At 39.0% G+C, this 72,089-nt stretch overlaps 3 protein-coding genes across 3 annotated transcripts in view; 2 read left to right on the top strand and 1 right to left on the bottom strand.

Moving 5' to 3' along the window:
- The window catches only part of LOC122669765 (protein FLUORESCENT IN BLUE LIGHT, chloroplastic-like), a 14,603-nt gene extending 12,232 nt beyond the window's left edge, over nucleotides 1-2,371 (top strand). The window contains exons 4-5 of the mRNA XM_043866613.1: nucleotides 190-510; nucleotides 2,079-2,371. Coding sequence (XP_043722548.1) covers nucleotides 190-510; nucleotides 2,079-2,281 — 524 coding nt within the window. The 3' untranslated portion in view covers nucleotides 2,282-2,371. The remainder of the gene's footprint in view (nucleotides 1-189; nucleotides 511-2,078) is intronic.
- A 14,307-nt stretch (nucleotides 2,372-16,678) lies between these two features.
- On the top strand, nucleotides 16,679-19,632 carry LOC122668883 (FCS-Like Zinc finger 14-like). Its single transcript, XM_043865448.1, has 3 exons — nucleotides 16,679-16,685; nucleotides 18,798-19,303; nucleotides 19,418-19,632. Exons 2-3 carry the CDS (start codon nucleotides 18,825-18,827, stop codon nucleotides 19,587-19,589), a joined length of 651 nt encoding a protein of 216 aa, XP_043721383.1. The 5' UTR covers nucleotides 16,679-16,685; nucleotides 18,798-18,824; the 3' UTR covers nucleotides 19,590-19,632.
- An 8,229-nt stretch (nucleotides 19,633-27,861) lies between these two features.
- On the bottom strand, nucleotides 27,862-70,430 carry LOC122668138 (oligouridylate-binding protein 1-like). The gene is made up of 12 exons (XM_043864719.1): nucleotides 70,184-70,430; nucleotides 68,452-68,513; nucleotides 67,972-68,074; nucleotides 67,634-67,710; nucleotides 67,491-67,552; nucleotides 67,312-67,399; nucleotides 67,060-67,135; nucleotides 66,937-66,967; nucleotides 57,243-57,362; nucleotides 56,955-57,040; nucleotides 56,401-56,574; nucleotides 27,862-28,397 (listed from the first exon to the last, which is right to left on the bottom strand). The coding sequence occupies exons 1-12, from the start codon at nucleotides 70,295-70,297 to the stop codon at nucleotides 28,122-28,124; spliced, it is 1,269 nt and encodes a 422-aa protein (XP_043720654.1). The 5' UTR covers nucleotides 70,298-70,430; the 3' UTR covers nucleotides 27,862-28,121.
- Nucleotides 70,431-72,089: the final 1,659 nt, after the last annotated feature.

Below are 72,089 nucleotides of genomic sequence, written 5' to 3'. Positions count from 1 at the left end.
CTGGGTGCAGCAATGATACAGATTGGGTCTGGTAGCATTTTTGTACTTTATAGTGTATGGCCTTGAGTAATGCTCCTATTTTGAAGTTCCCTGTTAACGTAGTCCTTGAGAAAGCCAATGCTAGAAGGCATGAATTCATGTTGTTTCTTTTCATCATTTTTGCACTTAAAGACACTGTTTATCTGTCAGGATTGCTTGCTCGGCAGAGGAGAGGGGAATTGAAGCGGTTGAATGATCAGCTGCGCCAGATCAATGCAGCTCTGAGAAGGCAAGCAAAGATAGAGTCCTATGCCCCCAGTTTGAGTTATGCTCCAGTTGGTAGTAGAATTCCAGAGAATGAAGTAATCGTAGATTCAAGAAAGGAAGACCTGATTTCACGTTTGAAAACTGGGAAGAATTTCTTGAGGAACCAAAATCCAGAGAAGGCGTTTGTGGAGTTTAAGGCAGCTCTTGAGCTTGCACAGAATATGAAGGATTCCATTGAGGAGAAAAAAGCTGCTAGAGGCCTGGGTCTGTATTTCCTACCTTCTTTGCTTCCTTTTAATGTAAAGAGAGAGACAGCGACCGACAATTTGTGTCCCAATTGAGTAACTTACTACTTACCTGTTGCATCATTTAAAGAATCCTGTCCAGCTTGCATAGTTGGTTCATAGATCGGTTAAGGTATACTAAGCAATTTGCAGGGGATGGGGGGTGGGGGGTGGGGGAGCTAATCGGAAGCAGCCGACTGGTTGTATATCCTGCTCAAGAGTCAGGATCCTCCTGTGTGGTCTGACTATACTATGACACTATAATTTAAAATTTTCAGAAATAACTTGCTATTAGGTAATACGGGAATTACTGAACACATTATTTTTTTTTTATTGGCTAAAAAACACATGTTTTCTGAGATAACCTTAGCCAACGATTTTCTAGAAAATAATTAATGGTTTATTTAAAGGGAGAATGTACATGTCATTCACATAGTCACTACAATGAAACAATATACCAAACTAAAAAATTATTGTGGATGACAATCGCTTTAATATGGCAGGTCTGGTCATTTTCTGCTTGGTAAACTCACCTGCTTATGCATTTGAAGACTTTTGCACCAAATGGAAAGGACTTCTAATGTTTTCAGTGTGATATTGTTTTGTCATTTTTGGCACTGCTGGACCCAAGCAGATGAAGAGGGTTTGGTTTTGTTATGCAGAAAATGATCTCTACTCTGTTTGTTAACTCCAGAAATTAACTTGACAATATGTTCACTAAGGCGTTATTTAGGCCTGCATTTCTTAGTGGTTGTTCCAAGCTGGGTATGGGAAATATATATACTCCAGTTTGAGGGGGAGTGTTAAATTCTGTACTGTGAGGGGGAGTTTTTAGTTAGTAGTCATAGTTTATGTTAAGTAGTGTAGGTCATTGCTATTTACTTCTTTACTTAGGTAGTCTTTTACTATTATTGTAATTTAACTGTTTGTAGGACTCTCATTGTTATAAGCTAGACTTAATTCTGAGTCCTATCGTGGCTATAAGATTTCCCCCTATTCTTCTCAATCATTCTCCCTCTCTTATTCTTCTTCTCCTTCCCTCTTGTAGGTGCTGATTACAGGTTCTAGTATCACTAAAACTATGTTTTCTTAAAACAAGCTTTAGTACTAGCTTAAAACTATGTCTTCTTAAAACATGCTTGAGTACTAGGTTAGTTTGCAGTGGCTTGTGTTTTATTTGTTAGGCTGAGTTCAAATCTTCAAAGCAGCATATTTTAGCATTAATTACCCTCTTAAATATAGGTAGCAACTATACATTTTGGTGATGGACATAGAAATATTACAAATTTGGATAAACTGGTTGGGCAAGGACAACCCAAGTTTAAACTGGGTTGGATATGGACATATGCCCTTGTCCGATTTCTGGGTTCAGACCAGGTCCAAATCAAATAAATAATACATAGGCATTGCTGTCCTACCCAGACCTGATATATATACATTGTATGTACGTTATACATACATATTGATGTATGTATCTTCATAAATACATATGCTTGATGACCTTTTTCCAATCATTTATCATTTTAATGTTGAAATTGCTCCTTACAGGGGCATCTCTGCAAAGGCAAGGGAAGTACCGGGAAGCAATAAAATACCATTCTATGGTTCTGGCAATTTCTGAGCGAGGAGGAGAGGATTGTGGCAACACAGAAGCTTATGGTGCAATTGCAGACTGTCATACTGAGCTTGGGGAACTTGAGCAAGCTGGAAAATTCTATGATAAGTATATTGCGAGGTTAGAAATGGACTGATTTTTCTGTCTCACCTCTTGGCTCTCTGTCCTTACCAATAATGTAGCATTGTTCCAATATTAGTAGAGATTTTAGTTTGGGTTATACGCCCATACCTCTGCGGGATAGTCCTTTTTTTGGATCTAGATTCACTCAGCTATTAGAAGTCATTCTTTATCATATGTACTTAAAAAGCATGTTTAGGCATCTTGTGAATTTTGTGTTATTGTAAATGTAGATTATGACCTATCATTGTTACCAAAAAAAGAAACCTATCATTATTTAATAGAGCTTGTTTCATGTATATTGTCTTCTATAAGCCATCCAAGCACCTTTGGAAGCCAAAGCCTTTTTATTAAATATTATAATTAGATAATTGGTAGATTAAAAATATCAGGACACCAGCATGGGATTTTGGTTCACCATTAATGGGTAATGATAACATACCTAACATGTCAGTATAACCAGGCATATTATTTGTTCCTCTGCATGTTTACTTCAGAACTAGGTTTTGATATAGCTAATTAATTGTTATTCAGGTTTGCATTTACAAGTTGTGACAATATAAAAGTATGTGAGCTAGCTTTTAAATAAAATGTGACTGAACTTCAATCACAATATATACCACTGCATATTTATATGTTTATTCAATTGAAAATATGCTGGCATATTCTTGAGTTGAATACGGTAGATCTTCTACCTGAGACTTCTTTTTTTTTAGAGAGGGGGGGGGGGGTGTGAATAAAAAACCCTTCATTAATGCTTCATTTGTTTTCAGGTAAAACACACTAGAAGGAAAATCATTAAAAAATTACTTAAAAATTTTCCTTTTACATGGTTTTTACCTGAAAATCAATGAAGCATTAACAAGATTGTTAAACCGTGGTATATTGGTATTACTGTATACCACGATAGGGGGGGGGGGGTCTCTCTATTGAGGGATTATTGTTGTTATGTCCCAGCAGTAGTGCTTAGGTTGCTTAGGTGTTTCTTTCTTACCTTGGCATATTGGTATTACTGTATACCACGATAGGGGGAGTCCCTCTATCGTGGATTATTGTTGTTATGTCCCAGCGGTAGTGCTTATGTTGGTTAGGTGTTTCTTTCTTATCTCTTGTCTCTTTAGTTGTTTCCTTATTAGTCTAGAATATGATGTCTCTAGATTAGATTACTGATTTACTGTCCTAGTCTAATTAGGAAACTTTGTAATCTGAAACTTATATAATGATGTAAAAGGGGGAGACTACAGCCATCAGTTGCTAGTCTCCTTAGCAATCTCTTCGTTCTTCTCTTCCGCTTTCTCTTTGGTGATTGCTGGTTTCTAAATCTGGTATTGTAACATGGTATCAGAGCTTTATTAACCAGTTATCACCATTCTCCTTTCACTGGTTTGATTATCGCAGAAGTCTCGGTCTCTGGTTGCAGCAGCCTATGCTGTCTTGCCCTAGTTGAGATGATATGAAGACAAACTAGGGATCTTTTACACTATCTAGCTACCTGCCAATGGAGTTGCTGGCCTACTGTGATCAATATATGTGAAGGTTACTGCCATTATCGATTCTGGATATCCTTTTTTACCACCATTATCAAACTGCTACTATTTTTTTCCCGGACATCATATGGTATTCCTCCTTTGAGGACTATTTTATACTGCAGAAGTACCTTCAATCCAGGGTTTTGGACTGACTCAAGCTTCTTATTTGCTGCTGCAATCTTTCTTCATCACTGCTGGTGGTACTCTGTTTTTTAGGAGTTTTCGGACACCTCAATTTCTGGTGGTGTTTAAGATCTGACTAGCAGAACAATCCCCAATCTTGGGGTTTTATTTCTCTTATCAAAGGGCTCCTTCGATCTCAAGTTTAGGTCAATCAGACCTACCGATCTGCTCCTATTTCAGAATCACCCAATTCTGGGTTTTAAGGTACTGATTTGTCTTGTTATGGAGTTTACTTGCAGCTGTTCACTTTTAGAACCATTCTACTGCTACTTGACTGAGGTCCTGCTACTGTTCCTTCCGGCTGTTGATGCTTTCATTGATTCCTATATTACCTATCTGCATGATGGCTGATCCAAAAGTTCTGGTGGATAATGTTCATATTCAGATCACCAACATCAAGTTGAATGGCGTATCTAATTACATGTTATGGTCTCAAGCAGCCCTTGTCTACATGCATGCTAAAGGCAAAATGAAATACCTTACTGATGATCCTCCTTCTGTTGATTCTGCCTCTCTCATTGCATATGAAGACTGGATGTGTGAGAATTCCACACTCAAGATATGGTTGTGGAATAGTATTGAATCTACCATTGCTGTTAATGTCATGTTTCATACTATTGCGAAGGAGGTTTAGAATGATTTGAAGGAAAGTTTCTCTCAAGAGAAAATTTTTTCTCAAGCTTGTGAGCTTTATGAGAAATTATTTTAAAAAGGTTGACAAGTCATTGAATGAATGCTCAGCAGTAAATTTATTCAACGCAGCTCAAAGGAGAATACCCAGAGGATAAATAGGGGGAGCGGCTGAGCCCCATGGAGCAGAGGCCACCGCAAACAAGGAGAAAAACACGGGAATTACAAAAAGGCAATTGGGATACCTCAGCAAGCAGCTATATGCCGATTTCTATTTGATCCTGGGACTGGAGGAATCCTGGAACCGAGCTTACCCCTGATCATGAAATAAATCATGTCCCAAATGAGTTGGTACGTTATAGACCTGGCTGACCACCTTCTCATATTTCTCTCTTACCAAATGTGGCACACGGAAGCATTGAAAGCCGTCTTCCAATCAAATCGCAGCAAGTCTGCCCCACTAAAATAGCATTTCACGTGACTCCATTCCTGTTCAAAGTTGCCAATAGGCCTCGGGCTAGGCTAGCACCTTCTAACCACTTCTTTCCAAATGGAAAGGGAAAAGGGGCAGTCGAAGAATAAGTGCTCCACGGTCTTAACACCTGTCCCGCATAGGATGCAAGAAGAGGTGACTGATATCGCTCGAGATTGAAGCAAGGCCATGGTGGGGAGAGCTCGCAAAGTATTGAAGCTATGCCTTGGAATGAACTTCTTGAACCATACTACTGAGTACCAGGGGACCACAAGGCGCTTGGACTGGACTAAATCCCAAGCAGACTTGGAGTAGAATCTACCTGAAGAGTAGGCATTCCAAGAGACTAAATCTTCACTACCAAGCGGCCGCCTTTTGACGGAAGAAAGAGTACTCCAAGCAGCTTGAAGAAGTGGTGACCGGAACGGGCCAACACCCCACATCCCATCCTCCAAAATCTCTGAAACAAGAGCTGAATGATCCGACATAGCATCGAATCTGATATGATCCCCATAGGTGTGAAGAAGCACCCCATGGGGATGCCAAGGGTCCAGCCAAAGGCATGTCAAATTTCCATCACCAATGATGGGGACGGATTTAGATTCAATCTGATTCTTTAGTGGCAATACAAATGATCATTTAGTGGCAATATAAATGATCATGGGTCGTTACAAAGTTCCATGGTACACTATTGGGTTGATTGATGATATTCATGGACTGCGTGACTGTTTTCGGAGTTGTGTATTCACTCATCATGTTAGAGAGATCAACAATTGTGCTGATTTCTTAGCGGAATTTCTACACTCTTACCAGGAGATCCATTTGTGTATAGATAGTCTGCTGAAGGCTTTTTCTGCTTTAATACGGGATGATGTCAAGGGGATGAAATTTTTTAGGCTGTAAATCCCATATATTTGTTATTCTATTAATGTAAACTCTCCAATTTTCCCCAAAAAGAAAAATGATGGGGATGAATTTATCCTTGGCCAGGTAACTTAGCTTGAGCATCTGCTTCCATACTAGAGATGACTACATAGATTAAATAACAGTCCAAAAAGAATCTTTTCGAAGGTACCTGTCATAAATTCAATCTGCCCTGCTGCCTTGAAACAATCTTCCAAATGAGCTTGATGACGTCCACTTTGCACACTTCCTTGACGTGCCTACTTCCAAGCCCCCCTTCTGATTTTGGTTTGCTTACCGAGTCCCAACTGATAGTATGGAGAAATCTGTTATTTTTGTTACCCCTCCAAAGAAAAGCACTCATTAAGCATTCAATTTGGTAAGTTGTGGCAAAAGGAATCCCAAAAGCTCCTGACTAGTAAACATAAGAAGCTTCAGCAGTTACAAGGGCATTATTGAAGAACTTCAAGTTCACCAACCTCTTACTATTGATTTGGAGCAGTTGAAGCTTCAACAATCTGAGTTTCATGTTGCTAAATTTCGAGCTGGTCTACATCCTAACTGCCAGGGTCATAGTTGTCAAGGCGTTGCCTAGGCGTCCAGGCGCCTTGGACCAGGGTTTAAAGTATTGGTGCATATCGTACTGTATTGGCCGATACATCTTGGTATCGGTCGGTGTCAATACGATACATACATACCGATACGTATCTATTTTTTTTAAAAAGCAATGTATCGACTGTATCGATATGTGTCGACCGATGTAGATGATATCACTAACTTTGGAGACAATGTTTCTAGGATTGCAGAGGTGAAAAATTATCGTCATTAGCATTTTCAAATGAAAGATTTGGAGGCCCTCAGGTATTTCCTTGGTATTGAAGTCCTACAAAGCAAGAAAGGAATTAGTCTATCACAAAGGAAGTATGTGTTAGACCTGTTATCTGAGACTGGTATGCTTGCTTCCAAGCCTGTTGACACTCCTATGGATCCACATCAGAAGTTTGGGGCCAGTGATGGTAACAAGTTCAAAGATGTGCATTAGTATAGAAGGCTTGTAGGAAAGTGAATCTACTTGACTGTTACCAGACCAGACATTTCTTTTGTTGTTGGTGTCATTAGTCAATTCATGCAGTCACCAAAGCAGGTTCATTGGGAGGTAGTTTGTCGTGTTTTAAAGTATCTGAAGGGGGCTCTAGGAAAGGGCCTCATTTATCGTCCTCATCACAATAGTGATTTGATAGGCTTTTCTGATGCTGACTGGGCTGGTGCTGATTGTGATTGTAGATCAACTATAGGATATTGATATTTGTTGGTGGAAATCTAGTCACTTGGAGAAGCAAGAAACAGACAACTGTGGCTAGAAGTAGTGGTGACGCCGAGTATCGAGCTATGGCTCGTACTGCAATTGAGTTGATGTGGTTGAGGTCTCCACGTCAAGAATTGGGTTTTCCGATTCCTAAACCCATCTAGATGTTTTGTGATAACCAAGCAGCAATCTACATCACCCGCAACTCAGTATTTCTTGAGCAAACCAAACACAATGAAGTTGATTGTCTGTGAGGGATGTTCTCATGAAGAAACTGATTGCTACTCCATTTGTTTCCTCTGCTAATCAGCTTGGTGACTTGTCTATCAAGCCTCTGTTTGGTCCTGCATTCCAAAAAGGATGTTCCAAGCTGGGCATGAGTGATTTGTATGCTCTAGCTTGAGCGTGAGTGTTAAATCGTGGCATATTTGTATTACTGTATACCACAATAGGGGGGGTCCCTCTATCATTGATTATTGCTGTTATGCCCCTGCAGTAGTGCTTAGTTTAGAACAATACGTATCTAGATTAGATTGCTGAGTTACTTTCGTAGTCTAATTAGGAAACTATGTATTCTGAAACTTATATAATGATACGAAGGAGTGAGACTACAACCATCGGTTGCTAGTCTCCTTAGCAATCTCTCCATTGTTCTTTTCTTCCACTTTGTCTCTAGTGATTGCTGGTTTCTAAATCTGGTATTGTAACAAATGTTAATAAGAAAACATAGAGTGAAATTCACTCTATGTGGACCTTGTAATTTGAGTTAAGATCGATGTGTTGTGACTTGTGATAGGTATTAGTGTTTGGTAACATCCTCATGCAAGGAGGGTAGGAGTTGCTTTAAGTTCATGTGCCCATCCATCTTCTGATATCCTCTGACATCGTGGTTGAACACTCGAACTCCATTTCTCCTTTTCATTGCCTTCTCAGGTGTTCATTTTCCCTCTCTGAGTCCTTAATAAATGAAGTTGCACTCAAGTTAGTCTATGACTTTCTGGTGCACAGTTTTATATGATTATTGATTGATGTTCATTCTACAAGAAAAGCGCTAAAATACTTCACTTTGGGTGGACTCCTACGGCCGCAGTTGCCAATGACCGCCGCCAAAGGCTCCATATAGTCGCGTTTTTAAACAACCACGACCAAATGCCCTGGGGGTACTAATTTGGTCACGGTTAAATAAAACCACGGCCATTGAAGGACATATAAGCGTTTATTGTAAACTGACGTAGTGTTTGTATATTGTACATATTGCCACAGTTATTAACTTATTATAACCACCGCTGTATGTAGTATATTTAGCAGCGGTTTCTAATAAACCGCTGTCATATATTAGTATATAATAGTGGTTTATATAAAATGCGCCCATATACACATATTACAATTGTATACAGATTGGCATAGACCATGTTGTATTGTTAAGCCCTACTGTACTTTGGATAACGTAGGACTCACACAGAGTCTGGATTGTTTGGATTGATTTCTGAGCATGTCAAAACGACAATAAATCACTCTAGGAACACGGTAGTATGCACGACTGACCTAGGAAATCAGGTCACACAAGATAATTTTACTCAATAGTTGAAATATTTGATTTAGAACCATTTGTAAGTCACAAGTTATAGTTGAGATATCATGCTTTTTTTTTTTTTGACATGGGTTGCACGAAACTGTACATATAGAGATCCCTATTGGATGAAATAATATACTTAGTTTAAACACATCAGTGGTTAATATTGTTTCCAATTTTATAGCTTTTATGTAGTTCTCTGACACTGCTGATCACCATTCACATCATTCAATTCTATGGCTTTAATGTAGTTTTCTTGACACATCAGTCTTTGCTGGTTATTTTGCCAAAACAGGTTTATGTATCCTTTCTAAATACCATCATCAAAGTGAATGATGTGAATGGAGAATGTTTCTTGTAGTGTCAAGTGTTTACTGGAGGAATTATTCCCAGATTTATCTGGTAAATGCTACCTTAGCTGGATCAGATACACTCTGTGTCTTCCGTTCCTAAGTATTAATGCTCACTCCAACCTCTCCTGCAGATGATTTAACAACTGTTAGCACTCAAGGATGTGTTATTTAAAGTGCATATAATATGTCTTTAGGTGTCAAAGTGCCCAAATAAAAAAGGCAGTGGGGGAGGTGATCATGATTCTGATATTCTTAAAGGGTGAATTACTATATTATGGATTCGCATTACCTGGGGGAAAGAAATAAATAAATGAAATGAAATCTACTGAGATCCACTTCTGGATTATTATATTGAAGATCACAGCATTAATCATCTCTCCAACTCCTCCCCACTGAGGAAACAAAAAAGATGAAAGAAAAATAAGCAATAAGTAGTTCCTGAGTTTGCAAACATATATAATCACAGGCTTCTAGTTGTTATTTGTCAATAAACAATGTATTGGCTAAGAAGCTAACATAGCTATTTTCAATGAGTATGATTTAGTTCCCTTGGCAGCAACTAAAAGAATTGCTCCATGTTGCAGTTTTTAGATTTTTGTTAAGATCTCCTTAATAATGTAATCCCTCATTCTCATTTATTTTCCTTCTTCCCAGTGTTATCCAAGTACAATATATGACTCTCACTAATATATATTTTAGTCATGTTTCCTGTTTTTGTAAGCCACATAACTTGTTGAAGGAAACTTATTTAAAGTATAATTTTTTTTGGGTTACTTAAGTTAGTGCTTAATATTTAACATTAAGTTCCTTTTAAGATATTATTCGACCTCCTAAATAAATGCTTAATGTCTTTTTCAAATGGGGACTTCATCAAGTTTGAATACCCACTAAACCACTTGCAGCATATAAATTAGTTCAGTCACACAATTGTTTTCTACTTTTTTTGTTTTTTCTAATCAAAAGAACTTTTCTGGTTAGGCATAGTTGGAAGTAAAGCTCAGCTTTAATTTGTCAGTTTACCTTTTTGAGTCCTTGAATCTAACTAGACTAAAGATTGGTGATAAATAGTATATTTATTATTATGTTGGTGTAAGATTGTTTAATTATCAAACTTAAAAGGAAAAGCTTTCTGGTTGGGCAAGTCCAACACTTTTCTGGACAAGCAGAGCTAATTTTGCAGCCTAGAAAGTTGATGTGGCTATCCCAATCTTTGGATATCTGAGAATAGTATGAATTGAACATGTGATTTGTTTTTTTTTTTTTTTTTTTTGGGGGGGGGGGGGGGGTAAAGATTGCTTTATTCAGAGCATGAGGAACTCACCATTACAAAGATTGGAGAGCCATGGAGAGGATATAGGCCAAAATGTCACACACTCTAATGACAACGCCTTCCGGGTCAAGGTATCTGAAACCATGTTGGATGACCTTGGGATATAGGAGAATTGGCAATTCTCAAAATAGCCTGAGAGCTGAACATGTGATTCGTTTACCTCCTATGTATCTGCACTTGGCAAACTCCATTTGGGCTGAAACTTGACATGTGTTCAGGGGACCTTGTGGTCTATCTGTTGATAATATTTCAGTCCTATCCAAACTTGCCACATGGTAAAACTAGGTGTTTGTCCAAAACAGATGTTTGGACTTGCCCGTCCAGGAAAAACAAAACCAGTACAATAAACAGATAAATTTGTAGATTAGATTAAGATAAGGACTGAGTTTCCCTCCACCCACGGTGAATGGAATCCCATTCCCCTTCACTGCAGGGCGAGAAAGGGTATTGGAAGGGTATTTTTGAAACATACTAAAACTAAACCCTAGGAGGGGTTTGTGAACCCTAGGATGTGGGTGATGGGTGGAAGGTTTAGTGTCCTTAAGATAATGAAATGATTTCATATTGTATTAATTCAATGCCAGCTGCAGATTAGAGGAATGTAATGATGTCTGAAAGCAATATGTGACTTGAAGGACATAATTAATTGGTTGTGGATTTTCATATCCAACATTTTGCAATGGAATAAAAATTCTATGAGCCTGATATAATTTGTTCTGTTCTAATAGAACCCTTTCTTTGTTGGGTTGTAAATAGTTTAATTCATCTAATACTTATCCTGACTAATTGATGTTTGGCTATACTAATCTGTGATGCCATTATTTGTTGTTAACCCGTAATCATTCATTGTTTATTTATTTATTTGGTAATTATCTATTTCATTAATCTCCTTATCTTGCTCTATGATAATAATTTATATTTTGTGGATTAGTTTATTTTATTTTATTTTTTTGCTGAGTAGTTATGTTAATGTTAGTTTATGTTAGCAGTGAGGTTTTCTTACGTGGGGATTTTGGCGTATACCCTAACCTGAACCCCTACCCCCTCCCCCACCCCTCCCCCCCACCCCAATCTTCCATTTTTTGTTTTTTACTTAGCTTTGGTTCTGGTCATCTCGTCCTTTGCTCACTTCTAGACCCGAGTACGTGCACATCCTGTAAGAAGGTACAGTCATATTGGTGCATATCATGGTTTCAAAATTGAATCAAATCGGTTGATCCTGATTCTGGTCAATCTGGAGTGATGGATGCCGGCCCATTCTAATTCAATCCCCGATTCCGAGTTTAAAATCTAAAGTGTTTATGGCATGAAATCAGTGGATGGCAGCCACCGGCCGATTGCTAGAACGACTACGAATCTATTTTAACAAATTTGACAATCTTAAAACGTCCAATGAGTATCTCTACACCTTTGATTATTTCATCATGATGGTCCTTAGACAAACAGACAAACAAACAAACACAGCCTTATCCCAAGTCAATGGAGGTCGGCTACATGGATCCAAACAAGAACAAAGGAGAAATTGAGATGAGATGGGAAATGAAAAAAATGGAAAATGACAATGAAAGGATGGAAGATGAAGGAGGAACAAATCACAACCCAGTAAGTTAGGAGAATCTTAGTTAAATCGGATTTGCTGTAGAGGTCATACTTGGTACAAGACAAAGGCTATACAAGTCCTTCACTCCTTCCTCACAATTTCTCCTATGGTCATTTTAGGCTTGCCCCTAACTCTTTTATTTTAGGTCTGTCCCTAGCTCTTTTAATCCCTTCAATTGGGATCATATTTGTCATTTATCGGGCCAATTCTTAAGTTAGCTTTAATCTGCTCATTTCTTATTTTATCTTTCCTAGTTTTACCACACATCCATCTTAACATTCTCATCTCTGTTACACATAGCTTCTCAATATGACATTGCTTAATTGCCCAACATTCTACCTCCATGCATCGCCGGTCGTACAATAGTCCTATAGAACTTTTCTTTAAACTTTAAAGGGATGCAACGGTAACATAGCACTCCGAATGCACTTCTCCACATCAGCCATCCCACTTTAATTCTCTGTGAAACATCATTCTCTATGTTACCTTCCTTATTTATGATTGACCCCAAATATCTAAAATAGTCACATTGCGGAATCTCTCTTTCTTCAATTCGCACCATGTCAGTTTTCAACATTGTCTAACTAAAATTACACATCATAACCTCCGTCTTCGTTCTACTAATCTTAAGGCTTCTTATTTCTAAGGTTGATCTCCAAAGCTCTAACTTGATGTTAATCCTTTTTTTCTCATCCACTAAAACGATATCATCGGTGAAGAGCATACACCATGGGACTTCGTCTTAAATTTTATTTGTTAGGTCGTCCATGATAAGGGCAAATAGATAAGGGCTTAAGGTTGACCTTGATATCTCCCACAGATATCACAGTAGTCACCACACTCCCATACATATCCTTAATTACATCTACATTGCATCTACATGTTTACTCGACACCCTCTCTTCACTAGAACATCGCAGATTAAATCTCTAGGGATTCGGTCATATATTTTTTTCAGGTCAATAAAGATCATATGAAGATCCTTCTTGTTATCTCTATATCTTTCCATAAGCCTCCTCAATAAGTAGATAGCTTCTGTCACGGATCTTCCTAGCATAAAGCTAAATTGGTTCTTTGATATATGAGTCTCTCTTCTCAAACAAGCTACAATAATTTCTCCCAAAGCTTCATAGGAATGAAGGTCCTTAGATTTTGTGAAAATATTGTTGATTGCATCCTTTAGTATTAGGAATGAAGTTTACCTTCATTGGTACCTTCTCCACTAGTGATGTGATCTTGTGATTGGATTTTTAGATTCATTACACTCACCCCTGTTGACGAAATCAAAACTATCCTTACCCATCCCAATCTTATGGTTTTGATGGCCATGGTGAGGGGAAACTCAGTCCTTAAGCTAATGCTTTCTCCAATTTTAATCTAATTCGATTTGATGTTTGTGTACTCTAATGCCCTAAAATTAAAGAAAATTATATTTTTTACAGAAGAACTACACTTTACTATGCCTAGTGAAATGTTATGCTTCACTTCCTCATGGCAGTACATGGGGGGTTGTTCTAAGCCTACTAAAGTATTAGGCTTTATATTCGTCACATGATATTACATGAGTGGGGCCACGTGATAGATAGTATGCTTCAATATCCATATGGTAAAGCCTAGGAGGATTGTTTTCAAGGGAAACTCCATATATTCTAGTCTTGTGGTTCACCTGTGGCCAATCTAAGGCATTCCAATATATCCAATAATCAATTGATCGACCCCACACAAGATGGATGAGGCAATTGAAAAGGATTTTGCTTCGGCTTAAGTTGCCTTCTCCCAAACACCCCCTTCCGCCATGGGATCTAACCTTCTGGTCCTATTATATTTTCATACAGCTTAATTTTGTAAGGACTCAGTTTATTTCACACATTCCTTTACCGTGATTTATTACGGTAGTAGGATAACCATCATTACAACTGGAAGGATAGTTTCGACTTCATGTAGTAGAGGTCAGAGTATTTATGACCGTAGATGGATGTACTTTTTCTTCTCCTATGGTGGAGGAAAATTTTCTCCATTTTCAAAGTCTTCAATTTACATCTTGTCTATTCAATCTATTAAATGTCATAAATAGTCGGATCAAGTTTTCCTTTACCCTTGGGGAAAAAGATAATCTCTTCAACCACATGATTTGATCTTCTTATATATTTGAGGAAGAATATTTTGGACCATCATCGGTAGAGGAGGTAGAAGCTACTGATGAAATTCACACTTTTAGAAGTCCAATCATAAGATCAAATCACCATAAATGAAGATATTTTATGACAAAATAAATTCACCCATACAATTTTAATGGTCTATTTTCCTCTCAATATAGTATTTTGATGTACACCATAGTCTTGCGTGTGTAGTGTGGACTCTTACAATCTGTCACACCACATAAGAAATGAGAGACATCAGGAGCTTGAAAGGGAGTTGCAGAGCACAATATCCATCAAACCCCAAACCACACACAACACAACCATAGTGCTGGTGACCAAAATGGTAATGTACCATGAAACTGATTGAGATTTCTTGTGTTTATAATCTTCGGATGTGACTCTAAGGGCTGAGGAGGATTTTGTACAATAGAGGAGAAAAAGACTTCTTTGGATTCTCTTCACCGTGGCTGAAACTAGAGAAACTTACTCCTAAGATAAGTGAGAAAATTATATAAGGTGGGGTAATGGGACATCCATATTTAAGTAGGAATCTGAATTTTCCTTTCACCCAAGGTGAAAAAAGAATCTCTGGTGGTTGCATGGGGCTTTTAAATTAGGAGTCCGGATCAGTTCATGGACCATAGTTATTGTCCTAACACAGTAGTTGTGCGACACTTGTAAAAGAAGAGACGGAGAAAAAAAGAGGCGTTATCCCTTCGTTAGGGTCCTTAGAGTCGGTAAGTTATTTTATAAGCGTAGACTGTGCCATTTAGGATAAATAGTCATGTGATGATAAAAAAAAAATGACCGACCGTAAATATCACGACTTGCTTTATCTTCACCATATGTCGGTCATTCATAGATTGAATTATTCTTGGTATATCACTAAGTAATATGTGGACCTTTTATTTTGTGATGATAAACTTATTAACACTTAGAACGCTCACAAACAGGGTTTTAAACAATATGTATTGATACCCAATACCGATATTGAGTCGATACGATGCTACAATAAAAAAAATTTTCTTTTTAATTGAAAGTGATTTTTTGACATCAAATAGATCCGATGCGAACCGATCCATATTGATATCAATAATTGATACGATACTTCTACTCCATATATTGAGTTTTCCTTTCACAGAGAAGAGATGGGGAAGGACTGAAGAGAGGCAGAGAGCTAAGGGGAAGAAAGCTAACACAGACTAGATAAGAGTGCAATAATTATCATATCTAATTGGCTACCCGTTTCAATTCCCTCCAATTCCTCACATATGAGCGGAAATCATCATCCTACCCCACCTTGGACAGTATGTTCGGACAGAGGGTAGAGTGGTCATTTCTGCTCTATGTGAAGAATTGGAACGAGCAACGAATTGTAGGGGATAACGAGAGTGGGCAGATTGAGATTTGATACAGAAGGATGATGTAGCTTTGTTAAAGAGAGAAATTTTTGGATTTAACCAAACAAAACAATTGAGAGAGAGAGAGAGAGATCCCATCCCCACCATACTCGAAGTCCTACGCCTACCTGTCTTAATCTCACGTGGCCTGCTTCCATTTCCCCAATGACACCCTAACACCTGTATCCGTCCACGTGAATGGGCCCATGTGTTGGTTCTCACCGTTCACGTCTCTCATTGTCTCTTTCTCTTCTTTATTTATTTCTTTCGATCATGACTGGAGAGGCAGCTATCAAGTCTTGGCCTTACGTGTGTGGGTGTTTGTGTGTTGTTTTGTCATCATTTACCGGTGTTGTATTTTTGTCAACATTCTTTGAATAGGAAAATCTCCAAACCCTCAAGCCCCACAAGCTCAGGCGATCTAAGTAAACACAGTAGTTGTAGTAGTAGAGGAATTTTAAGCTGAGGTACCCAGTGGCCACCACATCACTGTATATTTGTAATTGAGTTTGGAGTCTTCTGAGTGTTAGCGTTTGCTCAAACATTACAACAATCGGGTGTGTCGATGGAGTGGTTGAGGATCCCTCTCCAGTCAATGGACAGCTCCAGTGAGAAAAAACAAAGAAGAGTAATGTTGTGTGCATCTATGGGTTTGTTCTTGCATGAGGTGGAACGGATGACTTGTAACTAATGAAGGTGAGTGAACCAAACTTTAAATGGTCAATCTATATATTTTTTTTGGAATAGGAGGTATTAGGCCTTTGGTCGACTAAATCTCCCAGGATTCGTGTAAGACCTCACAACACAAACGAATCGGGAGATATTGAGGCCCCCATGTTCACCAGAAAGTTTCCTCTCAGGCGGGTGGCCCTAAGGGACAAATGACCAATCTTTAGATGAACTAATCTTCAATGAACCAATGTTCAAGTGATCAATCTTCAAATGAATTCCGAATGAATAATGTAAGGTTGAATCGTGCAACAAATAGCACTCTCCTAAAGGTAGTAAATGTCCCTTGTTAGTGCACTCTAGGTGCTTTGTGTTTCAATCTCCAAGATGAAATAACCTTAAGTATGATCAAAGAAGTGTTGCATTGACTCTTTAGATTACTCAGAAAATGGGAAGTGCTATGCTCAACAATTCAGATCAATGATGAAGACCAAATTCAGTACAACCTATAGAGAGAGAGAGAAAAAAAAAAAAAAAAAAAAAAAAAAAAAAAATAAATTCCAAATTCGAATTTTGAATGAAAAATGAATAGCAACCATCTACCAATCTTTCATTGATTGTAATGTGAGGATTCTTTCTTACACGCCCTCGTAAGAATCCCTCTCCTCGAAGGAGTGTGGATTTTTGTATAGTAACCAATAGGTCCAGTGCTATAGAGAAAGGAGTCAGAAAGGAGTGTGGATTTTTGTATAGCAATGATTGAGGATTTAAATGAGAATTAAGTCGAAGCAAAATGCCACCCAAGTGAGTCAGTGACCCAATCCTTTTATCAAAAAAAAAAAGTGACCCAACCCAGCTGTCAGCTTTTAGGAGTTGAGACAAAATAAAAAGAGTATCAAAACTAAAAAATGGTTCCCTTTAATTTTGTCCCTCAATTCTTTCCTTTTACCAAACAAATTATAAGAAAGAATCCAATCAGTGTGTCCTCGGCCGGCTGCCGGCATGAGTAGAGACTAGAGTGGGCTGTGTCCTCAGGCTCAGGCTCAGCATGGGTAGGGAGGGGCTAACGCCACCGATCATCCAACATTGGAAATGGAAACAGGGCTGGGTCAGCCCTGGTGGGTTTGTGTTTGGTTGTGGTTTGTGCGGTTGTTCCTTATTAGTTCCCACGGTTTTAAATTTTGGTATTCATCCTGTGGGCGTCTCAGTCAATATCGTCAATACTACAACAGAGCCAATACATTTAAAAAATTATTTTTTGATCTCCAATTGTTCTCATATTACTAATCTATTTTAAAATCAGGATCGATATCAGTATCAATATTGGCAGTGACCGATATAATATCGTCTATTAGTTATATCAATGGTTGTGTGCGTTTTTCTTTGTGAATTTTGGGTCAAAAATCAGAATCAGATACTCAATGTCGGAAAATTAATTTGAATTGAGAATGGAATTGGGTTCAACCACTTGGACACTCACATTCTATTTTGTACTTTTTTACCAATCTCTCCCCTCTCCCTTCAAAAAAAATGGTTGAGGTTCTCGCATGAGAATCATTCTCGTATGTGCATAGATGGAATCCACACTCTCTTAGATTCTATTTGTATGCCTAACAACGTACAAGAATAATTCTCATACGAGAGCTTGATACCACATCATCCACCCTCATCCTTGCCTCTTTTTTTTTTTTGTATTAGTAGTGCATTATGTATAGACGATACCTATACAATACTTATACCAATTTGTGGTATCGACAAATACATTCTGGAGGTGTATGGTTTCATGTAGAATCCAAATGTATGGACCTTAATTTACTCCATTATATTATTGGATGTAACCCCATTTATTTAATTAATTGTATACTATTAATTAATCAAATCAATCTCTTTCACGCTTTTCCCTATCAGTCTCTCTCTCTCACTCTTGTCTCGTCTCTATTGGAGAGTGGGCTGGAGAAGAGTCAAGAGTGGAGTGTGGGGGCCATGGGACATGGACGAAAAAGAAAGAATTATTGGGAAATGACGTCATACGTAGGGAAGAGGGAAGGGCAGGCAAGGACAAGGCATCGTCACAATCAATCGATTACCTTATAATTGCAGACAAAACCAAGAAAACCATGGGCTGTAGCGCTCTATTTCTATTTCTCTCCTTCGTATATTCAATTCCTCTTTCCATCTTTTTCCCTTTCATATATTGGAGAAGAGGAGAGAGCATCCGATCCAATACATAGAGGGAGAGAGAGAGATCCAGCTGGTAGACCACTACTACTACACAGCCTCTCCGATCCCCTGGTGAGTGGTGGAGAAAGAGAGCAGATTAATCTAATTAAGGAGAGGAATCAGAAGAAGATCGAGGAGATCCTGCAAGAGAATCAGTACTGTTTAATTAATTTTCAAGATTGCTCTCTAGGGTACGAGAGAGAGAGAGAGAGAGAGAGAGAGAGAGAGAAAAGGGTGTTCCGGAGGAGGAGATGACAAGCCCGAAGAGCATCCTCCGGTCACCGTCACCGAGAGGTAGCTACGGCGGCATGAAGAAGAAGAATTGTGAACAAGTAGCAGGTGCTGTGGGTTTGGGTATCGTTGCCGCCATGGAGAAATCCGGGGCCGGAGTCGGACAAGGTGAAATCCTGGCCAAATTCTTCGTGGGCAGCCTCAATCTCAATCTCAACCGCAACCGCTCTGACCCTATTCCCATCGTCGTCCGTGGTGGTGGTCTAAATTGTACAAAACCCACTGCTACGTCCAGACCTCGACCACGAGTAGGAGCAGATGCTGATGTTGATGACTATGAAAGACGACGTAAAAGTAGTGTCTTTTGCTTGTCACCGCCTGAATGTGGTGGTGTAGTCTCTGCCAACCTAGAGATTCCGGCGTTTCTGACACCAGACTTCCTTAGTTCATGCCATCTGTGCCGGAAAAAGCTCCATGGCAAAGATATCTATATGTACAGGTAACCCTTCACTCCTCTCTCTCTCTCTCTCTCTCTTTCAATTGATTAGCAAAGGAATTAATTTGTAAAGTAATGAAAACATATAAATTAATATATAAATATATGAATTTGCAGGGGAGAGAAGGCGTTCTGTAGCCCAGAGTGCCGATACCAACAGATAGTAACTGATGAGAGGAAAGAGAAATGCAGAGCTGAAGCTTCACGACCTGCAGATCTCTCTGCTTCTCCCTATACTAACAATCCCATTCGGGACCAACTCTTCTCTCCTGGTATCATCGCCGCCTAGCTAGCTAGCTAGCTAGCCCCACTACTACTACTACTACTACTACTACTACTACTACTACTACTCCCTGCTACGAGTCGACATGTTAGCTAGCTTAGTATCCATTCCAACGGCGACAGCAACGATGATCCAGGAGTATAGTTTAGTACTCTTTATCAAATACATACTATATAATTATATACTACTTTTACAAGAGAGAAAGATGAATCACTCAGGAGAAAATTTTTGTTTCTTTTTTTTTTAAACTCTTTAGTCTGTAACATAAACAATGGCTCGATGGATGAAATGAAATTTTAACTTTATCTTACATAATATATATGTGCATATATGGTTAGTATTGTCCTGTTTGTTGATCTACATCATCATCTTCGGATCAATTTGTGGTTCAGTTTAGTATTCATGGGGGAAAGGTTGCAAATTAGGTAGACTGTCATTGATGATCTAACAACTTGAAGAACACCAAATATATATACTCCCACTGGATCGGAGGAGCTAATAATGAACAAATTTGATAACTCAATATGTATTATTTGCTCACTCTTCAAACCATGGAGGAGCTAATGAATGAATAAATAGCTTTCAGTGTCTTTGCCTTGATGGCTAAGAATTGTAAAGTAAGGAAAATAATACAATTGAAATAGGAAACTTATACAAGAGATGTAGCTAATAAGAAACATATACAAGTGTCATGTTCAAAACACAACTCAATCTCTCTTGAAGAGATTGCATGCGATATGATTCATTAATACACCCCCATCAAGTTGAAGGTCATCTAGGTGGATGAATGGTATAGTGTAGAGATTTGTGAGAGGGTCATGTCTTTGGTGGGAGTTTGGAATTCTTTCCAATGAGGTGGGCAAGAGGTTGATGAAGAGAGGATGGGGAGGACGACGATGCAGAAGTGGTAGAAGAAGGAATGACACTGGTGTGCTAGCGGCCACGGTGGGGATCAGTGAGGTCCTACGCGGGGAAGGTTGTGGGTTGAGGTTAGATGGAGCCGAGTAGGAGAGGTAAGGGGCTTGGAAGTGGAAAGAGTGTAGGTTGTTGGGGGCGGGTATCAAGGAAGGAACTGTAGCCCAGGGGTCGAGAGATGAGACTAATTGGATAAGAGGCCGACAAAGAATGGAAGGACTAGATAAGGGGTATGAACTCTCATCAAACTGAACATGACGAACAATGTAAATGCATTTGGAGGTAATATCATGCATTGGAATCCGACATAGGAAGGACTATACCCTAAGAAAATGCATGGTGAAAAACAAAAATCCATTTTGTGAGAGTGATAGGGTCGGAGAAATGGAAAGCAAAGACAACCAAAGAGATCTTGAGAAACTTGTAATTAGGGAAGCAATTATAAGCAAGTTAATAGGGAGAGAGACCATGGGGACTCTAGAGGGCATTCTATTGATGAAATAGATCATGGTCTTAAGAGCAAAGTGCCAGTATTGTTAAGGGACAAAACTATGTGTCGGAAGAGAGACCAATTTCAACATTAATATGACAATTTTGTCGCTCAATAGAACCTTATTGATCATGAGTGTGTGGGCATGATAGACTGAGATATGCCAATTTTAGCAAATAATGGATTGAGTATGCGAAACTCACCGCCCTACTCAATTTGAAACTGGTTTTATTTGCAAGAGAATTAGCACTCGACAAGGGATTGAAATCTGGTAAAAACAGAAAATACTTTAGATTTGTGAACAAGAGAAAATATCGATGTCTATTAATAGGGGGAATTGGGGCAGGCCCCTAGGCCTTGTTAAAAATAAACTCTAAAGGGACAAACTACATGATTCAGAAACTTTTAATAAAGCCTACTAGCCTTGCCAAATTGGTTGGCAAAACAAACACGACTAAGCCTTGTAGACGATTAAGGCAATTTATTTTTGACTCAAGGTCTGATGAAGAGCATGCTCATGAGGATGACCAAGGCAGTGATGTTAACCGTCTAAAGTGGTGTACTCAATACCAATAATATATTGATAGACTTCAGATTATCCAATACATCAAGGAAATAGGCTATATATAGCCATTACAAAGACACAAGGATGGACTTAACAACAACTGGAATCCGGATGTATTACAACACACGGACGAATACAAAACATATTATTAAAGCATACATGACACGACAAATTAAACTACTTTAATCTGTTTCGGGGCTGTTGGAGGAATCGAGACCTGTGCCATAGTGGAAGTATTGGTGAATCTCATATTCTACATGGTGCCTCATGATGTGACGGATCATTAGGTGTTGTAATTCATTATTGGCATCCCATGCAGTGCGAGTAGAATCAATAAGTGAGGGAGGTGAAGTAGCAGGTTCCACCTGATTTTCTATGCACATGTTGCGCATGAATTGCTTCCATTTGTCTCGTGTGGAATCATTTTCATCACGTTGGGCAAAGAGATCATCATCACTGGTTCCAAGGATGGAGAAAGAAGGGCTGTAGGTTATGAGATGCTGGTCAAGGATTGGGGGCTCAACAAGATCAGGATGAAGATGCTCAATGCTCAATAGTGACAAAGAGGTTGTCATGCGGAAGGCTGGACAGAACATTTATCCAATGAGTTATAGGAGCAAAGACTTAGAGAAATCTTGTAAAGTGAAAAGAAACTTCAAGACGGAGAAAAGTGTTGTTCCTGGACGGTAACCTGTATCGGGAGGAGGACCATCGTAAATAATGGATGAGACCAAGGATGGAAAAACACATGAAAATTTTGTGAAAAACTAACAGATGCCAAAAGAATACCACGAACTCTTTTTCAAACATATAGAACTGTGAAATGGTGAAAAGAGTGAGGTATGGATAATCTGGATGACAAACCATCCAATTATATTGGAGACCATATTTGTGGACAAGAACTGCAAGTAGGGATTGGTATGTTTGGGTACTGTAACCATCATGGTCCTTTCAGAAATATCGAAATAAACTTCTGGGGGAAGAACGGGTAGAAGGTGCACAACATCAAGTAAGGGGGGATCTGGTGGTGGTGGCTCAGATGGTCCTGGTTCATCCGTAGTGGGTTGGGAAGATGAAGCACAAGAACGAGAGGAATGCCAGAGTGGCATACATAAAAACAGGGATAGACGAGTGGATTGGTCTTTTTGTTCTGGAGAGAAAATCTGCAAGAATATTATCTTTGCCTTTGATATGCTTGACCTTAAAAGACCATTGTAAAAACCAGTTTGCCCAACAGAAAAGCTGTGGTTCAGGGAGAACCTTTTGCTTAAACTAAAGCATCTTGGAGAAGGAAGACATGTCCATCTCGACCTCGAATGTATGACCAATGAGGTAGAATTGGAATTTTTCAATCCCTCGCATGACTGACAATATTTCTTTGAAGGTGGAATGATAATGTTGTTCTCATGGTTTGAATTGTGCACTTCTATAACCATAGACTTGTCTGGTACCATCCTTTGCTTCTAAGAGAACTGCCACCCATTGTTCATCACTTGCATCTGTCTGCAAAATTCTGAGACCTGTAGAAGGAATTTGTAGAGGGGGGAGATACTGGGCAATATCTCTGAGAGTCTTGACTGCATTGGTATGTAATGCTGACCATGGTGGGGGCTTCTTCTTAAGAAGGTTGTTTAGGGCCGGTCTTGTATGCTGAGTCTGATTTGGAATGAACTCAGTCATATAGTTGATAATACCAAGGAATTGCTAAGCTGTTGCACTGTGAGGGGACCATCAGGGAACTGAAGGAGAGATTTCCCAATATGAGGTTGAAGTTCATATTTTCCTTTGTTAATTGTGACACCAAGGAAATCTATTTTGGGAACTCCGATTTCCATCTTTTTTGTGAGAGCATGATACCATATTATACAATGATGGCATGGAATTGAGCAAGTAACTGTTGATGCTCTTCTTTTGTCTTGGAGAAAAGAAGGATATCATCAATGTAGATAAGTGTTTGGGACTGGATGGGTGCATAAATTTTCATCATTGCCTTCTGGAAGAGAGATGGGGCGATCTTGAGACCAAATGGCATGACATTCCAATGGAAATGGTAGCTAGGAATGCAAAAACCTGTCTTGGGTCTGTCATCTGAGTGAATCCCAAGTTGCCAAAATCCTGCTTTTAAATCAAACTTACTGAAGATTGTTGCTTCTGAAAGTTGTAGCATAAGGGTCGCTCTGGTTGGCAAAGGAAATTGTCATCTGCTAGGAAAGCATTGAGTGGTTGATAATTGATGACTAGCTTGAGTTTGCCTCTGGATTGTTCCGCTCTCTTATTGGCATAAAATGCTTACATGCCCACAGAGAGGATGTTGGTTCAATGCGGCTTTGAGCTTGCAGGAAGGTGACTTCTTCACGAGCAAGAGTGAGATGGGACGGGTTCATGCCTGTATGACTGACTTTGGTTGGATTTGCATCTTCATTCTTTTTTAAAGGGAGCTTGATGAAGAATTGCGGATTCTGCCATAAAGGATGATCACACTTAGTAAGGAATTCTGTGTGAGAATCAGCACAACATTGAAAGATCAGCTGTTGCTTAATATCTGCAAAAGGAACTGTTAGAAAAAGGTTTGAAACTAATGTCCAAGGGAGGAATTGCTTCTTATAGGTTAGACCATGAGCGCTCCATTGAAGAGAAGGGAGCTTGCTGAGAAGATCAAAACCAATAAGAGCATCACGGTAGCGTAGAGAGGATCCTAGGACTCTATGGCTAATGACCAAAGTAGGAAAGATCTTGAATTTGACTGGGTCTTTAGAAATGAGGTCTACTGAAAAGGTTTTTCCATCGGCTACAGTGAAATATTGTTTATGAGGTTTCCAACAGCATGAGGATAACACATGTGGTGCTAGGATGGTCATGGTAGCGCCAGTATCAAAATATCCAATAATCTTGACTGGACGATCCCATGTGGTAGGGATTACATATAAGGGAGCTAAGGGTAGCAAAACCTTAGTAGTCGGTAGTAATGGTTGGGGTAGAGAGTTAGATTGGAAAAGAGGGTAGATGGAGTCAAATCCGTCGAACTCGGTATCGGATAGATGGAGAAGCGGAGGATGGACAAATGAACAGTGTGTAAAGGCCATTGCTACTCAGTCCGAAAAGAAGAGTGTCAAGCGTGACCTAATCCTAAACAGGAAAATGAAAGGGTAAAATTCAAAATAAACACCATTCTCAGTGACAAATTTTTGAATGAAAAGCAAAGGCTTGGAAATGGAGGAATATGTAAAATGTCAGACAATTTAAAAGATCCGGCAAGAGTGAATAAAAAGAGGTACCAACTGTAGAGATGGGGAGTCTCTTACCGTGCATTGCCCATATGCAATTGACCATTACCAATGTAGTCACTGTACTAAGACAGAGAAGAAAGATAATACGGAGAGTAGATGATGCAGGATGGTGAATAGGAGATGGTATAAGATGATGTGGGAAGGTGCTTGATAGTTGTAGGCAGTGATGGGTTTATAACATAACAGTTACGGTATGTAACAGGGAATGTTGGATGGGTAGGTAAATGGTTGCAGGGAGCATAGGTGGTGCTAGTGAGATTATGGGTAGTGTAGATTAAAATATGGGTAACAATGAATGTTGGGTGTTGCGGGTTGCAAGGATGCGAATCAAATAGTAGGATGCAAAACAACAAACAACGGTGCTTGAGGGATCTGGCGGGTTGCAGCGATCCAGGATAGTGAACGCAAGGGCAGCAATTTAGTAGAGTGAATGCAGATGCTTGGCAGAAAGGATGATGCAGAGGGGAGCATGGTGGAGCAGCAACGATCTAAGGCAATTCAATGGAGCAGAAAGAGTTTAACATTTCATTAGAGCAAATGACTTTGCTACCATGCTGACTCAATATATTGTATTATTGCCTCTCTTTCAAACCTTAGAGGAGCTAATAAATAAATAGCTTACAATGTCGTGATGGCCAAAATCCTAAGAAAGGAAAGGCGGGGGCGGGTAAGGGGTCCTTATGGGGATGAGATCGTTAGGAGTGGAGCGGGAGGGGTTGGAACGGACTGTGGGGTGGGAGGTCATAGGGGGAGGGCGATTGAGCAGGGGGTGAGGGTAGGGGAAGGAACAAAGAGAAGGGGTGACAGAAAGGATGGGGCATGGTGGTGGGTTATGTAGCAGCAGGGGTTAGGAGCAGGTGGGTTGCAACAGGGAGTGGGGACCGGTGGTTGCAGGAAAGAGAAGAGGAGGGGGACGGTGGTGTGGATCCCACTAAGTTTTTATATTTAAATGTAAAAGGAAAAAATTATTTACAAGGGTAAAATTGAAAACAGAAAATAAATTGAATAATCGATTTAGGTACCCCAAACGCACTATGTAAAACATCAAACACCTATGCTATAATTTATGAAAACATTGGGTACCCCCATTTACCCCATTTTTTTAACGCCACCAAGCAAATCTACCAGGTAAATCTAGAGCATCACCCAATTAACTTACATTACGTTTAGTTGCATAAATTTCTGGATGTCTGCATTGATTCAGATGTAACATCCATAGATCAGAGTATATGTGGATTTGAAATTTCTGGATGCCTACTTTAGTTCTCTGCTTGGTTACCTGATTCTGAAACGTAAATCTACCAGATTAACGATTTGATTACTTCAACCCTGCAACCATTCCAAGTTATTCTTTGTCATTAGCTTCTCAATTCCATTTTCTGTCAAGCTTTGCATACTCTTTAGTGCTGCCTAATATGCAAGATTGCTGGTAATCGTTGTGTTCTCAGCTGCTAAAAGACAACCTGCCCAAATTCTAGAATCATTTCCAACATAGCTGTGGACGGCGACAACGGTTGCCGTGAACTTGGAAAATCCCAATTTTTTTGAATCTCCAGATGTAAAGGTTTTTATACAAAGGGTTGAATCTTCAGATTTCACCTCTTAGGGTGAAATCTAAAGATTCACGATTTTTAGCGTACATGGTGGATCTCTAGATTTTAGTACATCTCTAGATGTCATCTCATAAATCAACTAAACACTACACAAAATTAAAAATCATGATTCTATTGATTTAACATCCAGGGATTTACTCAATCAAACACGTACTTAAATATCTGACCAATGAACATTAAGGTTTACCTGTCCGTAGTTTATATCGTTACATTCCCATTCATTCGGAGTAATCAAGAAAAAACCGCATACAATCTCAAGACATTTCTTAATGGACTCGGGAGGTATTCCACTTCCCACTACCTAATGGCAGTCCAACCTCGAACTTTCTGACTTCTACGGGATTCTTGGTCGCTTTTTATTATTTCCCAAGGCAGCCAGAGGAACCTCAGTTTTGATTTATTAGGTTTTTGGTGGCTATAATAGATAGAAATGACCCCATCATTCCATTCCATTCCCACGATATGATTGGAAAGGGAGAGACCCAAGCAAGAATTCCATTGAATGATAGCAGTTCTATTCATATATCTGTTATTACACTTACCTAGTTTTTTTTGTTTTTTTTTTTATAAATTATTACACACCTAGTCAGTCAGAGTCATCCACCAAAAAAATGCACCACCACAGCTGTCAATGCAACAAGTAAGAAGGCAAAATACAATAGTGGTCCAGCCATAATTCGCATTCACATTTATATTCTTTCAAACTAGTGCTATTCCATCGCAAAAGCATCGAATAAATAGTAACAAAACCATGTGATAATACTTAATTTCTCAGTACTCTTCCTACTAATCAGTAGACATTATGGTTTTAGTACAGTATCAATATCCCTATCTGTCCCAACCCGATACAGATGGTCCTTATCAGGTGGATACCAAATCAAAAACTCACTTATTGATCATATCACCCGGGTATCAATGCCTATCAGTATCGATCATGGACAATCATATCAGCCGATAACAATACCGATAATGTATCATTTTGACCATATCAGCCGATACATATCAATACTGTATCAGTATGTCACCACTGATCATCTCAGCCAATAGTGATACATAATGATATGATATTCCAGATCAAAAATTCACTTATCTTTTTTACCATATTGACCAAGGGTCGGGTTTTACCTAAATCCCTGGAAGACATTTCCAGCAGAAAAGAAAGGCAACAATTATAGGAAAATGAAAAAAAGTAACAAAAAGAGTTCATTAATACACATCCAACAATCGTTATATTAAACCGTCTCTCCACTCTTTCCAAATTAGGTACAACGAACATTATGGAGGACCATATAATAAGCAACTAGGAAAAAAAAAATTAACTGTAAACAGGAAAAATAAACTTCTAAAACCTGATATTCAGCTAAATCATCCAGGAAGCAGATTCAGAAACCTTCATGAGGAGAAGACAAACCATCATGATAATAATAATAATAATAATAATAATAATAATAAAATATAAAAAGAAGCCTTTCAAGTATCACTGCTGTTCTCACTAAACGCCCTAGTTTTAACTACAAACTATATCCATACAAGGCAAGCACACAAGGAAAAATTTAACAACAAACCAGAGTGATAAGGAAAACCATATGAAAGCCTTCTGAAGCCTTCAATGCAGACAACGAAATATCAAGGTTATTGGTAAAATGGGTATCATCTCCTCTCTCACTATTACTGGTAGTACATGAGCTGCTGAGTTGCGGCAACGTTCTGAAAACCTCCATCATAGATCGCCTGGCTTGCTCCAGCAGCACCCATACCCATGGCTGCCTGTTTGAGAACATGTTGGGCCTGTGGGTGCATTAGTGCCTGGGCACCACCCATCTTGCTAATAGCCAGCTGACGCTCATAGGCCAGAAGTTCTCCAGCCGAGATGCCTTGAGGGAAAGGTGGGGGAAGAGGTGTTGAAACTGTCCCTGCGGGAGTAGGTTTACTACCCCATGAGCACTGCAAGACAAACATCATCATAAATGAAGAGACGCTGGATAACACATACTTCCTATAGTTACTTCTTACTAAAATAATACTATACCCATTGCAAAAATGAAAAGAGAGAGCTATTTGGACTCAACAGGGTTGACTTTCAACCGGTAATAATCACAGCATATGGTGCAAATGTCTGCATCTAGATGTTTTCAAAATAGCATAGCCATATATACCTGGCACAAACCTACGGGTTTATTCCTGAATTTGATCGAATTTCAATAAAATTTCAGATCACAAGGTGATCCTCCCCCAAGAGAAGATACCTTGGAAAATCAAACAGGGAAGCAGAACCCCAACCCTGTGTTGCCCAACCTACCGCTTATCAATTAGGCACCATCTGTTTGGGAATAAAATTCAGTGAAGTGACATTTACCTTAAAATTACCAACAATGACTCATTTATTCAAAAACTTACTAAATACAGTAAGCAATATTTTTATATAAACAGTAAACTTTTAAACCAAAGTACTAGAATTTGATTAAATTAAGAAATTATTTGAGAAGCTTATCCTGTTTAAAAGATTTTTAGTTATACAAAATGATTACCAAGGGACCACACCTCCAGGCTCCAGCATACTTGTGAAACACGACACTACAAGTTGAAGTATGATAGGAAAGGCAATGAACTTAAAAGGGCTGGGTATAGATTCAGATTCAGTGAAACCTGCCCTAACTCCATTGTTGCCATCACTGGGATAACACGGCCACAAGATATTTATATCATTACACAACTATACCAAGAAGCTGTCTAGTCTAAATGCCATCCAACTGCACACATTTTTAGCACAATAAATCAACTTTGGTGCACGCAGGTAGCAGGAGCACTGCAATAGATGACCTATACAAGGCAGCAGGTAAAACCATAATTTAAATATTAGGGAAAATTACCTCACCTTTCTTAAAAATGCTTGAACATCTTCCACTGTAGGCATAAGAGGACGGGGGGCCTCACCTTCCCGTTCCCAATGGCAATGGAGCTATGCATATTTAGCAAAATTCATAATGTAGAACACTCTTGAGTGATAACCAGTCCACAAGAGGATTGCAAACTTCAGGTCCAACTTCAGTACATACTTCGATCGGTTCTTAGATTTGCAGGAGATTTCAGAACAATAGAAATATAGAATAGAAAACAAGAAATCAAAGAAAGGAAGAAAAAGATAGGGTAGTCTCTCTGACTCGGGTCTCTCACCAATCGCCTAGTTGGAAGTTAAAGAATGTAAAGGAACAAGGAAAAAGATGTAAGTAGAAGGTTGGACAAGAGGAGAGAGAAGATGGTGGAATGTTGTGCATTAAAGAATTATCTCTACCACACCTATATTACTTGCCTAATAACATGTATAGAATTACATACACCTCCCTAGAGAGGTAAAAGGTAGAAAAGAGAAAATATACTATAAGACAACTAGACAACAAACTAGTTCCTAAAGTAAAATAATTTCATAAACTCTAATACTCCCCTCAAGTTGGAGAATAAATGTCATGTATTCCCAACTTGCATAATAGGGTACTGAACTGGTGAGAGGTGAGTCCTTTGGTGAAGATGTCTGCCAATTGATCACCTGTCTTCATGGAAGGAGTGCAAATGCAGCCACCGTGTATCTTCTCCTTGATGAAGTGCCGATCCACTTCGATGCGCTTTGTTCTGTCATATTGCACTGGGTTATGAGCAATGCTTATAGGCTTATAACTACCTTGCTATCACAGTAGAGCCACATAGGTCCTTCAGTATCAAACCCCAACTCCAGGACCAATTGTCTCAACCATATGAGTTCACAAACTCCATGAGCCATTGCCCTAAATTCTGCCTCTGCATTGGATCTAGCTACAACAGGCTAGACCGTCTATCTAAGATGGATCCAGCCCAATCAGCATTAGTGAAACCTTCTATCTTGAAGTGGTTGTGCTTGGCATACAATAGTCCTTTCCCTAGAGAGGACTTCAAGCATCCGAGAATGTGGTATACAACATCCAAGTGTCCATTCTTGGGAACATGCATAAACTGACTCACCACTCCCACTGCATAAGAAATATCTGGACGAATCATAGACAGATAGATGAGCTTCCCCACTAGCCTCTGATACTTCCCTGCATCAACAAGAAAGAGGCAACAATCTTCTCCAAGCTTGTGGTTCTGCTCAATAAGAGAACTTGCTTGTTTGTAGCCCAACATCCTTGTTTCTTTCAACAAAACTAGAACAAACTTCCTTTGACATATGTTGATTCCCTTTTTGGACCTTGTGATGTAAATAAGTCACTTAGAGGGCTTATTTTATTGAAAATAAGGTAAAAAATAGGAAAACAAGATTTACTTCCTTAGTTTAGTTAGAGTTCCATTTTGAGTTTGTTTTCTTTATTATTTCACTTAGTCAATTTAGGTTAACTTACTAGTTAAGGATAGGGTTAGGCCTTTTTTTTTTTAGTGTCTAAATCTATTTTTGAGTCTTCTATATAAGTTTGTAAGGAAGGCCAGCATGGTACACGAATTTGATTATTGAAATATTGGTTTTAACTTTGGTTAAAAATCTTGAGATAGGTTGGGTGAGATGCCCAGGGTGAGCTGAGATAGCCATCCCCTTCCCTAACCCCCTCCATCAATCTCCAATCAAGTTCCATTCAAGTTTCAATTCTGCCATAGCTGATTTCTTAAAGAAACATATTCAGTTGCTGGAAATTCTCTGCAAGGTTCAAGATATTTTCAAAAAACAAATCTGAAATTGAAATTATGCAATTATTCTTCTTCTCTTCTAGGTCACATGCAAGGTGATTCTCGCGAGAGTTTTGCCCAGCCAAATCTAACCGTTAGAACCTACTGAAATTTTGATCGAATCTTCCTCCAACCCCAAGCAAGGCTTGATCCAAATTTCATTACCATCCACCCAGCTGATTATCTGAAATTATCCTTTTACCCCTCAGTCCTATTTTTACTAGGATTCCTCTATAATTTCAGATTTAGTCATCTGATTTAACTATAACTTTCAGCATCTCTTCTCTCACATATAATCCACTCTCTCCTAACTTAACCCTAACATCTAACCCTAGGTCCCATCAAACCCAAACCCTAATTTCACAATTTTCACATATTTGACCTAGCCGGATTACCCATTCAAGAACAGATCCTAATTATTGGCTTCTAGTTGGTCTTCTACCAATCCAGAACTATATTACCTTGACACTTCAATTCCCAAGAAATACTTCAAGGGTCTCAAATCTTTGATTTGTAACTATTGGGCCAAATAGGTCTTCAACCTAGCTATCTCAGCCCTATCATTTCTAGTCACTACAATGTTAACAACATAGACAATTAGGGAAGTAATGGTGCCATCACCTCGCCTAGTAAACAAGGTGTGGTCAACTTGACTCTGGGAATACCCATCCTTCCGAATAGCCTGCCTAAATCGCACAAACCATGCCTTTGGGGACTGTTTGAGACCATATAGTGCCTTCTCGAGAAGACACCATGGAAAGAGAACTCGCAAGAAACCGAGACAAGTTAAGGTGGGAGTTTAAAAAGTACACGGTTTTGTTTGGTTTTGACTGGTTTCAGTCGCAAGTGGTCGAAACTAGTAGAACCAACCCAAACTGGAATATAAAAAATGACAAGTTTCAATCGAAACTTGCCATTTCTTGCAAATTTTGATCGAAACATACACTCTCGGTGGTTTCGACACAAGGAGTGGGAGTTTGGCTCAAAAGTGTGGATTTCTTTGAGAGGTTTCTTCGTTTGGCGCATCTACAAGCTACATCAACTCTCTTAATCCATCATATGTTGGGTATGGACCATATGGTGGATATGTTGGTGGACCATCTTTTGAGAGGTTTCTTTGTTTGGTACATCTACAAGCTACATCAATTCTCTTAATCCATCAGATGTTGGGTATGGACTGTATGGTGGATATGCTGGTGGACCATCCTTCAAGAACACCGGTTCATTTCGATATGGGAGTGGTCATAACTCAAGATACATCTGCTGCTACATATGGATATGGGATGGGTCCATAGTTGTTAAGATGCCTAGGCGAATCAAGGCGGGCGAGGGGTTAAAAAAAGGAGGCCACACCAGCAAGGCGACCAAGGCGACACCAGAAATAAAGGCAAGAACAAGGCGCCTGGACGCCTTGACAACTATAGATGGGTCAGGTGTTGGGTCATCCTTTGTCGACAGTATCTTCAGGTCTCCATCCCAACCATGTGTTTCGACTCCAACTTCTTACCGTCACAGTGAGCCCTTCCCTAGGTTAGGATATCTTATAAAAGTTGATGATGGGGCTAATAGATGGGCAATTATGGACTATCAGAACAATTGGGCCCAAAGCATGTCATAGGATATATATATATATATATAAGTGGTACAGCTCCGAAATATTCAATGGTACGCAGTTCATGAATTAGACCCACCAAGAAACTCCGCATGGAATTGAAAAAGGAGCACCTTAATGTTTTATTTGGATAACATGTATTATTCAGTTTTCTTGTACTTTAACTTTATGTGAACTAAGTATTTATAATACCAAGTTTACTATATCCTTCAATGTACACTCGTAAACTTGGGTCAATAACCACAAGTACCATTTTGAGTGCTTTTTCGTTTTTGTAAAAATAGTTCATGCATTGTGTTTAAAATGTCAAAAAATAGGCTATGTACAAAAAACAGACCTAAAAAACCATTTCTAGGCCTTGAAACCACAATTTCGAGTTGGCTGAGAAAAAGTATCAGGTTTCAACATGATTTCGGCCATATCTCAGTTTCGGGCTGGTCGAAACCCGAGATTTAGAATCTTGGAAGACACACTTTCCTTTTAGCTGAAGAAAGCTTGAGGCCAGGTGGAGTTTACATGTACACTTCCTCTTTCAAGTCACCATGATGGAAGGCATTCTTATAGAATTGTGCTCAGCCATAGGAGCAAATGTCTCTTGATAATCCCATACACTTAATTGTGCCTAAGGCTGCAACAAGGTCTCGTTAGGCCGGGGAAAGAGGAGGATAAGACAGGTCGGGTTGGGCCGGGCCGGGCCAGCTCACCAAGCCTCAAACTTGACCCAAACCAACTCGAATTAGGGCCGAACTTCCCAACCCCGACCGCCCTCGTGGTCAAGGTATCTCAACCCAGGCGAAATTCCTAACCCTAACCCGCTCTCGGGGCCAAGGTATCTCAACCCATGCCCTGTTCGGCTCAAGGCAAGCCATGGCGGTGCTCGGGCCATTAGGGCCAAACTAGCTCCCCTAATTGTACCCTTTGGCCGCCAACCTTGCCTTGTACCTCTTAACCACACCATCTGACCGATACTTAACTGTGTAGACCCACCTGCATCCAACTGGAGCTCTTCCCCTGGGAAGATATACAAATTGCAAAGTACCATTCTTCTCAAGAGCCATCCTTTCCTCAGACATGGCGTGCTTCCAATTTGGGTCATACATAGCTTCAACAACATTTTTGAGAATGGAAATAGAAGAGAGGGCAATACTAAAAAGCAACACCTGTAAGAGACAACAATAAAAGCAACAGTTGTAAGAGAAGGGATGTCACCTGACTGAGGAGGATGTGAACAAACTGGGCTATAGGATTAATGCAAACTCTCTTTCCCTTTTCTAACAACAATAGGAATGTCCAAATCAGAAGGAAGAGAAGGGATATCACCTGACTGAGGAGGATGTACCTCAGGATGTGGATCCAAAGAGGACTCTTGGCATGTCTTCTTTTTTTCTTTCTCTTGTATACAATTAGCTCCTTCTCATTACCACAACTTCCACCTGACTGATTAACCGCATCTACTTCTTTGTGTTTCTCAATGTCAAGCATGAAGGAGAGATAGGTAAGGGACAAAGAAGGGAATATCATCAGCAGGCTTTTCACTTCCACAATTCTCCCCCTAGAAGAGAATGTTGATGAGGAGAAAAGACAGGCACAGATTCAAGGAAGGTAACGTCTTTAGAGAGGAGATGTCGGCGGGAGGAGGATGGCAGCACTTGCAGCCTTTGTTAGTAGAAGAATACCCAAGAAAGAAGCATTTGAGAGCCTTTGGGTCAAGTTTAGTCCGAGAGGATTTGTTAACATGAACAACAAACACACTAAAGACCTTGGAAGGAAGAGAGAAAATAGAAACATGAGTCGTCGAGGTTTCCCAAGGAGTTTTGTAGGTACACGGTTGATGAGAAAAGCAGCAATAAAAGCATTAGATCAAAAAGTTCTAAGAACATGCATGCCAAATAAAAGACTCCGAGTGAACTCCAATAAATGGCGAATTTTCCTCTAAGATACACCATTCTGTTGGGGTGTGTCAACACAAGCTAGCTTGATGGATAATGCCATTATCAGTAAAGAAGTTTTGGAGGCCACCGAGCATGTACTCCCCCTTTTATCAGAACGAACAATTTTGATTTTTGTTTCAAACTGAGTAAGAATCATTTGATAAAAAAAATTTAATGCACCACAAACATCACTCTTACATTTCATCAGAATAGTCCAAGTAGTGGGGGAATAATCATCAACAAATGAAACAAAATAGCAATAGCCAAATAAAGAGGTAGTAAGAGAGGGTCCCCAAACATCAATATGTACGATGTGAAAAGGAACAGAGATCTATTACCATGATATGTATAAGACAAACAACAACGTTTGACAAACATACATTGTTCACATTAAAATACATGAGAAGAAGAAAAAGAATAAATAACTGAGGTAATTGTTTCCTCATTACAACAAAAGATGGATGACCAAGGCATTGATGCCATATCATTAAAAAATCCACAGAACTACTACCACTATGGCCACGCACATAAGACTGAGCTGTGGGCAAAAAAAGTAGTCGAGGTTCCAAAAGATAGAACCCCATCTCCTCACATCCACTGCCAATAATCCTCTTCGTCACCAAATCCTAAAAAAAGTAGGATTTAGTTAAGCGACTCACAAATAAGAGATTAGTGGCAAAGTTAGGGACATAAAGAACGGAATCAAGAGAAATGGAAGATGTAACAAGAATACTGCTCTTACCAGAAATAGAGGAAAGGGAGCCGTTAGCCACCTTGACCTTATCCCCACAAGAATAGATGGAGTAGGAACCATAATAGTGGGACGTACCAGTCATGTGGTCAATGGCACCAAAGTAAATAACTCAAGGTGGGGTTGTGGTAGGAGCGGATGTAGACGCTTGCAAAGCTGAAGATTAGGAGTTTGGCACTGTAGATGTACAAAGTGAGCTACCAAGCTGTGACATGACCCTGCGAAATGCGACAATATCCTCCCTGGTGAGTGAGCTGGAATCAGCCTGCATACTAGTTGAATACTTAAGAGTATTAGTATTAGGCATCATAGAATGTGTTCTAACTTCCCCTCTATGACCACCACGTGTACCAAGTGGACAGCCATGAAGAACCCAACACCTCTCCCTAGTGTGACAAGATTTCCCACAATGGTTACATCTGGGCCTATCTCTGTCATCTCCACAGGATGGCCCTTGACCTCTACCACCACCACGCCAATCTCAAGTTAGGAAGTAGGTTCCATGTCTACCCTGTAAGTCTTCTCACTCCGCAAATAACTACACACCTCATCTAGGGATAGAAGAGGAGACCTGCCCAAGATTTGTATATAGATGGGCTCATACTTCGGATTTAAGCCACCAAGAAGAATAAGAACGCGCTCCTTCTCAAGGGTTCAGTAAACCTTTGCTTCATCTTCTAGGCTGTTGCAGATCCCTATAATGATCATACTCTTCTCAGAGACCAATGATAATAATATAAATTCAGAAATGGACCTATCCCCTTGCTTTATGGTAATGATCTTCTGGAGAAATTGATACACCTTAGTCGAATCACCAACTTGGTCGAAAGTTTTGGAGACACTATTCCAGATGCCCTTGGCAATTTCCTTTCTCATAAATCTTCTCCCAATCTCAGGCTTCATAGAGAAGATTAGCAAAGTCATAACCATGGAGTTCTCAGCCTCTCATTTTGGATACGTTGGGTCATTTGGATTGGGGGCTTTGATGGATCCTATAACATACCCTAGCTTCCCCTAAATCCGAAGGAAAGCTTCACAGCATATGCCTAGTCCAAGTAGTTGGTATTGTCCAACTTCACAATGGAAATATGGGTATTTGGGTTTTCAAAAACCAACTGAGTAGGTGCAGCACCACTCGAAACAACCTCTATGGATTCAGTGATCCCACACATGATGAAGAAACAAACTTACAAAATAGGGTTAACACCCAAAGTCAATAGCGAGTATATTCTCAACCCAAAAAAGCCTTTCAACCATTGGTAAACACAATCAAGCAACCAAACAAGGCAAATATCTCAAAGGAATTCAACTCCACCACATTCTTCAAAGCATAGATTCATCACACAACCACTAAAGAAGCTCAAACAACATACCTCACCAACACCAAGCAGTCTAAAGCATCACAGATCAATTTTATAGGTAAAACAGAGAAAAAAACCGAGGCTGCCAGTAACTTGAAAACCAAAAATGAGTTGGGGAGTAACAACTCTTAAAAGCACTGAACAAGACTATGGGGGAATGGAAGTATCATGGTAGAAAATTTCACGAAATTTCGATGAATTTCGAAAATTTTGTTAAAGCCGAGACGAGATGTATAGGCGAAATGAAAAAGTACAAAAATTCGACAAAATTTCGTGATATTTCGGCCTATGACCGAAATATCGGCAAAATGTTACAAAAGGCCACTAAAAGGCCACGTGACCTAGGACTTAAAAACAGCATCTCGCAAGTCTAAATCGACCGAGACCTGCATACCTCTCATTTCTTGCATACCTCTCATTTCTTCTTCTCGTTGCTCATTTCTTCTCTTCTCTTTTCTTTGGTTTTCTTCCACTCTCCAAGCATTGTTCTTCATCGTTTTCGACGGATTATAGCCGGAAACATGTGGGATCCTCATCCAAGCACATCCTCCAAGCATTTCTCATTATTTAAGGTAATTCTTTTTTCTCTAAAACTAATTCTTTTGAAAATAGTATGTTCAATACAAGTTGGATGATGATGAAATATTTATATGTTAGACACCGGAGGCCGATCTACAACCTCATGGTGTCGAAATTTTTTTTCCATACGTATTTTTTTTTTAATTTTCTGGTTTTAAAATTTGATTTTCCTACAACTAAAATAGGAAAAATTTAGGGATAGTATAACTTAGATGGGGATCAATTAAATATATATTAGACACCAATGGCCGATCTAAGGCTTCATGGTGTCGAATTTATTTTATTACGCATAAATAATTATTTTTATTTTCAGAAATTAAGAATAATATTTTTTAAATAAATAAATAAGGAAATAGATAAGTTTTAGGTTTAAAAATCATGAAAAAATATAAAAGTAATTTCTACATGTTTTGAAATGCATTAGATATATATTATGTTTAATAATTTTCGGTTTTGTTGTGTTAGGTCAACATTTATATTAAAATTATATATAAAAATTTATTTTTAATTATGAGAAAAATATTAAATAGCTATACAATTTTTTTAGTATTCTAAAAGTCTCAATTGAAGTGCTTCTGCATTAAGTTTTTAATTATTTGTTTTACTTACATTGCAATAAACAAGTATTATTATGGGGGATCGTGAAAGGCAACGTGCAAAGGGCAAGCAAAAGGTAGGGGAAAGTAGTCAACAGAGGTAGCAGAGAGAACAGAGGCCAGCCAGCCAGCCAGCCAGCATAGGGGTGACATTGCATGGTTACATGGCACTCCAATTGATGGGGATAAGAGAAAATCCCAATGTAACTATTGTCACATGCAGTTTTTGGGAGGTGGGTCCAGTAGACTTAAACATCTGACTGGAGGATCTAAAGATGTTGTAGGTTGCCATATGGCACCTGTGCAAGTAGCTAGGGAGATTGGTGAGAGTTTGAGGGGAAAGAAGAAGAGAAAGGCTGACAAGCAGAGAATAAGAGAACAACTTGAGGATGCAATGAGGAGCTCAATAGGAGGAGGAGGACAATACCATGATGATGATGACTCCTCTGATGATGATGATGATGAGAACATTGCAGTACAAGATGATATACAAACAACAGAGGAGGCTAGGGACTTTCGAGGGACTATTTCAAGGAATAGAGTTAGTTTTCAAGACGATCAGCAGAGACAGAGAGTAGGGGGTAGTGGAGGACCTGGCACATCTAGAGGTTCTAGATCTTTCAATCCTTTTAAAATATCACAAAGTGTGAAGGCAGCCCCAACACCTCTATCAGTACTAGTACCACCATCAGCATCAGATCCTAAACTACATAGGAAGAAAGGAAGCAGTCAACCAAAAATCAAAGGAGAATGGAAGGGGATGAAGGAGTTAGTTAAACAGTCAATAGTTAAATAGATGCTATACCCTACCATCCCAGCAAACACTGCACAAGGCCCCCATTATGATACCATGATTGATACAATTGCAAAGGCTAGCTCAGGGTTCAAGGGCCCCACCTCATATGAGATAATGAATGTTTATTTACCTCAACAAAAGTCTGAGATTGACGAGTACATTGGGGAGATGAGTATGTGGGAGACATATGGGTTGACTGTAATGGCAGATGGATGGACTGGGCCTACAAGAAAGTCCATCAATTTTATGGTTTATTATAACGGGAGGATTTCCCTCAAATCTGTGGATGCATCCAAAGAGATAAAGGATGCAAAATACATTTACAGATCGTTAAAGGAAGTGGTTGAAAAAGATATGAGAATTGAGAACGTTGTCTAGATTATAATGGACAACGGAAGCAACTTCAAGTTGGCTGGTGAGAAGATGATGAATAACAGTACGTACCGGCTCTTCTGGACTCCTTGTGCAACCCATTGCATTGATCTAATGCTAAAGGATATGGGAAAGTTAAAGTTGGTGAAGACTGTGGTTGAAAGTGCAAGACAAGTCACCAACTTTGTATACAACCACTCCTTTGCACTCAATCTATTGAGGAAAAAATGTGGGGGTGACTTGGTGAGGCCGTGCATCACAAGATTTGCCACCAACTACATTGCCCTAAAAAGCATTGAGACAAAGAAGGCCGGGCTGAGAAGTATGTTTGCTTCGGAGGAGTGGTTTGGATGGAAGGGTTCCAATACTGCAAGTGGGAGGGAAGCACAAGCAACCATGTCATCTGAGGACTTCCGGACAAAACTAAGCAAAGTGGTGAAAGTTTTGAAGCCAATAGTTAAAGTTCTACATATAGCTAACTCTGCTCTCAAGGGCCCTACCATGCCAGTCCTATATGCTGCAATGGACTTGATGAAAGATAATGTCTACAGTGTGGCTCCTCGCAGTAGCAAGCACTTCTTGGATATTATCAATGCTCACTGGGAGAATCAACTTATGCATCCACTGCATAAGGCCGGTGAGTAAATTTGTTTATGTAACTAATTCATAGTAATACTATTTACTAATTACCTATGCATTTGACAATATCTCATTTCTATATGTTAAATTTCAACATACTACTTGAACCCCAAGTATCAATACAATAATAGGCTTGGGTTGGAAACTCAACTTATTGATGTTGTGAAACAAGTAGTGAAGAAGTTGGAGCCAGATGGTCAACTATAAGCTATTTGCAACAATGAGGTGAGTCTTCGAATTCATTTGGAATATAATTAGTAAGTAGTAATTACTAATTAATAATAAGTAATTACTAATTTTCCACATAGGCGTAGATAAAGATGTTTAGGGATGCATTAGGAAGTTTTGGAACCGATGCTGCAATACAAAGCAGAGCACGCGGTGATGCTGGTACTTAATTCAATATCTAATTCTTTTTAGTTTTACATTACATGTGTATTGAAAGTTGAAACTTGAAATAACATTTGACACCTCTTTTTTTGTTATAAACTTGTAATGCAACTGAATGGTGGGTGTTGTATAGGGAATCGACTGAGAATTTAAGAAGAATAGCAATCAAGGTCCTTGCCCAAACATGTTTCGCATCTGGCTGTAAGAGGAACTGGAGTACCTTTGCACTCATCCACTCCAAGCGGCGCAACAGATTGGGGTCCTAACGTCTATCTGACATAGTGTATATGCACTACAGCTTGAGGCTGAAACTGCAACACATACGCATGGGACATAAGGGACAAAGGGGCACTATTGACCTCGCCAACATCTTTCAAGTTGACCCAGACGATGAAGACCGTATTGTGGATTGGGTGAGGAAAAGAGGTGAGCCGGTGTTGGATCAGGAGGGAGGTAGGCCAGATCCCGTGATAGCTTCCGAGATTGGTGCTGATGTGGATGATTATATGGCTGACGAGGGTCAGATACATGCACGGGAAGCATCACCCATACCATTCCAGCCCACTGGTGGCAATGTTGCTGATGATGATGATTGGTTTAGGTCCTCAGGTGATGATGATGGTGGTGATGGTGATGGTGATGGTGATGGTGGTGGTGATGAAGAATTTGATGGAATGCAAGAGCGTTATGTGCTAGGCGAGGATACGGTGCCTGTAGAGTCAGTCCGATTTACTGGAGAGACAATTTGATCATGCCACGCAGGATACGGACCACGGTGCACGTGACCCCGCACCCACACCCGCACCCTCACGAGCCCCCATACAACCATACAACAGGAAGCGTATGGGTTGACAAACACAGTTACAAGTTGATTATATGGCCATTGATGACTTATCTAACTCTGTTGGCGGTTTGAATATGGGAGATAGGGAGGGAGGATCAACTGGGCATTGGCGTGCCCCATCTTTTGACACACATACCACTCCATTATCATCGGATTATAGTGCATCACAACCTCATTATGGATATGGATATGGGCAGTTTAGTGGGGTAGGGGACTATGACTCCCAGTCCCAGTCCCAGTCCCAGGGGCATACTGGATCATCTTTTGTGGATGACATCTTTGCATACCCGAGCTACCGACCTCACCAACCATACATGCAGTCAGTGCCAATGCCACTTCCGCCGACATCATATCATACTGGATCATCTTCTTCCCAGGCTGGACCGATTGGTAACCCTAACTCATATCCTAGAATAGGTTACCTACAGTATGTTGACTCCATTTACATGACAGTTGTGGATGACTACACTCGTTTCTTCTCCAAAACTATACCGTGGTCCACATATGTCCTTCAAACAGAGAGCAATGGACGTCGACTCCAGCGGGCCATGAGTGGGGTTAACCCAGGAAGGCACAACAACTATTATTAACACTTGTGACTTGTGAGTCTTGTGAGTCTTGCACCCTTGTCTCTTGTAAGTTGTAAGTTGTGATTTGTGAACTTGTGAGTTGTGACTTTGTGTATTGCCTATTAAAGTATTGAGCTATTGAGTATTGACTATTGAGTCATTGACTATTATGGAGTTTATGAGAATATGATTTATGAATTGTCTTATGAGTTTTAATTAGTTTGTTTAAATTTCTTGTCTTTAACTGCCAAATCAATGTGTATTTAACTATTTATACATTAGGGTCGGCGACCGTATACTGTCAATCAAGGGTGCAAGCCCAAAACACCACTTTAAGTTCATTTTTTTTGTAATATGAAGATTTAAATGTGTTTATTTAGCTTAAATAAGGTTATCCATGAAGTATCAGGCCTAGATATGGCCAAAAACCCACCGAGATGGACTCCCAAAATATTGTAGAAAAAATGTAATATTTCGGCAAAATTTTGACATATTTCGGATATCTCCGTAGGCCCGAGATACCGATATATCGCAAAATTTTATACCTTGGGAAGTATACCCTAGCGTGATCCAAAAGGGTCCAAGTTCAGCTCCAAAGCTATCCGGATGAGAGAGAGAGAGAGAGAGAGAAATCTCATAAAAGCTGGCAGTAACTTCTTTTTGGCTGGTTTTGCTCGATTTGACCTCCAAGTGTCTATTTCTTCAAATTAGGTCTTCTCTTGGTGTCTCTATGGTCCTCGTTCAATTTCCTAGCAAGATTTCTTCAAACATTTCACATAATAATCTCTTCTTTGGAACCCCTTTGTAACCTAAGGTTCCAAAGAGAGTAGAAAAGAAGAACAAGAAAGTAACTCAACTCTCAGCAACAAAATGTGCTCTGATACCAAGTTGGAAGTTAAAGAATGTAAGGAACAAGGAGAAAGATGAAAGTAGAAGATTGAAGAAGAAGAGGAAGGGGGAGAAGAGGAGAGAGAAGATGGTGGAATGTTGTGTGTTAGATAATTATCTCTACCACACCTATATTACTTCACTAATAAGATGTAAGGAATTACATAAACCTCCCTGGAGAGGTAAAAGGTAAAAAAGAAAAAATACAATATAAGACAACCAGACAACAAACTAGTTCCTAAAGTACCCTTGTTACATAAACTCTAACAAGCCTCTCACCGTATTTTGGTCTCTCATCAATGGCATCTCACCATACTCTTTCACAGAGCAAAGCACAAAGCTATGTATCTTTTCTCAATCACATTAATTCAAATTCGTGTACAAGGCTGTAGCCCTGACAAACTAATATAGAAGACTAAACACTAAAAAGGAAAAGCCTAACCCAATTCTTAACTTATAAGGTACTGACTAAGAGACAAAAAATAATGGAAGTACCCAACTCAAAACAAGACTCTAACTAAACCAATGAAGTAAATCTCGTTTTCCTACTTTCGACACATAGTTTAGCGCCCCCCCCCCCCCACTAAAGTGGCCCATTAGAACCCAAAAAGATACCCATGTGATCAAAGGCCCAACATAACCAAAGCCATGGCTTATTTCCAATAAAATAGGCCCTTTAGGTAACTTATCTAGACCAATTCAAATTGTAACCAATTAACTAGCCTAAGCGCCAACACATCTCCTATGTTGTTGCCTACTCCCTCTCCCAAAAAAGAGGTCACTTAACAATTAACAGAGGGAGCAAAGGATCCTACGATGTCAGAAAAGGTGCAGATCCTCACCCTAGTGAGGGTGGGAAACCTTGAAAAATAGGTAATACCACGTCTGGAATTGTTTAGGGGGAGATGTAGGTGATTGTTTCTTCCCCCTGAAGAGACCCATTATTTTTTATTTTTTTTTAAATGCATGATTATTAACTGCTTTTTACAAACAGAGATCAAGCCATCAAGGTAATATTCCCTGTTCATTTTCCTCCCCATACTGGAAACTAACCAATCTGGCACATGGTAATTCCACAGCCTCATTGCGGCAAATATCAGATAACACCATGCATCCTACATATTAACCATTTAAGTTTCCGTAGCCAAAGCAGATAAAGATCACAACACTCATGTGTAGCCAAAGCCAATTTGAGTATTCTATCAGGATTTAAGAATAGATGTAGGTATGTACATGTTCCTATAATTTTCAACTGGGCAATTCACACACCTGAGCCCTACAATGTCACTTGTTACCAAACATGTTGAGAAACAGAAGGAAAATTAAACACCAACATATAAGCTATTGAAAATGCAGAAGTAAACTAAATTCACCCCCACTAAATGAGGTAAAATATAAAAACTAACTTTCAGAACTGGAAAAATTCAAAGTGAGCAATGCAGGACTGATAAAAAATTTGGTCCTATTTTAACACCTACAAGGTATGGGCCTTTAATTGCTTGGGTTTTTTAATTATAAAAGGTGAAATATAAGGCCCAAAAGTGGGGGTTTAAAGGGGTTGCATGAAATTAGTATTTAAATTCAGTAGTGGTGGTGGTGGGACCCATTAGCTATTAGTTAGGAAGTTATTTTATTGTAAAATTGTTGTAGAGAGCTGTCTTCCAAAGTTCTAGCCACAAGTCTAGCTTAGGGAATCTTTCATTGTTTTAGGAAGTCAATTAATTATTTTTCTGTTATCACTTGGGGGAGTCCACTTTGAGTGGAAATGCGGAATTGTAGTCTTTAAAAAAAATAACAGCTGAAACCCCTACCCCCCAAAATCGTTTAGGTTGAATAGAAATTGATTTGGTTTGAAAAACTGAGATTGTGATCTCAGTATTGTTCACACACTGTTCACCCTTCTTCTCTCCTGTGATCTCTCTCCTTCTCCCTTCTCTTCCTTGCGCTTCTCTTCTTCTCCTACTGTTTCTTCAAAGTTCAAACTTTACCCCATCTTCTTTTTCAAGTTCAGCAGGTAATACTCAGCAGAATTGAAGATTCAAATCAGAAGCTTAGTGGCAAAATAGTAAATAAATTGAAGTTGCAAAGGGGGAGTGGCAATCTGGTACTTAACCAGATTCTTCAAGGGGTCAATTGATAAACAAAAGAGCCAATGACACAGAGGGAATTAGTAATTACAAACTAGGGATAAAATTGGAAGGAAAACAAAATAAAGGGTAATTTTGAAAGGAATTAATTGAAAAAGGGAAAAGAAAGGTTGTCTTCTAGACTTTTACCTTGGTACAACAGCGGCGGAAGATATTCGGTTCAGAGAAGATTATCCTTCATTGTGGGTCTGTTAAATCTGAGGTGGTATGGCAAGATTCTCATTCCCAACCTCTATTGAATCCAAGTGTTAATCGAACAAAACAGCAAGCAACCAGTCCAAGGAAACTTTCTGAAATAGCAGATGATGGTAGTAACAGGGACGGCAGTGAACCTCAACATGATTCTCACAGCATAAGAAAATTTTGGGAACCAGAACCTAGGGCTTGAATCGCCCTAAGAAAAGGAGCAACACCCGATATATCAGCCTGATCCGAAAAGAGAGCGAGTTCTATCAATTCCTTCTCATCCCAGATGTACTCATGTACCCCATTTGCAGGGAACAGGGGTAAGAGCAACAAGCAAAGAAGAAATAAGGGAAGGAATATGGAACTGCGTGGGAGAAGAAGATGAAGAACAACAGAAGAGAAGGGGAGCGAGATCACAGGGAAGAGGGAGAGGAAAAAGAAAGGGGAGGCGCACACACACAGTCCACTTAGGCAACACTCAAGCTAATTTTCTATTTCATATTCAACTAACTTTTCCAATGTATTACAAGCATATTCAAAAGAAAGAAATTACATCTAAAGAAACTAGGAAACTACTCAAATAAGGAGATTGAAATAACACTCAAACGTATCTACTCCATCTAAAACTCCCATCAAAGATAATTAATATTACAAAAAATCCCAATCCATATCTGGCCCCGTTTGGGTAAAAATTGGTATAATATGGAACCAGGCCCTTTTCCTCTTCTACATCTGTATCAACTGGTATACCCGAAATTATCTTCTTTGTTCATAAGATTCGTAGTCATTGTTCTGTCAGCTGGAATTTAAATCTATTCTCCATATTCTGTTTAAGGCCTTCGTTTAACTATCAGATATATCCCCTGGTCATGTTCTGCAGTTAAGATCACAGTTGACACGGTGAATAGGCAGACACAAGGCATTGGAGGGGCACCGGTGCTCACCTAGGCATCACCTAAGCGTCTTAGGTTGTGTTTGGTTGCGTAAATCAACAGAACATAACTCTATCGGATCGCAATTCTAAATTAATTAAACCGTTTGGTAGCCTAATTCCAATGGATTACAAGAATTACATAATTCCGATTTTTACACTGAACATGATCCATATCTGAGTTTACCTCTTTAGGTGAACTCAGATATGAATTACAAATTCTAAGCTTAATATAAATACAATCATCCAACTTTCAATCATAAGCTTCTTGCCCTAAATCGAAAAACGATCTGAAAAATCGCGAATTTTGCTTCTACTAGGGAAAAACGATTGTCTTCTTCCATGGCCTGAGCTTCTCTCTCTCTCTCTCTCTCTCTCTCTCTCTGGAGAAACTCACCTCACCCTTCGATTTCCCTTGCTTCCTGGAACTCATGAAGAAACGCATGAAGCTCGAGCCCCTCGATTGTCAGCTCCGTGACACTTTCAAGGTCATCGACAAGGAATCCACCGGTTATGTCTCCGTTTCTGAACTCCATCATATCCTTACCAGTATTGGAGGGAAGCTTGACCTCGCCGAATTCAACTAGTGGATCCATGAGGTTGATGTTGGATCCGATGGTAGGATCCAATACAAGGACTTCATCGTTCGCATGGTTGCCAAGTGATGTAATGCATACTATTTCTGTTGATATATACCCATCTTCTCCCTAATCGATTAATTTCTGTGAGGAGTCTGTACGTGCTGCTTTATGTTTCGATGTTTGAGTTTTAGGGTTTCCTTATCTTCTTTTTTTTTTTTGTGATTTTTACTGCTAGTTGTGGCGATATGTGCGGATATTCACCCCCCCCCTTTCGCATTGTAGTTGCTACTTCTTTTGAGAGGTGTTGAATTGGTGATGGAACTATTCGCAATTAACTGAAATTTTTGAGCAATTTTACTGTTCTCCCTTTTGTTATATTAGGGTTTACCTTGTGTGCATAATTTATAGGCACTGAATTCTTGTTTTTATGGAATTAGTGGTGCTTATCAGATGCTTTGAACATTTTCCATGGGTTTATTTTGTTTTGGGTAGTTTCATCTAACTTCTATTAGGAAGGGATGATTTTGAGTATGGTATGTGTACACTGTTTATTCTTAAGTGTGTTAGTAGAGATCTTCTAGCACAATTTTGCTGCATGATGGGAAATGTGCTTAGTTTTGTTTTGTGATGAATTAAAGAAATTGGATAATCTTTTGTGTCCTTTGTCTCTTTCTCCTTGTTTTATTTTTTCTTTTTTTTTTTTAAATTAATCAACCACTGCTTGGTGTTCTAGAATCATAAACAATAATAATACAATTTACAATCGATTAAGAAGAAACCCCCATTTGACTGGAACTTGTCATTGTTTCCTTTTAGTCCTTGGTCATTGTTTTCTCTTTCTTTCTTTCTTTTTGTCTGCCCTTGGTTTCATAATTTATTTCAGTGTTTGATTTGATTACATGACTTGGGCAAATGAGGAATCAATGTTTAATGGGTAATTTGCATCTGAATATTTCATTTGATCAAAGCTTACTTCGAGGTTCTTGACATGCTTACTTCCTTGCTGTTGTACCTGTTTAGTTAGAGATGATATGATATGGCAATTGAAGTTTTATCAAGAGTTTTTGAGCTATTGAACTCTACACAATGGACTGATATTGCATTGTAAGAATTTTAATACAAATAATGTGCTATCTCTTTAATCCTTTCTTTATGTTATTCTTCTAAATCTTCCACTTCTCCCTGATTTTTGTTGTCAAAGGAAAGCTTTCCATTAATTAGGATGCAGTAGATGGGTTTTGTGGTTGTGGAGAGTTTTGGCTGGATATATTTAGGACGTGTTGATCATCTTGTTATGTGATTAGTTAATGGGTTTAAGACTTGATTATTAGTAGCCGAAGCTGTATCTCTAACTTATTGGCTAGTCAATGAATCATAGTATTAATTCCTTTACTCATGGAAAATTCCTTTCAAGTCTTTCATTCAATATTTAGGGGTGGGGGGGACCCATGTATCAATAAATGGTTAAGCTTAGATTCCACTCTAACTAAAGGTTTTCTCTTCTCATGACTTTGGAGATACACCTGCCACTAAATATAAAATCAAGAAAGTGGGGCCTATGGTGTGTGTCTACCATTGTCTTGTTTTATCCTTCTTGTTTCATCCATTTATTCCCAATAGAAGCCTTGAAACTCTATATAAATACAAGTAACCAGATACATCTGAAGATCCTTGATGAGCACATTTCTGTGTGAAATCTTAGGGCATAAAGCATACATTTTACCACACTGGACAAAGTTACTCAGTGCTTTCTTGTGCTTCTCAGGTTTTTGAGTTATTTATTGCTATTCTGGACTATCGGGGGCTACATCTCCAAATTTACACGTAAAGCTGCCCAATGTTTTTGCATGGCTGTGTTCAGAGCTAAATTTTGAGCAAGATGGACGTGACGGAATTCAATTTCGCATCCTTTTAGGCCTCCATGCAAGCAATTATCGTTTCCAGGTCATAAAAGAATAAGGGGCCATAAATGAGCCAAAACGCAAGCCCGGGCTAGTCTGAATTTTTGTAGTTATATTTGGCATCAAGGAAGACAATTATGATCAAGGGTTGAGATCCTCTCAAGCATTTACCCTCTTTTTGCATTCTTCACTATTGGAGGAGAGAGAAAAGCCACATGGGACCTACACCTGTTCACATGTGACCAAGGGTAGGATGGGAATAGTAATCACTGAAGCAACCAAGGATAAAGGAGGAATTTCATATCCAAATTAGAAGTTTGACTAGAAAGTGGGCTGCAAGCAAGGATCGGCCAAGTGGGATCTACGTAAGAAAGAAAGGAGAAATAGTAGGAAAAAGAAATTAAAAAAAAAAAAAAAAAAAGAAGAGATAATCCATCCCACTCACAATTCTCTTTCCTAAATTTCCTAATCTATCTCTCTTCCATCTCAATTCCCACTCAGTCTCTCATCTCACACACACCCATTTCTCTCACGTTTCTCTCTTATTTCCTATTCCCTCCATTAAATTCTTTCCTTTTCTCTTATGCCACCTCACCTTCCCACCTCTAATCCCTAACTAACTCTCGTATCCCTAACTCCCTTCTACATGCCTAACCTCTCCCATAACTTTATTTTTTTGTTCTTTTCTATTTTATCTCTCTTTTTCTTCCTTCTCTCCTAAAATCTCTTTTCACACAATTCTCCACGATTTTTAGAGGACATGATGGGTATTGTATTATTTGTTGAGTGGAAGCCTAGTCATCACCCTTACTCTCTCTCTCTCTCTCTCTCCTCCAACTTTCCAAGGGCACTTTTGGAATTTTACTATGGATAGATTTCTTTTGAAAAAGATGTTCTTATTCTTGGAAGGTTGAAAAGTCAAAGATGCCTTGATCTCATTGCTTGGAGAAGACACCTACAAAGATAAGGAAGCACAAGTTTAGAATTAGAAGGTTACTTTTTGAAAAATAAAAGGTTTATGTAACTAGGATTCTTATCTCTCTTAGTTTCTATTTTTTATTTTTTTTCTTGGGGATCAAACCTTATTGTAAAGGAAAAGAGAGAAGAATCAAATTTTTGAGGAAGATTCTCTCCACCCTACTCCATTCTCCACGATTTTTAGAGGGAGAGAAGCCCCAAAATCGTTGGAAGCCTCCTTCCCTCTCTTCTCTTATCTCTTCTCCTCTCCTTCCCCCCTATAAATACCCCTTAGCATTCTCTTGTAAAGTTGTTCAAAGGCATTAGTGAAATTTCTTCTTCTAGTTTTTGGCTTTCTAAGTTCTAGCTTGATTTTATGATTTCAATTCCATGGTTGTAATGCTTTAATTTTATGTCTTCAATTGGGTTGTAATAATTTAATTCTGATTTAGTTTTAAAGCTTTCTAGTCTAGGCTTCTAATTCTAGTGAGAAGAATTAGAAACTTAGATGGGCAAGTCATGCAAGGATTGTTCAAGTATTCAAGCTTCTTCAACTATATTCATGCAAAGCCTAATTAATTTATGCACTTTCAACTTTGGTAGAAGGGAGTATCAATTTCTTATTTTTATTTTTATGTTCTTCTTAACCTCTTAATTCTTCTAGTTTCTAATTTCTTCTTCTTATTCTCTACCTCTCTCTCCTTCTATTAGTTTTATTTTATTAGTATTCTCATCTCCATTAATCCCTCCATTCTATTAGGAATTTTCATTCTCCATTATTTTTATTTTCATTCTCATTCTTTCTCTCTCTAATTCAATCATGCCTTTAGGGTTTTATTTTTTAGTTACTATTATCATCATGCATTATGTTAGGATCTTAATTTAATTATTTTTGTTTTAATTTCAGATTTCGTAGCGCCATTTCAAGTGTGAGAAGCAAGCAATTTCAATCCGGTTCAAGCCCCTTCGGGTTTTGCATCTCTAATCTCTTAGTCTCATTCTCCCTCTCTAATCTCTTCTTTGTTTTTTTTATGTCGTCGTGATATGTGGCTGCAATTTATTCCTTCGAAAATCCGCGTTAGTATTGATAGGTTAGATGTTTGTGTGTTAGGACACCAATTCAATTCGCTAGATGCTTGTGAGTTAGGATACGTTAATTTTCGTTGGTTTAATTAGTTTAATTTAACACTTTAATTTGGTTCACTTTGCGTTGTTTTAAAAGTGAGTAAAATAGGGTAGCGTATATCTCCTTCAGTTCGATCCGTAGCTACGATTGATCCGTACGCTTGCGGTTATTATTTCTTGGAAACAAGTTTTCAAGCGTACGGATCAATCGTAGCTACGGGTCGAATTCAAGGAGATACAAAAACTTGTTTGCAAGAAATAATAACCGCAAACGTACGGATCAATCATAGCTAGGGGTCGAACTCAAGGAGATATACGCCACCCTATTTTACTCACTTTAAAGCAATGCAAAGTGAACCAAATTAAAGTGTTAAATTAAACTAATTAAACTAACGAAAATTAACGCATCCTAACTCACAAGCATCTAGCTAATTGAATTGGCATCCTAACACACAAGCATCTAACCTATCGAGATTAGGGAGGGAGAATGACACTAAGATATTAGAGATGTAAAACTCGAAGGTGCTTGAACCGGATTGAAATTGCTACTTCTCACACTTGAAATGGTGCTACCAAATGTGAAATTAAAACAGAAATAATTAAATTAAAATCCTACCATAATGCATGATGATAATAGTAGCTTAAAAAATAAAATCCTAAAAGAATGATTGAATTAGAGAGATAGAGAATGAGAATGAAAATAAAAATAATGAAGGATAAAAATTCCTAATAGAATGGAGGAATTAATGGAGATGAGAATACTAATAAAATAAAACTAATAGAAGAAGAAAGAGGTAGAGAATAAGAAGAAGAAATTAGAAACTAGAAGCATTAAGAGGTTAAGAAGAAGAAGAACATAAAAATAAAAATAAGAACTTAATACTCCCTTCTACCAAAGTTGAAAGTGCATGAATTAATTAGGCCTTACATGAATGTAGTTGAAGAAGCTTGAACACTTGAACAATCCTTGCATGGCTTCCTCTTCCAAGTCTCTAATTCTTCTCACTAGAATTAGAAGCCTAGACTATAAAGCTTTAAAATTAAACTAGAATTAAACTATTACAACCAAATTGAAGACATAAAATTAAAGCATGAATTAAACCTATTACAATCATTAAACTAAACTTATGAAATCAAAACTAAGAACTAGAAAGCTAAAAATCACAAATTAGAAGGAGAAGAAGAAGAATTTTACTAAGCAATTGAACAACTTTACAAGAGAATGATATAGGGTATTTATAAGGGGAAGGAGAGGAGAAGAGATAAGAGAAGAGAAGGAGGGAGGCTTCCAATGATTTTGGGGCTTCTCTCCCTCTAAAAATCGTGGAAAATGGACTAGGGTAGAGAGAATCTTCCCCAAAAATTTGATTCTCTTCTCTCTTTCCCTTTAGAATAAGGCCTGATCCCCAAGAAAAAAAATAAAAAATAGAAACTAAGAGATAAGAATCCTAGTTACATAGACCTTCTATTTTTCAAAAAGTAACCTTCTAATTCTAAACTTGTGCTTCCTTATCTTTGTAGGTGCCTTCTCCCAGCAATGAGATTAAGGCATCTTTGACTTTTCAACCTTCCAAGAATAAGAACATCTATTTCAAAAGAAATCTATCCATAGTAAAATTCCAAAAGTGCCCTTGGAAAGTTGGAGGAGAGAGAAAGTAATGGTGACGACTAGGCTTCCACTCAACAAATAACACAATACCCATCATGTGCTCTAAAAATCGTGGAGAATTGTGTGAGAGGAGAGATTTTAGGAGAGAGGGAAGAAAAAGAGAGATATAATAGAAAAGAATAAAAAAATAAAGATATGGGAGAGGTTAGGCACGTAGAAGGGAGTTAGGGATATGGGAGTTAGTTAGGGATTAGAGGTGGGAAGGTGAGGTGGCATAAGAGAAAAGGAAAGAATTTAGTGGAGGGAATAGGAAATAAGAGAGAAACGTGAGAGAGATGGGTATGTGTGAGATGAGAGACCATGAGTGGGAATTGAGATGGAAGAGAGATAGATTAGGAAAGAGGGAGAGAGATTAGGAAATTTAGGAAAGAGAATTGTGAGTGGGATGAATTATTTCTTCTTTTTTTTTTTTTTTCTTTTTCCTCCTATCTCTCCTACTATTTCTCCTTTCTTTCTTGCGCAAATCCCACTTGGCCGATCCTTGCTTGCAGCCCACTTTCTAGTCAAACTTCTAATTTGAATATGAAATTCCTCCTTTATCCTTGGTTGCTTCAGTGAGAACTATTCCCATCCTACCCTTGGTCACATGTGAGCAGGTGTAGGCCCCATGTGGCTTTTCTCTCTCCTCCAATAGTGAAGAATGCAAAAAGAGGGTACATGCTTGAGAGGATCTCAACCCTAGATCATAATTGTCTTCCTTGATGCCAAATATAACTCTCCAAAAATACATACTAGCCCGGGCCTGCATTTTGGCTCATTTCTGGCCCCTTATTCTTTTACGGCCCGGAAAAGATAATTGCTTGCATGGAGGCCTAAAAGGATGCGAAATTAAATTCCGTCACGTCCATCTTGCTCAAAATTTAGCTCTAAACACAGCCATGCAAAAACATTGGGCAGCTTTACGTGTAAATTTGGAGATGTAACCCCCGATAGTCCAGAATAGCAATAAATAGCCCAAAAACCTAAAAAGCACAAGAAAGCACCGAGTAACTCTATCCAGTGTGGTAAAATGTATGCTTTATGCCCTAAGATTTCACACATAAATGTGCTCATCAGATTCCCCCACACCTGAACATTACTTGTCCTCAAGTAAACAAAAAGAAAAACTAATCTAGAATGCAAAAATCCTAACTCATTTTCGTAGGAATCACAGTTGCACTTAACATGTGCAACAAGCCTGTAAACCCCTAGGTTACCTCTAGTGGACGAGTTTTGTCTCGTGGGTGTTTGTAGTGAATGTACACCCAAAATTCAATAAATCAAAAAGATGCTGCAAATTTTAATCATGGCATAAGTAGGATAGTGCACCCAAGCTCTAAGAATGCTCAACTAAAGATCAGGGAGCCAAAGGCTCCCCCACACTTGGATTCTATCACCCCACATCAATTCAATTAATAAGCATGCATCAAGATTAAGGGTTCTCCTCATATCTTCTGAACACTACTCACCTTTAAGTAAACTACTCATAGCATCGATGGAACCAAAGACTTAGGCTTTGAATATTTTTTACCATACTTTCTATTTAGGCATTAAAGAAAAAGCTCTTTTCTTTCTCAACAGTAAACTCTATTTCCACTCCACCACTGTTCTCTGAATGACATGGTGGAGCATACACCAGACACCCAAATACTTGGTAGCTTCGCTTTTTACATGTATCCATAAGACATTGAGACATTGATGCAAGAGTGTTTTTTTTTTAGTTTCCTTCCAAGGAATTTCAAACAAGTCATCTTGCTTCCTGAGGCAACAGTGCCCTGTTTAGTCCCAAGGAATTCCACTTTCCTTTCTGTTTCTTTCTTCTTCTTTTTTTTTCTTTCACTTTCACTTTCATGCCTTGCCTTGCCACAAACAAAATGGTCTCAACTACTAGCCAAAAGATCCAAGGGTCCATAAAATACATAAAGAAATCTAGCCATCAAACGAAATAGTGCTCATATTTTTCAATTCAGTCCCTCTCACTGGATACATACCAATTACCGTCCTTGAAAAGGGATTTTTTTTATTATTTCGCATGTTAGGGCACCTAATTCCCTCTCTCTCTTACTTCACAATCAAAGAATCGTATGCACAAAACCAAACTACCGCCACAATCAAAATTCACAAACTTCACCAATTAAGTCCAACAATCCTCCTCCTCCTCTTCTCCCTTCTCCCTACTTGGCCAAAAGAACATCCTCTATTAGACAATATTTGTTTGACACCAATTTACAGAAACCACAGAGTTGTCTGAAGGAGAAAACTGAAGAGAAGGAAAAAGGGAACAGATGATGAATGGAGGAATGCACCTCTAGGCAAGTCTGATTCTTGGCTTTGTTATTATATGATGTTTCTTACTTTCTTTTTTGTTTCTTCATTCTCATGTCTTTCCTTTTTAATATTAAATCTTGTCTACTCTTTGTTAAACTCAATCCAAGTTCAAGAGTTATTTCTCATAATTAAGGGCATACTTGTAGATGGAGAACTAGGGCAATTCATCCACTCTCCTTTGTTAATTTGGTTTGTGTGATAGGAAAATTTGATCAAACCACTCAGCCTAGTTCTCACTTGTACTTAATGGACCACAGGGTTACAAGCTGATCTTGAACCAATATATTAGTGATGATTATGTATTGGACTTCATCTTACTAAAGCTGATCAAAACCTTTAAAAAAAAATGAGAGAATGGATTAGCTATCCTATGTTCACAGAGAGAGAGAGAGAGAGAGATAGGTATGTGTAGTTGGGTGTAGGTATTCTCCAAACAGTAAAAATTCAGAGAACTGCAGTGGGTCTGTGTCATTATCCATCTCTCTGCAGGCAATAAAACAGAGTTTATTTTATCTCCTCTGCAAGAGACTACTTGGATGCTAATGTCTCTTGTGAAACCAAAAGCTGAATAAAACATGGTTGACATGCTCGCCATGTTTTATTTTTTCTCTATTGTTTCTCAAGTTTTAAGAAGAAAATTCAGAAATCGAAGAAGAAATCGAAGAGGGAAAGAAGAAATCAAAAGAAATCGAAGAGGGAAAGAAGACAGGAAGAAGAAATCGAAGAAGAAATCGAAAGAAATTGAAGAGGGAAAGAAGAAATCGAAAGAAATTTAAAGAGGGAAAGAAGAAATCGAAGAGGGAAGAAGAAATCGAAGACAGGAAGAAGAAATCGAAGAGGGTCGCCATGGCGTAGGTCGCCATGCAGCCCTCTCCAGCGCCAGGACGCCATGGCGTCGCCATGGCAACGCCATGACAACTATGTCTGTGGGTTGGCTTCAAATGTTTTTTTCGTTCTTGTTCAGTTGCTATATGTTTTTATGACATGGTTTATGTAGGTAGGTGAGTCTTTAGCTCAAAAGGAAGAGCACCTCCATCACGACTCTCATGTAGCAGTAGCTTCTTATTTAATTTCTTATCTTGAAGTGAACTGATTTACCCATCAGAATAGGGTGAGGCTTGGGGGAATCTGAACTTTTGTTTTACTCAAATGAAAGCTATTGAGTCATACTGAGTCGTACCCTCTATGTTGTCATACTTGAGCACACACTCCCCCCACCCCTTGCTACCCCTACCCCTAAACACAACACTGACATCACCCTCACCCCTTGCTGCCCCTACACCTGAGCACACACTCACCCCCACCCCTTGCTGCCCCTACACCTAAGCTCACACTCACACATAGCAATGGCATATTAATAATTTTAGGTTATATAAGGTTGGGTGGTAATTGGATTTAATTAATTATTTGAGAACACTAATGTGGTAATCGTATTTTTTTTGGTTAATGTGTCTTATACTTTTAAATGAAAGGTTTAGTAACTGACAGACTTAGGGTAACCAAACAGTTATTCAAGTAGATTCAGGGTAAATCCAACTGACAGACTTGGGGTAACCAAACAGTTTTTCAAATAGATTCAGGGTGAATCCAACTGACAGACTCGGGGTAACCAAACAGTTTTTCAGGAAGAATCACGTCACAGAATCATGATAATCAAACAGTTTATTTTTTGGAATTATGATTCAACATATGGCAACTCAAGTGGATGACCATCCACAATCAGACCACATTCAAAAGATTTACGCAACCAAACTCAACCTTTGGTGTGTAGTATATGAGTACATGTAATATAACAATAATTTTATATAATTGTGTTTAATATGCTACATAAAATCCTTACCAATGCAATATGATTTAATTATTTAAGTAATGACCTAATATGAGAAATCAACATATAATATACAAAACATAGGATATAATATACGCATATTCATAAAAAAAAAACAACAAACATAAAACAACGTAAACTCATAAAATGTAAACAAGGCGTAGGACACATATTGACAACTATGGTTGGGATTCACAAAATCTTAAGGTTTTGTGAAATTAGAGTGCATCAGTGGGCCAAAATCACACCACTGAATAAATGCAATCTATGGATAAATGAAAGAGGCCACAAAAGTTACCTTAACTGGCTTGCCACACAGAATTCGAGCATTGCCCATTTGAATGGCCAAGGCAGCTTCCACATGAGTATTGTATCTAACAAAACCAAAGCCCTTATCACGCTGCACACGAACTTCCTCAATTACACCAGCACCAAGAGAATGGAAGTGCCGGTGGAGATCAAGTTGAGTAACCTGTGAATAATTTATCCATGAGAAACTTATCCATGCTAGATATTCCAAATTTAGGAGAACAATTTTCAACCCCTAATTTGCTTCAGATAGAAAAGCATTGGGAGTCGTATATAGGTGAAATGATGATGGTTCCAGCTTTGGGGGCACAAAAATCAGTATTAAACATACAGCACATCATGCCGTGGACCTGAAGGGAAGAGTACTGCCAAAGGTTGATAGTTTTTAATGGCCACCAAGTACTGCCACAGGAAATGCTTTTTCAAACTAATCTTAAAAGCTTGGACTTAACCAAGAAGGCTTTAACCAAAGAAAAACCTCAGTTGTATGGATCAAGGAGGAAAATAACAAAGATTTTAGGCTGAAGGAAGATGATTTCTTACCTCTGGAGAAAGGTTACCCACATAAACAGTTGTATATTGAGGGTTATTCTCTGGCCCATCGTCATTAGTTGCCTCCTGACCATCTTCTGCACATAAACGAAACCATAATATTGCCTCAACCCTAGAAACTGAGATAAAAAGTATAAAAACTATAACTACCAAGCATCATCATCATGAAGTTCAAAAGCATCATCGTATTCAACCAAACAACATTGTTCATGTACACACTCTAAAATCCCAAGAGGCTTGGCATTTACAACTGTCCCCATTACACAAATGAACCTTTACCTGATGTTCCATTAGTTAGCTCAACCACACTTTTTGCATCCGGGTTTTGCTTCTCATCATTGGCACCAGCACCCTTCGTCGCCCAGTTACATCGTATTTGTCTACTTCCAAGCCACTTCCCTGCACAACAAAGAGCAAATCAACAAACCCAAACAAGTACGAACAACATATATTTTGAGCCAGTGCTTTCAGATGCTTTGTCAAACTTAGAATAGATAACATGCTACTAACAGACTTCGTAGTGGGTTCCTACAGAGACTACCAACAGATTTAAAACACACACTTGTTACAAGTTTTTAAGATTATATTAGAGAGACAATCAGAAACATAAAAATCTAGTATGATTAGCACTGACAAGGTCCGATGTTTCCACTGCCAAGACATTGGGCATTATGCTAAGGACTGCCCTCATCATAGAAAGCCTATTGCTGTTGCTGAAAAGGAAGATACAGTTGAAGAAGATGATGGCTTGCATCCTTACCCCATAGATGATAGGGATTATGAAGCTGGATACTATGATGATGTACATGATAATGAAGATACCTATGAAGTTCACGTGGCTACTGGAGTTTTGGTGACTGAAACCAAAGGGGAAGACTGGCGACGCACTTGCATCTTTTACTCTTGCATGCGTTCAGGAGATCACAACGCCCAGGCTATTGTTGATAGTGGTAGCTGTCTGAATTTTTTGTTAAGAGGGCTGGATTGAAGACTGAAAAACATCCACAACCATATAAAGTATCTCTACTGAATGGCATAAGATGGAGGTAAACCAGCGTTGTTCCGTACCGTTGCATCTTCATCGCTAATCGGAAGTTATATGGTGTGATGTGATTCCCATAAGGATGACAGATGTGCTACTGGGTAGACCATGGTTATATGATAAAGATGATACAATTGGTGGAAGAAAGAACCAGTGTATATTCCTGAAGTGTGGGACAGCAAATAGTGTTTCATCCTCTTAACTTACCTCCTGAACTGCGCCAACTACAGTCCTTGCACATCAATCAAAAGGGTACATGTCATGGGAAGAAACTACTTGCTGTTCCACAGAAAGAGTTTGAGAAAACCAGCAAGAATTCAGGTCTGATTTTGGTACTAATTAGCAAAGAAGCCACTCCACAGCCAAAAATACAGCTTTCACAACCCATTAAAGAGCTGCTGTCGGATTTTTTTAATGTGGTACCAGAGAAGTTACCGAATGAACTACCTCCTTTGAGAGACATCCAGCATGCAATCGATTTGCTACCTAGTTCGGTCTTGCCTAATCTTCCCACCTATCGACATAGCCCTACAGAGCATGAAGAACTAAAGAGGCAGGTAGATGAGTTAATAATGAAAGGGTTCATTCAAGAGAGCCTCAGCCCTTGCGCTGTTCCAGCCTTATTGACTCCAAAGAAAGATGGTTCTTGGCCTATGTGTGCAGACAGCAAAGCAATCAACAAAATTACCATCAAGTACAGGTTCCCCATTCCATAGATTGATGATATGTTAGACATGCTGTCCGGTTCTATGATCTTCTCTAAGATTGATCAATGGAGTGGCTACCATCAAATTCGTACACAGCTTGGAAACGAATGGAAGAGTGCATTCAAAACCAAGGATGACTTGTTCGAGTGGAAGGCTATGACCTTCGGTCTGACTAATGCACCTAATACTTTCATGGGAGTCATGACATATGTACTACGCCCTTTCATTGGTAAATTTCTGGTTGTCTACTTTGATGATATATTGGTGTACAGTAAGAATCCTGATGATCACATTGACCACTTGAAACAAGTTTTGAGAGTATTTAGGCAGGAGAAGTTATTTATTAATCTCAAAAAGTACTCATTCATGCTACCAAAGGTTATATTCCTTGGTTTTATTGTGTCCTCAAGAGGTGTTGTGGCTGATCCAGATAAAGGTTAGAAGCATTGTTGAATGGCCTACACCGAAGACATTCAATGAAATCGGGGAGTTTTCATGGGTTGGCATTATTTTAAAGGCATTTTATCAAAAATTCCAACGCAATTATGGCACCCATCACTGAATGCACCAAGCTGAGTAAGGGAAAGTTTGAGTATACAACAGCTGCAACTAAGGCTTTCCAACTAATCAAGAAGAAGATCATGGAAGCTCCAGCATTATGCCTAGCAGACTTTGACCGAATATTTGAAGTTGCTACTGATGCTTCTCATATTGGCCTAGGAAGTGTGTTGATGCAAGGAGGGCACCCCATTGTCTTTTACAGTGAGAAACTTAATGATGCAAAGAAGAGGTACTCTACCAACTCTATGTTGTGGTTCAAGTGTTGCACCATTGGAGAGATTACCTTATTGGTAAGGAGTTTATTTTGTACACTGATCATGAAGCACTCAAGCATCTACATTCACAGAAGGCAATCAGCAACCATCATGCAAAGTGGGTTGCCTATTTACAGGAGTTCATGTTTGCTTTGAAGTACAAGTCAAGAAAGGTAAACACAGTGGCTGATGCACTGAGCAAAAAGTAGAGACTTTGAGCACATTTTCAGCACATGCACTTAGCATCGAGCAGATCTGTGATGAGTATGCTAGTGACAAAGACTTTAGTGTCCTATATGTTGATTTGCATCAGGGTGGACAGCAACCTAGATATGCTTTTCATGATGGATATGTGTTTTTAGGAACAAGGCTGCGCATACCAGACTCTTCCCTACACCATCACATCATCAGGGAGTTACATGGAGGAGGCTTGGGAGGACATTTTGGGAAGGACAAGACCATCCTAAAGGTAACTGATCATTACTACTGGCCTCACATTGCCAAGGATGTGGAGTATGTTATCAAGAGGTGCTGAGTTTGCCAGTTAGCAAAGGGAGACAAGCAGAACACAGGTCTCTATTCACCATTGTCAATTCCTCCTGCACTTTGGGTTGATATCAGTATGGACTTTGTTCTTGGGCTGTCACCTACACGAGAGAGGTATGATTCCATTACGGTAGTGGTAGATCGTTTTACGAAAATGGCTCATTTTATTCCTTGTAGCAAGATACTTGATGCTTATCGTATGGCTAAGCTTTTCTTCAAGGAAATAGTGTGTATTCATGGGCTGCCAAGCACTATTGTCTCTGACAGAGATGTGAAGATTATGAGCTAATTCTAGAAGACATTGTGGTTGAAGACTAACACCAAGCTGCTATTCTCTACTATTTTCCACCCCCAGATTAATGGGCAAACAAAGGTGGTAAACCGCAGTTTGGGCCATTTATTGAGGTATTTAGTCAGAGATCATGAGAAGACATGGCCATCTATTCTAGACATTGCTGAATTTGCTTACAACAGTTCAGTGAACAGGAAAACAGGACGTACTCTCTTTGAGATTTTACTAGGAATTCAGCCAAGGCGTCCCATTGATCTTGTTCCTCTACCCCCTAAAGCTAGGGTCAGTGTTGAAGCAGATTAGTTCTTACGCCACATTACAGAGGTGCACGCTGATGTTAAAAGAAGAATTGCTCTCAGCAATGACATTTACAAGGCTAATGCTGATCAGGATCAACGGTATGTCGAGTTTAAGCTTGGAGACATGGTCATGGTCAAGTTAACCCTGAGAGACAGCAACCGGGTGTCAATAGCAAGCTTCACCCGAAGAAGATGGGTACATACAAGGTGCTGAAACATATTGGACCTAATGCTTATGTACGCTCGAGTTGCTTGCTGATATGGGAATAAGCAATGTGTTTAATGTGGCTGATCTACATCTGTACTTGGGACATCGCTCAGATGAAGGTAACTTTGAACATATGCTGAGGCTGCCCAAATTAAAGCCACTTACCGAAGACATCATTAAAGAAATCCTGGATGATATGCACGACCACTCGACATGGCAGCGGTTACCATGCTTTCCTTGTCAAGTGGAAAGGTCACCCACACCAAGACAGCACTTCGATTCATGCAGACGACTCCAAGAAGCTTGGCCCGTAGTAGTAGTAATAGTAGTTTACAGTGTTTTATGTTTTTAATTGAACCAGCCCAACCTGGTTGAACCAGTGGTTCAATTTAAGTGACTTAAGTCACCACTTTTATTCAATGTATTTTTTTCTTTTGGGTCCACCCTCCCATGAATTTAAAAAAGGTGGAATAGTGCATAGCTGGCTAGGAGTATTCATACTCCTAGGCTAAATAGGAGTAAGGCCCTTGGGCCATTATTTAAGCAATATAAACCGTGGAGTACCTCACTCTCCACTTTTGAAAATTAAATTGCTCTTGCAAGCTACTGCTGCTGTTGCTACTTCTCTTCTACTGTGAAGATTGCTTTGATGTGTAATCAAAGCTAGTGGGATTGGTGTCTAATCTAATCGACACCTTGCGATGTGAAGCCCAGGTGGTTCTTCTACAAGTATTCTTACAAGTTTCAATCCAAGATCTAATTTTTATTCAAACTACTGCAACTACAAGCTATTGTCAAAGAATTTCTGCCATTACAAGTAAGTTGGAAGCACCCCAACCCCATCCTTCTTCTCCTAATCCTCCATAATCCCAAACCCCAACATTCCCCTTTGTTATTTTAAGTTTCCCATAACCTTAAACCTACACAACCCAAACCAGCCATCACATTCTGCCCAAATTTGGATCGATTCTTCACCTCCCCAATTGGGAAACTCAATCTGAGTTTGATCCCCGAACTCCCTCTCAAACCCTAGATTCCAGAATTCCATTCAAAACCCCAAAAACCCTAACTTCTGTCCAGCTAGTTCCAACCATCAAAAACCCATCAGACATTGGCCGAGTTCCCATCTCCTTACTTGGGAAATTCGATCCAAAGCCCATCCCAAAATTCCTACTTTAAACCCTAGAATTCCCCAATTGCCATCATTCAAAAACCCAAAACCCAAAAGCTAACTTTCTGCCCATTCAAGTTTACATCCTTCCCTTTATCAAAACATCTCAGGACCTTCACTGTTAGACTCCCCCACACTCATCTAACATAACCATAACATCAGACCCTAACCCTAATTTCACCAAAAACCTATTTTTGGCCCTAGCCAATTCACCTGTTCATTACAGGTCCTGGATGATTGGCTCCTAGTTGGTCCTCTACCAATTTAGGACTACATTGCTAGAGTCGCCTTATAACCTTCTATTCCTCTCGCAACATTTTGAAGGCTTCCACCAGTAAATAATCAAATCTACCAGATCTCTCGGAGATGAATCCTACTACAAGCACTTCTTTGGTTCCCTGGCTCCCGACTCAAACCACCTCTCCAAGATTTTCACCTCCTCTAACCCCTTGGACACTTCCTTTGTTGAATGCTTATTTGATAAAGTATTGGAACCCTTTGATCTTACCATTATTGGTACCCCAACCCTGAATGAAATTAAAACTGCTGCTTTCTCCATTGGAGCTTTCAAAGCCCCGGTTTCTGATGGTTACCAAGCATGTTTCTATCAAACCTTTTGGGACCTTCTTTCTGAAGATGTTCTCCATTTTGCTAACTCCTTTTTTTTTAATGGAACCCTACCTACAGGATGTAACCACACCTTACTTTGCATGATTCCCAAATCTGAAAATGCCCTGAATGCCTCTGATTTTAGACCCATCAGCCTTTGCAATGTCTCTTACAAAATCATTGCAAAAATTATGGCAAACCGCCTCAGACACCATCTCCCCCTCTTCATTTCGCCAAATCAGGCAGCTTTCATCCAAGGACGACAGATTTCTGATAACATCACCATTGCCTATGAAATTTTTCACTTCTTAAAAACCAAAAAAAAACAGGCGAACTGGCTTTGTAGCTCTTAAACTAGATATGTCCAAAGCTTATGACAGAGTTGAATGGACAATGATTGCCAAAATTCTGGGGTTTCTCGGTTTCCTAGATAAGTGGATCTCTCTGGTTAACTCTCTAATAAGCACAACCTCTTTCTCTTTCAAAATCAATGGCAGCCCCTTTGGATACTTTAAACCCTCCAGAGGCCTTAGACAGGGTTGCCCCCCTCGGCCCCTATCTTTTTCTCCTCACTATGGAAGTACTCCCTCGTTTACTTGATGCTGTTAGGGACACTGGAACCTTTAAAGGGATTAGACTAGCCAGAAATGCCCCTGAAATCACACATCTCTTTTTTGCTGCTGACACCTTCATTTTCAGTAGAAACTCTGAAGAAGACATCCTTTCAATCAAAGCTACCCTTGAGCTGTTCTTTGACCTCACAGGCCAAGAAATTAATTTTTCAAAAAGCGAGATCTATTACAACAAAAACACTACTGTTGAAAAGAAAAGAAGGATCTGCTCCATACTTGGCATAAAGGAAATGAAACCTGACTCCCTTTACCTTGGGACCAGACTTTTCCATCATAGATCCAAAGTTAAGGATTTAGAACCTATTGTACAAAGAGTCAAATCAAAATTAAGCGTATGGAAAGCCAATTGCCTTTCCTTTGCAGGGAGGCGTGTGTTAATCCAATCTGTCCTTGCTTCCACACCCTCTTACTAGATGTCTTGTTTTCTCTTCCCGCAAAAATCTGTTCCTCTTTAGACTCTATCTACCTTAATTTCTGGAATGACCCCCCAAATAAACACAAACCACCTTATTGGGTGGGATAAATTCTGCACCCCCACCACTCAGGGGGGACTGGGTATCCGTAAATCCCAAACCCACAATAAAGCCCTCATCCTCAAACTTGGTTGGAGACTCATCAATGAAGAGTCTTCCCTTTGGGCTAAAGTACTTAAAGCAAAATACTTCCCTAAAACCTCCATTTTCAATCCTATTGTGGGGAAAAAAAGAGTCTCTTGGATCTAGAATAACATTGCATCCCTGCTGCCTGATCTCAAGAAAATTGCGTGGAGGAAGATTGGAAGTGGTCAAGATACCTACTACTGGTATGAACCTTGGATCCCAACTATCTCGGATCACTGTTTACCTTTAATTTTTTATAGCAGATCTATTTGCATGGTAAGTGATCTCATCACTAATCACGTTTGGAATTCTGATTTTCTTTCAAATTTGTTTCCTAACTGTTTCAACCATGAAATCTCTAAAGCGAGAATTTCAGATTCAAAGGATTGTTGGAGATGCTCCCTAACCAAAGAAGGAAGCTTCTCCACTCGACGTGCAGCTAACCTTTTAACTCCACTTTTACATACCAAGAGCTTAGTCTCCAAATGGTGGCGTTCTTTCTGGAAACTAAATATCCATCCGAAATTTAAAATGTTTTTTTGGCGTGTCTTAAATGCAGGTTTACCTGTCAAGGCCACTCTCTCAAAATGGATATCAATCGAGCCAACATGTGTTTTTTGTGGTGCTCGTGATGAATCCCACTGGCATCTCTTTCTGTCTTGTGAATGGACTAAGCCTATCTGGGCCTGCGGACCCCTCGGACTCAAAACCGAGCACCTAAGCAGCTCTAGTTTGGCACAGCTTTGTGCTTCCCTCTTTCAATCAAAAGTCATGGATAAACCAACAGCTTCTTGGTTTTTTTCTATTGTCATTATAACATGTTATTTCATTTGGCTTGTAAGAAACAAACTAATTCGTGGTCTAGCCACGGCTGACCCCACCCCTGTCCATTTAAATGTTTCCAGATGGATTATGAACCTAAATTTAGCACCACCTCATTTAAATAATCAACTAATAGATCCTCTACCTTGCACGCACAATGATTTTGAAGCTACTTCTTACACTAACCATGAAGTGAACTTACCTGTCTTATGTTGCGCAGGTCTTTCTGAACCATCCGTAGGCCTAATAGGATGGGCTTATTGCTTTTTGCTTGATGGCCAGAGTGTTTTAACATCTGCAGGATTTACTGTTTCGACCGACAAAATGAAAGCTGAGCTACTTGGAATCTTGCAGGGGTGGAAACACGCTGTGACTGATAAAATCCAACTCAAAGAAATTTGGATCAATAACCGGACTCTACAAAGCTTTTTGGAATCCAAACAGGATAACTGTATCCCTTGGCATATCATCACCCCCATTTTTGAACTAGCTGAACTAACTTCCAACTTCTCCACTGTACAGTTTAAGTACAAAAACAGTATGTGGTCTCATATTTTACGCTCTTTAGCCACTTTTTCACTTATTAATAGAACAGTTATATCACCCTTCCTTTATGATGTACATACCTTTTGCTCTCTCTAATTCAATAAAATAGTTTTTTCTCATAAAAAAAAAAAAGAATATAAATTAGTTTGTTGTAACAGGAACAACCATTTCATTGGTACCCTGGCTCCCCACCAGCTTCCACCAGTAAATAATCAAATCTACCGGATCTCTCAGAGATGAATCCTACTACAAGCACTTCTTTGGTTCCCTGGCTCCCCACCAGCAACCACCTAATGGGAAAAGGAGAGTAAAGAATATAAATTAGTTCTTTGTAACAGGAACACTGATCACTCATCTACAGGAATAAGGCCCTCCAAAACTCTAGGATTGAAAGGACTTCATCATTTTTATATCATATATAACAGGGATAGATGTCTTCCCCTGCTCTTTCTAGGGGTAAATGCATCCCACCCAAACCAGCAGCTAGTTTTTTTTTTTCCAAGTGTTTTGAAGCTTTAGTATCACACCTGGTACTGGTGCTGTCTGCAAACAAAGCATAACAAATTAATTAGGCTGAAGAAATTAATTGGTTGTAAAAACATGCCCACGGGTATTCCCTCCATTTCCATCTATCAAACTGGCCTTCTGTGCATCAGTGCATTATATTTGGATGGAGAGAAACGATAAACTGTACAGAAACACTCAGAAGCCAGAAAGCCCCATAGTCAATGTTATTGCAATCGATGTGTCAATCAATTTCAATGGTTGCAAGGGATGATAGCTAGAGACCATGGTAAGCATCCTATGTTCCTTCCTGCCAGTGGGTCAAACCAGACCACCAGTTGTATGGCTGGAATTAGAGGGTATCAGGAGGGACCTTCAAGTTTTTGCCTCCTTGGAATATAGAAGAATAGTGGTCTACACCGAACCTCACAATGCCATAAAAAAACATCAATAGAATTAGCAAGGTTCCTTGGGAGACATGGCAACAACTTCAGGAAATCGAGGTTCCCAAGGGCTCCTTCGTAGAGATCTTGTTCTGCTCTTTGTATAGAGATGCCAACTGGCCTGCACTGCACACACTTTTTCAAGGATGCAGGCCAGTATTGAGGAGAATTCATAGAGATTCCGTGATGATCTACAAAGAGCTATGAAGAGAGATTTCCCTGGGAACAATTGTATGTTATTGTAAACCTCTATATATTCTTTGTCCCTTTATCCTTAATACATTTCTATTTTTGTCACAGTTGTAACGGCGCCTAGGCGACCCAAGGCATTAGAGGGGGCCTGGATGCCTAGGTGTCGTCTAGGCTATGCCTTGACAGCTATGATTTTTATCCTTCCCCTCCCCCCCCCAAGGGGACTTAATTGCTAAGGATGTAGTCATTCAAAAGAGTCGACATCCAGCAAACCAATGGTGCAGTGAAGTATCTTGGCCTGCCTTACTCCTCTTCAAAGAGTATGAAATATCAATGACGATGACCAAAAATCAAAATTAACCGGAAACTGTAATCAATTTGGACCATTTCTTCACATTGCAGCTCTTTGTCACAATAATGTTTCAAATATTGATAATGAAAACGGAAAAATAAAAAATGGGCAATCATCAGACAGATTGGTGAAGTACAGAACAAAATGTCGGGGGAAAAATTTATACACAGATCAGTGCACAATATATTCCTTACCTGTTAAGTCATTTATCGCACTTTGGGCATCCTGAGCAGCAGATAAAATTTGTAAGATCACGTCAGAAACAAAATTTTCACAAGACAAAACTGCCCCAGGATTGATACTTAATAATATTTTACCTGTTGGTTCCGAAAAGAAACAAACCCAAACCCCCTTGAGCGACCAGTCTTCTGATCCCACATAACCCTTGCATCCCTGCACCCATAAAAATGGTTTTGTTAGCTCAATGGCCTGCAGCAACTGGCTGAACCATGTGGAGAACTTCACACAATCTGAATTCTACTTTCGACACACAATAAACCAACATCTACATGAAGCTCCAGATACAGAATCCTAAGAAAAAAAGAATAAATCGGCCAAGTGGAGCTTACGAACAACTGGGGTAAACAGAGAAACATGCAAACAACGTTGCATCTGTAACTTCAGGGCTAAGATCACCAACAAAAATGTTGAAATGACCTGCATAACAGAAAAAACAATATCATATATTGTCAAACTGGTTTGGAATCATAGCATCAAGGGAATATGAGGCATGCTGATGATGAATAACCTGAAGTATCTTCCCTCTGACCACTAGCATATGCCCAGTTCACTTTTATAGGTTGCCCAAACCTGTAAATTACACAGTTAAGTCATGGGATATAGGAATAAATCATTGGTAATTGAAAAACCATAAGGCTGGGTTCTACTTACAGATGCCTCCCATTAAGAGATACAATAGCAAGCGCAGCTGATCTCCGATCGAAGTAGTCTACAAAACCATAAGACGACTGCATTGAACAGAAGCAATGTATGTGTCAACAACAGAGGAATCCAGTACTGGGGAAGCCACTAGGCTGGCAAACTCGAAGTTGGGAAAAGAAAAGTTTCATGTCAAATTCAACTGGCATGAACCACTTCTATTACATTTCTGATGTAGGATATATAGGGAGGTAATTCCCAAACCAATTAGGCAATGGTTTGGATGTTTGCAACTGTTTCAAAAGGTAGACAAACCTAACAATGCACATACCACTTGCACTAAACATTACCTTCTCTTTCTTAATAAGCTTGCACCCTTCAAGGGCACCAGTACTTGCGAACACCTCTTGAAGAAGTTGTTCAGTAACTTGTATATGAATATTGCCGACATACCTGAATTTTCACAAACCCAAGAACAAGAAAGTCAAGTAAGTTAGAAAATGGGGATGTAAGACATCTTCCCAAATGGAAACCTATATATGGAAAACAAACACAGATCTTAAAAAGCACCACAGTAACAATTTTTAACAGACAAAAATAAAGCAAGAAACGATAAAAGCCAAAACTTATAAGATCGATCTCAGAAATGGATTTGCTAAAACAGTATGAAACAGACTGTGCTACAAATTAGCCAGATGAGATGGGAGATTTTTAGGCTTAGTACTTAAGTATCATAGCTAAAATAAAAAGACAAATATAATCAAAAATAAAACAAAACTCAAAACAAAGGGGAAAAATAAAAAGAAAGAAAATGTCCCAATGACACTCACACACTGCGGCATGCACTCGAATCAAACCCAGGAGGCAGATTTCCGCTTGGAATTGGCTCTATCTGCAAAATAGAAATGTGAAAAAAAAAACAACGAGAAGAAAATAGCCCCCAAATGACTCAAAAAAAAAATAGATCAGGACTAACTTTAGAAGACATCCATGGGTAATCCTGTCAAAAAAAAATTTAAATGAAACACCTAGGGTACCAAAAAAGAAGTAAATGAAGCAAAAGAGTTCACTCCTTTTCAATCAATATAATATATTAATAACTTATTTTGCAGTTGTACTATCATATCTATTCCACTAACTTGATTTGTTGTCACTGAGAAACACTCTTTTTTTTCATTTTTCTTGGAAAAAGATAAAGCAGCAATGCTAATACTAATAATTGAGAATAAAGAAGCAGAAAACAGACACTGAAAGGGGTTTTCTCTATAGGGCCAAAGGTATTATTTTTATCTGTACCCTTAGTTACCACAACAGCCAGTAAGTGATGGTAATGTCACTTTGAAATTTATCTATCCAAAAAAAAATGTCACTTTGAAATATAAAGTTAACAGAGGTAGTACACAATTGGAGGTCAAAACAGACAAAATCAAATGATGGAGCTTTATCTAATAAACTGTCTTTTATCAGAAAAAAAGGATGTCAGGACCAATCTGTAACTAATTACCACGAGAAAAGAATAAAGTCATCTGCCTCTATAATTACATACAAAAAAGGGCTCCATTTGCTTTAGGGACTGGATATACTCTGATGCTGCATATGTCATAAATAACCTGACTTTCTCGTAAAAACAACATAGTTAACTGCATTTCTCCTGAGATGGCATTTTTAATCAGCATATGCTATCCTTACAAAAGAACAGAAATTTTATTTATATCTGCTTGAAAAGCAACTCTTCTGAATTTGTAACTATAGACAGGTATAACCAGAAATTGATTGTTTTCTGACTTTCTTATGCAAAACTTCAGGTCACTCCAAGCGAAGAGAAACTAACTAGCAACCATCCAAGAGGAAGCCCAAACAACCACTGGGTATGCCTGCCTTTAAGAACAGCAGAAACATATTCCCAAGAAAAGAAATCGAAAAAAACCCAAATGCAGCGAGGACAATGCTCTTACATCATCACTAAGACGAGAGAAGATGGACCAAGATATTTTAATTTCTAAATTAACTATATATATATCAATTCCCAATTAATCTTGTTGTAGAATACATAATCGCAGTTGCTCCCCATTATAGATATAAAAGGCTAAAGGCATGAGCGCAGAAGATGAAATATTGCCCCTAAGATATTCTGACTGCTAAGAGACTCAAAATGGCCACTCGATAAGCGGAAGATCGCAGAAGGGAAGTAAACTGAAGATGAGAAGGTGAAAGGAATACCTTCGTGCAGGAATTAAAATCTTTGATAATCTCAACGGTATATGCAAAGATGGCACGAAACACCAAAAGAATGAAATAAAAATAACCCCAAAAAAAAAATCCACCGAGAGCTTTCAAAAACACGAAAGGAACGAAATCTTACAAGGAGAAGTGGGGAAAAAAAAGAAGACGGAATCAGAAGTATAAAAAATTCTCTTAAATAACTGATCATCCGTTAAACCAGAAGACAAACATGGAAACCAAATCGAGCCGATGAGAAGGAGAACTAACTACACAAGTAAAACTATAACCAGATCAATAGAAGAAAAACAAAATAAGAGATGAAGGAAAACAATCTCGTACTTGAGGAGGAGCCAAGAGACCAGGATGATAGAGAGATTGTTGCTGCTGCTGCTGCTGAAGAAGAGCTTGCTGCATCAAGGCCTGTTGTTGCTGTTTCAACCTCTGCTGCTGCATTTTTCTTTACAGAATAGAAAATTCGCAAACGAATCAAAGTAGCAGGGGAACTCAGGCCAAAGGGTTAGGGTTTGGGGATGGATGGGAAAATAGAGACGAGTGAAGAGGGGGGAAATGAAAATGAAAATGAAAATGAAAATGAAAAAGAAAAAGAAAGGAAAGAAAAAAAGTGGGAAAAAAAAAAAGAAAGGAAAACCCTCCAAGAGGGAGAGGTAGAAAGCAAAAGCGAGAGGTCTCGAAAGGAAAATGATAGATTTTATAGTGTGAATCGTCGATCCATCAAAAAAAAAAATAGTGTGAGTCGTGGAGGTTTTTTTTTTTTTTTTTTTTTTAAATTTTATGGTGCAAAGTATGAGTCGGTTCACTACGATATATCGCAATGCTTATTTTCCAAAATCTCGAGGACACTGTAACCCGTAAAATCTACATATGGTCTACTTAATCTGAATGATATTTTTTTTTTTATGAAACCCAGAAAAAAATATATATATTAGACATCAATAAGAAGGGGGACAAGAGTCGGAATACAAGCATTTTTTGTCAGGTTTTTTGCAACAGTCATACAAAACTATTAGTGTTAAGCTTAAAATGTTTATTTTGGGTTTGATCCGATATATATAGTAAATTATCAAACAAGTACCACGGCCATAGACATTTGGTTGGAGATGGAGGAGATTGAGTGACCCACAAGTTATCACACCAAATTTCTTTAATCTGCAACTCAATGTAGGTAACATGATTCAATCCCTTACGGATCGCAAAAATGTAGTCGACCAATTCCGCAGTGAACCGTAACGTCCCTGCATCAAAAACCTTAAACTGTCCATGTACCAAGATGAGATAGGCCCAACCAGCCACAGTTAGTCCAGAGGAACTGAAACCTGCATAAATTAAGATAGGATAATCATAAAAGGGTAAGATAAGCGAGGAAGGATTTAGCGATATATGCAAGTTATTGTCCATGCATTCTAAAGAAAAGAAAGACGAAAGATACAAATTCAAATCCACAATCCATTTATGAACAGCCTTCAACACCCCCCGAGGGATTAGGTTGTTCAGACCTAACCACAATCTTGTTCCTATAAGTCCAAATAAAGTAGCAAGTAACAATGAAAACACTAAAAAACCATGATAACATAAATGTATCAGACCGAAAGTGGTGGTAGAAAAATTGACAGAAGAGACTGAAACTAGCAAATCCCAGAGAATCAGGCCGTAACCCAAGTGGTCCTGTAGCCCAGATGCGTTTAACCCAATCACAAGAAAGGAAAATGTGCCATAGAGATTCAACACCATTTCCACATAGAGCACAAGTATTTTTTGTTTTTTTGGAAAAATCCATATGACTTGAATTCTTTAAAAAAAAATTCCATATGAATCGAATATTCATAAGAATAAATATATGAGAAAGTGTTTCCTGTGGGAAAGTGAGGCCCGGATTTTAATCCTCTAGCTCCCTCATCTACCAGTGAGGGGTTGGCTGCATGACACGTGGATTATTCCAAATCCAATGGTTGGATCAAAAGAAGAAAGCCAGACAGCTGTTGCATTTGGAATAATCCATGTGTCATGTAGCCAGCTCCTCACTGTACCTCACTAGCAGATGAAGGTGTTGGAGAATTTTAAAATTTGCGTGGCCCCTATGCATATACATGAGCTAATAAGAGCATGTGGAAGCATCAACAATGGGGTGGGTGGTCATTTCACCCCCAATTGTGTTTGGTGCTAGCACCATGCTCCCCCCCACCTCCCCACAAAGTTCTTTTTCCCTAAAATTATTTAGGAAATGCTG

The sequence above is a fragment of the Telopea speciosissima genome, chromosome 7 (genome assembly GCF_018873765.1).
Source record: "Telopea speciosissima isolate NSW1024214 ecotype Mountain lineage chromosome 7, Tspe_v1, whole genome shotgun sequence".
Lineage (NCBI taxonomy): Eukaryota > Viridiplantae > Streptophyta > Magnoliopsida > Proteales > Proteaceae > Telopea > Telopea speciosissima.
The sequence above is the reverse complement of the archived record's forward strand: the minus strand, read 5'-3'. Positions and strand labels throughout refer to the sequence as shown.

Bases quoted from the DNA above. Each gene is read 5' to 3' on its own strand.
- LOC122668138 (XM_043864719.1), bottom strand. From the start codon at position 70,297: ATGCAGCAGCAGAGGTTGAAACAGCAACAACAGGCCTTGATGCAGCAA. The intron at 68,514-70,183 runs GTACGAGATTGT...TCTATTTTGCAG, and splicing joins GTCTCTTGGCTCCTCCTCAA to ATAGAGCCAATTCCAAGCGG. The intron at 56,575-56,954 runs GTAAGAAATCAT...AATTATTCACAG, and splicing joins TGGGTAACCTTTCTCCAGAG to GTTACTCAACTTGATCTCCA.
- LOC122668883 (XM_043865448.1), top strand. From the start codon at position 18,825: ATGACAAGCCCGAAGAGCATCCTCCGGTCACCGTCACCGAGAGGTAGC. The intron at 19,304-19,417 runs GTAACCCTTCAC...ATGAATTTGCAG, and splicing joins AAAGATATCTATATGTACAG to GGGAGAGAAGGCGTTCTGTA.